Source organism: Ctenopharyngodon idella, chromosome 3 (genome assembly GCF_019924925.1).
Source record: "Ctenopharyngodon idella isolate HZGC_01 chromosome 3, HZGC01, whole genome shotgun sequence".
In the NCBI taxonomy this organism is placed as follows: domain Eukaryota; kingdom Metazoa; phylum Chordata; class Actinopteri; order Cypriniformes; family Xenocyprididae; genus Ctenopharyngodon; species Ctenopharyngodon idella.
The window spans coordinates 21,518,151-21,572,758 of NC_067222.1; the positions used below are offsets into that span (position 1 = coordinate 21,518,151).

The 54,608-nt window shown below is 37.1% G+C and overlaps 4 protein-coding genes across 8 annotated transcripts in view; 1 reads left to right on the forward strand and 3 right to left on the reverse strand.

The window, feature by feature from the left end:
• Positions 1-9,020: 9,020 nt before the first annotated feature.
• Positions 9,021-13,572, reverse strand: dnal4a (dynein, axonemal, light chain 4a). 2 transcript variants are annotated; one of them, XM_051886476.1, is made up of 4 exons: positions 13,451-13,572; positions 11,586-11,668; positions 9,667-9,750; positions 9,021-9,457 (listed from the first exon to the last, which is right to left on the reverse strand). In XM_051886476.1, exons 2-4 carry the CDS (start codon positions 11,655-11,657, stop codon positions 9,293-9,295), a joined length of 321 nt encoding a protein of 106 aa, XP_051742436.1. In that variant the 5' UTR covers positions 11,658-11,668; positions 13,451-13,572; the 3' UTR covers positions 9,021-9,292. The 2 variants fall into 2 exon arrangements, with proteins under 2 accessions (XP_051742436.1, XP_051742437.1); XM_051886477.1 differs by having other exon boundaries at positions 11,586-11,707; positions 13,451-13,544.
• Positions 13,573-15,439: 1,867 nt separating this feature from the next.
• On the reverse strand, positions 15,440-25,829 carry LOC127508463 (neuronal pentraxin-2-like). Its single transcript, XM_051886432.1, has 5 exons — positions 24,884-25,829; positions 22,733-22,988; positions 22,063-22,304; positions 20,025-20,204; positions 15,440-19,092 (listed from the first exon to the last, which is right to left on the reverse strand). Exons 1-5 carry the CDS (start codon positions 25,559-25,561, stop codon positions 18,892-18,894), a joined length of 1,557 nt encoding a protein of 518 aa, XP_051742392.1. The 5' UTR covers positions 25,562-25,829; the 3' UTR covers positions 15,440-18,891.
• A 7,337-nt stretch (positions 25,830-33,166) lies between these two features.
• LOC127508462 (chromobox protein homolog 6-like) lies at positions 33,167-42,557 on the reverse strand. The gene is made up of 5 exons (XM_051886431.1): positions 42,366-42,557; positions 40,778-40,821; positions 40,627-40,692; positions 40,184-40,250; positions 33,167-38,790 (listed from the first exon to the last, which is right to left on the reverse strand). Exons 1-5 carry the CDS (start codon positions 42,555-42,557, stop codon positions 37,537-37,539), a joined length of 1,623 nt encoding a protein of 540 aa, XP_051742391.1. The 3' UTR covers positions 33,167-37,536.
• The window catches only part of baiap2l2a (BAR/IMD domain containing adaptor protein 2 like 2a), a 13,194-nt gene continuing 1,085 nt past the window's right edge, over positions 42,500-54,608 (forward strand). Inside the window, exons 1-16 of one of the 4 annotated variants that reach the window (XM_051886445.1) lie at positions 42,500-42,641; positions 43,301-43,324; positions 43,408-43,467; positions 43,901-43,976; positions 46,437-46,523; positions 47,137-47,198; positions 47,321-47,392; positions 47,634-47,714; positions 49,244-49,375; positions 49,727-49,828; positions 49,953-50,004; positions 50,109-50,301; positions 51,847-51,912; positions 51,980-52,142; positions 53,950-53,990; positions 54,133-54,608. The exon at positions 54,133-54,608 is cut by the window's right edge and continues 1,085 nt beyond it. In XM_051886445.1, coding sequence (XP_051742405.1) covers positions 42,621-42,641; positions 43,301-43,324; positions 43,408-43,467; positions 43,901-43,976; positions 46,437-46,523; positions 47,137-47,198; positions 47,321-47,392; positions 47,634-47,714; positions 49,244-49,375; positions 49,727-49,828; positions 49,953-50,004; positions 50,109-50,301; positions 51,847-51,912; positions 51,980-52,142; positions 53,950-53,990; positions 54,133-54,205 — 1,305 coding nt within the window. In that variant the 5' untranslated portion in view covers positions 42,500-42,620 and the 3' untranslated portion in view covers positions 54,206-54,608. Of the gene's footprint in view, positions 42,642-43,300; positions 43,468-43,900; positions 43,977-46,436; positions 46,524-47,136; positions 47,199-47,320; positions 47,393-47,633; positions 47,715-49,243; positions 49,376-49,726; positions 49,829-49,952; positions 50,005-50,108; positions 50,302-51,846; positions 51,913-51,979; positions 52,143-53,949; positions 53,991-54,132 lie in introns of all 4 variants that reach the window. The other 3 variants (XM_051886446.1, XM_051886448.1, XM_051886447.1) reach the window with 3 other exon arrangements.

Consider the following 54,608-nt stretch of genomic DNA (forward strand, 5'->3'; position numbering starts at 1 on the left):
ATCTAAAGATGTTATTTTTCAACAGGACAATGTTCCTGCCCAAACTGCACAGACAACCAAGAAGTGGCTTAAGTACAAGTCTATCAGGCTCATGTTTTGGCCTGATCAGAGTCCAGATTTGAAGCCCTAATGAATATTTGGTCTCACATTAAACTCAAACTAACTGTATGGGAGACATTTTTCAACTACTCAAACTGTTTGAAGCCATCAGCAGTAAGTGGAACAACTCTTCTTCCTATAAAAAGCTGTCTACAAGTTGGGGAAGGTTATTCCTTGCTAAGTTACTTTATCTACTACAGTATTTGTGCAATTCTTGCTAATGCGGACCATTGATTTGTGATTAAAATTACCCCAAGCTTTACTCGCCCTCAAGCCATATAGGTGTGTATGACTTTCTTCTTTCTGATGAACACAATCAGAGTTACATTAATAAATATCCTGACGCATCCAAGCTTTATAATGGCAATGAACGGGACCAACGAGTATGAAGCTCCACATGGCTCCGTAGGGGTTAATAAAGTCCTTCTGAAGCAAAGCGATGCGTTTGTGTAAGAAAAATATCCATATTTAACAAGTTATAAAGTAAAATATTGTAATATTGTAATAATGGCCTCTTCTTCCAATATCATTGATCATCTCCTAACAAGGCCACATATTAAGGTCCGGTTATAATAACTGTTTTCAGTTATTATAATGAATGCAATATAATGACATCGTGTTATCACAATGATGCATATTACTGTTTTAAATGTTTATAATTTTGTTAATTTTGTATACATTTTTTAAAAATAGCATGTTATTCAGTATATTTTGCACGAAAATCCAGGAAATTAGTATGTCATTCCATTGCAAACATGCCAGTGTTGATTATGCATGTATGCAAATAAATAAGAAACAAAATGTCTCGTTAAAATTCACTAAAATATGATGCATTTCCAGATTTATCTGTTCTCTAAACCCATTTTTTTTTTTTGCATATTATTTACCTCAATTCTACAAAGCGTCACACTTTACAATCCTTTGCAGCATTCAAGAAAACAGCCTGCTGTTTCACTCATAAATACACAAGAGCATCCTGCCATCCTGTTTATTAATACTGTATGTGTCAAGAGGCTAGACGTCAAACTCAAGGACAGATTATTAAATATTCATCCCCTTTTCTTTTTCTTGTGCATTACCTTCCTAATTCTTCTCGTCTGTGAACTTGCTAACTCCATACCTCTTACTCCATCTTTTCAGCTTCCACATGGACTGCTGGTCTGTTATTTGGAATTCAGAGGGAACTGCTGCAGGATGGAGCGTGATGAAGCTTCCAGCAGTCTTCTAATTCATGTCTGAATAAGAAATTTATGGATGAAAGCTCAACACTCACAAATAAAAACACTGTGTGAGTGACATATCTCCACACGTGAAGGAGGGAACATGTTTGAGACACTCTGCTCACTCACACTGCCAAGCAATGAATATTTTATTCAGCCCAGAGTGAGAAACAAAGAGAGCGAGAGAGATGAGAGATTATTAGAGGAGTCACAACTATCGTCAACAGTTATATAATTAAGCAATAAGACCAATTGGCAGACAGGGAGTGTATGGGAGACCTGTTAAAGTACAGTCATTTTTGCAGTTCAATTTGGTGCTACTAATGGAGCAGAAAGTGTACACTTAAGCCATAGATTTGTGTTTCTTGACCATCAAATCATCATATTAGAATGATTTCTGAAGGATCATGTGACACCGAAGACTGGAGTAATGATGCTGAAAATTCAGCTTTACATTTAAATCTTCATTATTTTTACCAAATAAAATGATGAGTGCGACTTGTATATATAAACATGTATATATGTGTGCGTATATATATATATATATATATATATACACACACACTGTAAAAAATAAATCCTTAAAAAAACAGAAAAAGTACTGGCAGCTCATTACCCGGACATTATCCGGTAATCTTCCATTAACCATAAAACACAACGCAATAAAGTACACTGTAAAAAATTATTTTCGTGATTTGCTATCACAAAATTTTTTCTTTTCTCAAATCAACTTAGATAATTAATGTAGTTCAGATAACATAATATTTCGAGCTTCTGTTGATTAAACCAATCGCCTTCATTATATTAACTCAATTTTTTTAATTTCAATTAACTAAAAATTAAGGCAAGCAGGTAACTTACTTTTTTAAGTTAAACCAACAATTCTTTTTTACAGTGTTGGACTGCGACAATAAATCGGTGCATCACGAATCGAGAAATAATTCTTGATCGATTCTGAGATTTTCTGAATACATTGTGATTCTCTCTCAAATCGATTTTGAGCTTAGTATTTAACAGCAGATGGCACTGCATGCTTTAGAAACAGCCATACTCTGCTTGCTTCCAATTGAACCTTAATCATTGAATAATCATTCATAAAATTCGAAAAGGTTGAAGTGAATTACAAGGGTGTTTGCAGTGGGCTGTTTACATTAATCTCACATCATAAAAGCATTCTAAAGTGCAAGTACATTCTCAGACTCAGAGAGTGCACGAGCGCTCTCATCTTCATGAGCATTTGAGCATGCGGTTAAAAACTATAGCGTACCATCTGCTGTTCAAAACTAAGCTCAGAATCGAGAATCAAGAGAGAATTGCGATGCATTCAGAAAATCTCAAATGATCAACGAATCGAGATATATATTTATATAAGCCAATGTTTTACAAAGAATCTGCCATTACTATAATGCATTTTAAATTCATTTACAATTATTAATGAAAATATATAATGCAGGGGTGTCCAATCCTGCTCCTGGAGGGCCACTGTCCTGCAGAGTTTAGCCCCAACCCCAATTAAACACACCTGAACCAGCTAATCAAGGTCTTAGTAAGCATACTAGAAATTCCAGGTATTTGTGTTGAGGCAAGTTGGAGCTAAAGCAGGACGGTGGTCCTTCAGCCCTGATATAATGCATAATGCATATAAGTACATTATGAACAACTTTATAAGAATGATCTTAAATCACTATGAAGAAAAGGAATAGGAACTCATACTGCTAAAAAGGTGGACAGATACCACTCTACTGTATAATGTCTGTGAAGCCGTGCTATACTGTGAATAAAATCACAGCTGTAAAAGCCTTTGTTAGGAATAACACACTTCAGCTGTTACTACTGCAAAATAATTCAACTAAAAAACAAAAACATGTTGTAGCTTGATCATAAATGTGCATGTAAACATACAAGGACCAGTCAGCACCTAGAACTGGAAATGTGTTGTAAAAAGTAGTATACAAAAAAAAAAAAGAAAAAAGAAAAAATAAAGATAGAGAACTCAAAGGAAAAGGAAAATTGATTTGTATTCATCACTCAAACCCACTCTCATTCCCTCGCTGATGCCGTCCTCACATCCCGTTCACTTCTTCATCTCTCTTTTAGCACACACACACAGACAGAGTTATGTAATCAGTGTAATCCCTCTTCTGCTTCATCTGAACATTCATGATCTACAAATCACTGTGATGATCTTCCCCAACTGCTGCTCTCTCTTTCATCAATCACTCATCTCTCTGTTCAATCTACTCTCTCTCTCTTTTCTTTTCCAGTAAGGTTCTGCAGCAAATGACAAATTCATTTCAACTCTTTTCTCTTCCATCTTCACCCTCTTGGGTTTTGGTGCATATTTTATCGTATATAAAATCTCAGGAGTGATGCATTCCTTCTATCTAATGATCTTGTTTCAATCTGAGCTTTGGCTCACATTCTTCTTCCCGTCGAGTCTCTCTGCGGTATGTTCCTGGTCAGCAAAATGTCAGGCAGATCCTGCAGTCCCCCAGAGAGAGCCAAGCTGTTAATGTGGAGCGTGAGCCAGAGGCACAAATGCAGCACCACCCCGCCAACTGATCTGAGCTCAGTTTATCTGAAATACAGAGAGGGAGGAGAAGAGAACAGAAAGAGAAGAGACTGGGAGATGATGCAGTATAAGAGAGGAAACAGCATGTTTGGACAAGAACTCATCGAATAAGAGCATGATGAGGTGGACAGAAGAGGACATGGACTTTAGGAGGAGCTTTTAGATATATAAAGCCTTTAAATATGAAACAAGTAGAAGATACTGAAATTAAAAAATTAAAACACATAGGAAATCCCATTAAACTGCAAGTGTCTGACTTCACACTTAATGCACAGTTGTGGATTGAAAAGAAGTATTAGGGCCGGTTCACACAGAACCATAGCAAAAACACGAGATGCGGAATGGGGGGTAAATGTCTCAAGACGTGTTTTTTAAAAGTTGAACATATTTTAACTTGAGCGCCACGTTTTTAGAATGCCATATCATGCATGAGACGCTGCAAAAGACACAAGAGTAAAGCGCAACGGTCAAACACGTCTGTCTAGCACGTGTTTAGAAAAACGCATTCTGCCTGAACGGCCCCTAAGAGCAGTGATTCTTGAGACATGGGGCAAAATATTTGCCATAACTTAATACTTCATAGTGATTAAAATTTATATTAAATATGTATCTCTTAGGGTGTGTTCACACTTGTCACGTTTGGTTCGATTAAAATGAACCCTGGTGCGATTGCTCAGTTAGTGCAGGTTCATTTAAACGTGTGAACGCTGCCATCCGAACACTGGCGCGGACCAAACAAACGGACCGAGACCGCTGAAAAGATGGGTCTCGGTCCGCTTCCAAACGAACTCTGGTGTGGTTCGAATGATATATGAACGCAACACGGACCAAAGACATGTAAACGAACCAAAAACAGGAAGATGAGACCCTAAAAAGGACAGAATCCTTACGCAAATCAATTTTTCTCGTCATAGTCGCGAGTTTGCCCGTCTCTACGTGGCAGATCATTTGTGTGTGTGACGGAGGGATTCCTGCCTCTGTTTTGACTCCTTTACACATTTTATAAGCTCTTCACGAGCTCCCAGCTGGTCAAAATACTATCATATGCAGGCTACGTACACACAACAAGTGCATTTATCTCAGCACACAGCATTGTTTTGGATGTTCAGTAAGTTCCGCCTCAAAATAGGCAATACGTCATAAAATCCGATCAGGTTGTGAACGTGTCCCTATGCCTTTAGGTTCGGTATCTTTTGGTTTGGTGATAAAATTGCCAATCTAAACGCTAATCGGACCAGGACTAAATGTTTTTTTTTTTTTTTTTTGGTCCAGACCAAACAACCCAAACGAACCGAACTACAAGTGTAAACGCACCCTTACAGAAACATTACTGCAATGTAATAATAGAAGAGGTTAGTTTTAAAACATACTTTAGGGTTTACCACTATTTCACTTTTTTTAAAAGTCTGCATGAAACGGAAGATTCAGTAGTCTTTTTTTCCTTATTGTGATGTATATATGAGTAAAACATTTTCTTAAACAAGAAAAAATGTAGGGCAGGACTTGATTTTGTCCATGTGGAATTGATTGGATGGTTGTGGTTTTCTATTGCTGTGATGTCATGTGAGTGACAGGTTGATCCCGCCCTCATGTCAGTAAACACATCAGAGAACAGATGATGCTGCAAGAGGGAGGGGAAATTATTTTGATTAAAGATTATGAGGGCACATACATTTAATTAAATGATGTACATAGATAAATCATTTAATAAATACTGCAATATTCCATAAAAAAATGTCAGTGTTGATTTCATGGTGCCAATATTTATAAAAACATCTAAAATCACACAAAATCAGAGTCAGTCTTCATCCTAAAGGTCACACAGGAAAACACATTTTGTAGGAAAAATGCAGGAGATGCACACAAGCATAGGTGAATACTAAACCTCTTACTAATCCAAAACAATTCCTTTATATAATCAACTTAAAATTCTTCAGTTTTCAATTTTGTCCTAGTACTCAAGAATCAGTCAATGGACATTTAAAATTAAAATTTACCTCCCAGCCATGATTAAAGCATATTCAAAGCATTGTCTGGATTCTGTCTGGTTATTGATGTGGGTCTACGGCAGGTGGATCGCTAGACATTCCTCGTCACACTCTAGTGTTCCTCATGGAACACTAGAGACCTTATTCCAAAGTGATAGTGTTCATGGGGGACGAGACGTCGTCCGACTCAGAGTGAGACTCTTTGGCATCCAGGGTTACAGATGCAGTCAGTGTAGCTATAGTCTTAGGTGTCTTATGCAATCAGAATATTATTAGGCATCTGTTTTTCCAATCCAGTCAGAGTAGTTATTCTTAGGCGTCAAGGTTTACCGATGTAGTCAGAGTCGGAGTCACCTGAGGATAACTGGAGGTGACGGAGGACACATGGTTTAACTTAAGTCAGGTGTATAAAAGAAATCTACCACCACTCACATGTCTTTTTTGGATGTTTATTTATCTAAAACAGCAATTATTGCACAGTGTTGACATTAAAAATAATGAAACATTGAATAAAAGATCAGAATAAATTCATTAAAGGTTTTTTGGGGTGACTACTGCATTTAAACATTGCAGGAACTTTAGGATGGAACACATTCTGATAAAATCTTGCAGCATTTTACCAAAGCTGAAATCAAAGCACCATTACTTGCATTATAGTTGTTTCTCAGGAAGATGTCTGTAACATAACTGCATGCATCCTCTGTGATAAAAGTCATGAATTTGGCAGCAAGTTAGAATTGCAATCTGTTTGATGACACTAGTGATGCAGAAATTACACACTTGTAATCAACAGCAAAAAAGCACATTTCTGTAATGACATAATGTACCTGGTAAAACGTACCACCCTGATAGGGCTAAAAAAAACTATTAGAACAGGATTCAGGTCATAAAAAATGACAAATTATGACGTTTTTGAAATTACAGGCTGTAAAGTGGTACAAAAAGAATATTAACTGTATTATTGCATGACTACAGAAACCTTCAGAAGTCAAGTTTAAAAAAATCTGAAACCCTTATATCACATTCAAGTATTCATGCTCTACAAATGCTGGTTATGTAAAGAGAAAAAAAGGACAGGGCACAAGATTCCTGGGGTGAGAATGAAAGGATAAAAAAAAAAGGCAGCAGTGAAAAAGAAAGAGGAATCTGAAACAGGTGGCAGAGCAGCCCACTGAGAGAGACACTGCTGGACAGGAAACAGAAAGAAAGAGATCGAGAGACAGAGAGAAAATTCATTTTTAAAATCATACATGAAATGGAGTGCAGCGACACACATTCTGTTCTGAACAGCCTCGCACAGCAAACACACTCCTACGACAACCTGCCAGACGAATACAACTGAGTATTCTGAGCCTCAAAGAGACAGAAATGCAGACTGACACCTCATTTGTTACAGAGGACATAAGTGCATGTTCAGTCACAAATGCACTAAAACAGATATTGGGATGGAAGCATCTTAGAATGATTTCTGAAGGATCGTGTGACACTGAAGACTGGAGAAATGATGCTGAAAATTCAGCTTTGCATCACAGGAATAAATTGCATTTTAAAATCTATTAAAATAGAAAACAGTTATTTTAAATTGTAATAATATTTTACAATATTAGTGTTTTTCACTGTACTTTTGATCAAATAAATGCTTTTGAAAGGTATTGTATTTCCGAGTGAAATAGGATACTCATCATCAAGAGCAGGACTTGATTGGTGGGTGAGTGTTACATAACGGGATGAATGAATGAGTTAATGAGACAGACCAAAAAAATGACTAATAGAAATTTGGCTCTTGGTAAACATTATTCAACAGCGTGCACAGCCTACATGATGTCAACAGAAAAGGAAAGTTAATGACGGATTTAAAAAGCAGATTTTGTTTGGAATAACATATACCACTTAAGAGTTCGACGTGAAGTTCGCAACCCAACTGATTCTGTAATACAACGTATTTCTAAATTTAAAATTATATTCAATAAGAAAAAAAAACAAAACGTATCCACTGGGAACTGATTGTCCCATGAAAAGTGGAGCTACATACCAGAACAATGACAGGCGGTTGACCTGGAGGGATTTAAAGTGTTAGTTTAACCAAAAATGAAAATTCTGTCATTAATTACTCACCCTCATGTCGTTCCACACCCGTAAGACCTTCATTCATTTTTGGAACACAAATTAAGATATTTTTCATAAAATCCTATGGCTCAGTGAGGCCTCCATTGACAGCAAGATAATTTTCACTTTCAGATGCCCAGAAAGCTACTAAAGACATATTTAAAACAGTTCATGTGACTACAGTGGTTCAACCTTAATGTTATGAAGTGACGAGAATACTTTTAGTGCGCCAAAAAAACAAAATAACGACTTTATTCAACAATATCTAGTGATGGGTGATTTCAAAACACTGCTTCGTGAAGCTTTACTAATCTTTTGTTTCGAATCAGTGGTTCGGATCGTGTATCAAACTGCCAAAGTCATGTGATTTCAGTAAACAAGGCTTCGTTACTTCGTCATAAGTGTTTCGAAATTTCAATAGTTCACCACTGGGGGGCATAACTTTGGCAGTTTGATACACGCTCCGAACCACTGATTCGAAACAAAAGATCCGTAAAGCTTCATGAAGCAGTGTTTTGAAATCGCCCATCACTAGATATTGTTCAATAAAGCCGTTTTTTTTGTTTATTTGGTGCACAAAAAGTATTCTCGTCGCTTCATAACATTAAGGTTGAACCACTATAATCACATGAACTGTTTTAAATACGTCTTTAGTAGCTTTCTGGGCATCTGAAAGTGTAAATTATCTTGCTAGCAACGCAGGCCTCACTGAGCCATTGGATTTTATGAAAAATATCTTAATTTGTGTTCTGGAGATAAACAAAGGTCTTACGGGTGTGGAACGACATGAGGGTGAGTTATTAATGACATCATTTTCATTTTTGGGTGTACTAACCCTTTAAAAATAAGATGAATTGGCAGCATCAACTAAAAAGGAAAGTCCTTTGTGAGGAGGGCCAAGTTCATAAATATTTGATGAAATATTACAAATACAAAAGTTTTCTTTGGAATAACGTGCTATGGTGAAATGCTCATGATAAGACCAGGAATATGATTTAAGCAAGTAAACAGGAAAAGTCTCTTGGTCCTGCAGTCAGTTGCAATAAACTCCTCAAGTTTATTAAAAATGCTAAAAAAGTTAATTAAACTTATTAAAATCTGTGTGTTAAGCTTAAAATTGAAGCCTATACATTAAGACAGAAAAAGAGTCACCTGGAGAAGTGCAAAGGAATCTGTATCCTTTTTTCTCCTCATATACAATTTCACACATTTGGGCACACACACGCGTCAAGTCAAATAGGGTTGCATAGTTAAGACGGGTCCGTGAGTATAAATATCTCATAGTGGCAATTGTGTGGGAAGTGACATCAGGAGCATTTCCAAACGCACACGGCCAGACTTCCCCCGAAGAACATGTAGAGCAGGTTCTTGACTTCATGGGTCACTTCGAACCCAAACCCCTCACCGATCACCACATGCCACGAACTGCCAAACTTCTTATCCATGGACTCCTTGATCATTTTGGCAGCACTCTGAAAATACAGCGAATCAGCGAGAAAGAGAGCGAGATGAAAGCATGTAGGCTAGTAGAGCAGTCCAGATGGCCAGACTGCGAGTGTGTGAACCGTCCTGACTCAGTACTAGACGGAAACACAGAGCCCAACCCTACCTGTGTGACCTGGGGAACACATTTATCTGAAAGCTGCGCTTAATAACACTAAAACACGCAAACATGACTGACCTCATTGTTGGAAGCAAATTTCTCACAGGCTGTGACGCAGAGCTCCATGGTCTCCACGCGCATCTCCTCTGGCATATCTGTGTGCTGTAGACAAGACCAACAGAACATGTTCTAGTCAAGCTCTTATAGGTGTAACAAGATTATTTTTTGAGGTCACTACATTATATTAAAATATATGGCTTGAGCATCAAAATATAAATATATGAAGTATAAAGAATAATATATAAAGTAATATGAAGTACATACATTGCAGTTCAAACGTTTGAGGTCGGTATATATCTATTTTTTTTTCTTTTATTCAGCGAGCACACGTTAAATAGATCAAAAGTGATAGTAAATACTTTCACATTGTTTTCAACATTGATAATAAGAATTGTTTCTTGAGCATCAAATCATATTAAAATGATTTCTGAAGGATCATGTGACACTGAAGACTGGATTAATGATGCTGAAAATTCAGCTTTGACATCACAGGAATAAATTACATTTGAAAATATATTTAAATAGAAAAGAGTTTAAATTTTTTTTTATTTATTGTAATAATATTTCACAATATTACTGTTTTACTGCATTTTTGATCAAATAAATGCAGCCTTGGTGAGCATGAGAGACTTCTTTCAAAAACATAAAAAAAACTTGCCGACCCCTAACTTTTAGACAGTAGTGTACAGAAAATAAATTATTATTAAACACAAGAACTTAAAGTCATATGTATTAATGTATTGTACTGAGATGTATTAAAGGGATAGTTCACCCAAAAATGAAAATTATCCAAAGCTTTACTCACCCTCAAGCCATCCTAGGTGTATATGACTTTCAGATGAACACAATCAGAGATATATTTAAAAATATCCTTAGTCCTTAAAAACTTTAGAATGGCAGTGAATGAAGGGTCACGTTTTGAAGACAAAAATAATGCATCCATCCATAATAAAAGTAATCCATACGGCTCCAGTGGGTTAATAAAGGCCTTTTGAAGTGATGGGTTTTTCTGAGAAAAATATCCTTATTTAAAACTTTATTAACTTTAATAACTAGCTTCCGACAGACGCCGTACGCATCAATTTGCGGCGGAAGAGCAACCTCTGACCCGACGCAATGACGAACGCGGAGGTGCAGAGGATAGAGCAAAACAAAACACCGGTCACGAATTAGAAGTCTAAAACGAGAAATTTTAAAGAGAAATGTCAGAGGATTTCAATATAAGAAAAGAGGAGCCCTGTTTGTTTGAACCGTGAAAGGCGTCTAAGCTTACGATACTCCTACATCCTGCGTCATACATCGCGTTAGAGGATTACTCATTTGCCACAAGTCGACTTGCGGTCGTCCGCCGAAAGCTAGTTATTTGAATTTATAAAGTTTTAAATATAGATATTTTTTCTTACTAAAACGCATTGATTCGCTTCAAAAGGCCTTTATTAACGCCCTGGAGCCGTATGGATTACTGTTATTATGGATGCATTCATTTTATTTTTACTTCAAAATGTGGCCCCCCATTCACTACCATTATAAAGCTTGGATATTTTTAAATATATCTCCAATTGTGTTCACCTGAAAGAAGATAGTCATATACACCTAGGATGGCTTGAGGGTGAATCATGGGATAATTTTCATTTTTGGGTGAACTATCCCTTTAAACATAACTCAAAAAAGAATTAACAAATAAAAGGTGCAATATGTTGAGTTGACCAAGGCAGTGCAAAATATTGAGATTGTAAAAAGTCAAATAACGAAGCAGTGCTAATATTACGTGTGAGAAAATGCATAACATATACATGATGGATTAAGATGTTTAACATATATATATATTTTTTTTTAAATGGAGCAGTTTGAGTGATAACCCTAATACAGACAAACACAGACACATCAATAACTGGTTCTTTCTATCTAGGTCACAGCAGCAGTCGAGCTGCACCCACCCTGATGAGCGGAAAGCTTTGCAGTCTTTTGTAGTCGGCATCCTCTTTTTTACCATCACCAGTTTCTGCCATCCTTTTCTTTACTAAAAAGAGAGAAAGAGAGACAGAGGGATTAGTCCCGTCTGATGAAAAGGAAACAGAAACAGAACATTAGGTCAAATCTCTCCCCTATTAAGCGCAGTAGGTCATAAATCTTATATTTTCAGCATTTGGAGAGAGAATGAAGAACACATTTGTTTGTAAGCAAAATTATCAAATTAAATTAATTTTTTTGTGTGTTTTTAAGCAAAATGTGAACATTCTCTTGCAGGATGTCTGTCCTTATTAAATATTTAAATTTATCAAAAAGAACAATGAGGACAGTAATACTCGTATTTTTAAAAATATAGCCATTTCCTAGTTGGGGTCTGCTTTCCAAAAAGACTAGTTGTATGAACTTATATAATTATACCTCTTGGGGATCGTTGATAATGATTTTTTAAAAACCAACATCAAGTAAATTAGACATTTTATAGCTTTAAAGCTGTGTTAGGAAAAGGGGGTGTTTAATGTCCTCCTATTAACTTAATTTGTAATGTTTATATGTAACTACTTCTGTCCTTAAAGTGTGATGCCTCCACATAATAATTTAACCAGATTATCAGCATTAATGAGCATTAAAAATAAGTTACAGGTTCACTTATTACTGCATTTGCTCCCAAGAGTTTCACTGAAACAATCAAAATATCTTAAACACTATTATCTTAAAAGTTGTGTGACATGATTAACTTAATCTAAAACAGCCCTTTTTTCTATTTGTATAACTATAAGTATGACCTCATATTAACAGAGATTACATGGAATATTTTTACTTTTACAGCTTCATTTGTCATACCACAGAATCATTTAAAACAAACTATTAAGGCAAATTTATCATCAGCATGAAACAGAAGTTGCAATACTCTTTTATTCACTATTGTGATGTACATCCGAGTTAAAAGGCTTCTTGAACAAGAAAAAAATATAGGATTGTATTTTTTCATGGGGAACTGATTGAATGGTTGTGGTTTGCTATTGCTGTAATCTCATGTGAGTGACAAGTTGTCGCACCAGTAAACACGTCATCGGATTTATTATAAATACTGCAATATTCCATAAAAAAAAAAAAAAAAAAAAAAAAATGAACTTGTACATTTTGATTTCATGTTGACTTTCATTTAAAATTTTGAAGGACTTGTTGACCAGTTCTACACTTTTTCTAATACAAATGTATGCATTTTAATCTAAAATCTTGATGTTGAAAAAGCAAGTTAAAGTCCATGTCATTAGTCAACTACACCATAACATCAAAACGCATAAACTCTTTTTATTAAGTGTTTTTATGTCATGTATCATCGATTAATGTAAAGTCATTGCACAAATACCTTCACACTACAAAACAGTCAACAGACAACTATTATTCAGAATATTAAAAATAGCCAGATTTTGAAAGATAAACACTCTTTTATCTTTCAAATCTGTTTAAAATTAATTATTAGAAAGAATAGTGGCAATGCACGAGACAACTTGCAAACTGAACCAGTCCTACAAAACCAACACTAAGATATCGTAGCAATCCAAATAAAATAAAACATAAGCCATGCAAAATCACAGATGTTTTCAGTCTTTAGTGCATCATTATGTAAAAGTAAAAAAAAAAAGATAAACACGTGTCGAGTAAGCGTTTGTTTTTAGCATCTCTGAGCTAATGTTAGCTTGCTAGCTCGACTCCATCCCTTAAAACGCTACGACTGATAAATGATTGAAAGCAATGGAGAAATATAAGCATGTAAATCATTTAAAGCTCGGAAATAGTTCATTTATATCGCCACAGTTCAATTACCTACCGTTCTGTCGCGCTGTAGACAGACACTTTCCTCCACTAGTGTTGTCATGGATACACACCGGCCTCGGCAACCTCCGACCCACGTGACCTGCTTATTTCCGCCACCGACTACTGAATTTCTTTCTTTCTTTCTAAACAGTACCATTATCTTTCCCCCCCTTTTTTTTATCATTTCCATGGTACTCCAAGGCATATCCAAGAATACAGTACTTTTTTGTTAGTGATGGCACAAAAATTTCAGTAACAGTAGCAAAAAAGGCTTGAGGGTGTGTTTCTGTGTTAAAATAAGGTCAGCCGGTTGGTGTGCCATGCAAATCTGGCAGTAAACCTTTTGTTTTTCGATTATAATGGCATTAAAGCCTTTCACTCGTGAATCGTCTGAGAAAGAGAGGGCAGAGAGGTAATCCCAGCGGGAATTATGACATTTTGGAGATTAAGGAAACTACTATGGGCAATGTGGGCCAACCACATCAGTGTTCTGGCATATTAATCCAACCAACGTTCTGATCAGGATAGTTGAAAATGGCTCACACATCTTTGACTATTTTTTGTTCCACGTGCAGATGTTATTGAGCGGACTGCCATCAGCGCCCACACCGCCAACACAGATAACAGTATTTCATAACAGAGACTAGAGGTTAAAAGACCTCCTACACATCCTTCCCAAGCATCATTCACATCTCCACAGGGTACTCTGTTGTCTGTTTTAGCACTTTTTACTGCATTACTTTTCTGCACCTTATACTTGGTTGGCATTTTTAGAGTTGTATAAACCTCAAAGCAGCAAACAGAGTTGGAGATTCCCAGCTGAACACAATAGGATAATATCAGATTAAAAGTCAATCACATGAACATGGCACTCTTAAAAATAAAGGTTCCGAAAGGGGGTTTTCCCAGCAATGTCATAGAAGATATTTGCTTAAACAAACCATTTGCTTTTTAGTGTGAAGAACATTTTAATAATCCTAAGAACCTTTTTAAACTGTAAAGAACCTAAATGGAAAAGTTTCATGGATGTTTAAGGTTCTACATGGAACCATTGATGCTAATAAAGAATGTATTATCTGAACATTCTTGGCTTGGAAAAAGGCATCTTAACTGATTTGAAGTATGATGAGAATTCACAAGGATTTCACAAACACATCTCAATCTTCATTTATCCTTAATTCAAGGAACGATTGAAGAACAATGTGGAGAAAAGAGGAAAAAATTGAAATCAAAATGAAAAGATGCTTATTTGAGGTCGTAAGAACCTTTGGAGAACCTCTAGGCCACCTTTTAAAAACATATCCAGAGATAGGCTTATTGGTCTGTGCTTCTCAGGCACAGAGGTGGATTTAGTCAAAGCATGCTGGGATTCTTTTTATATTCTGAGACAGAGAAAATAGAAAGGAGACAGATGCACACATACTCAAGAGAGCTGGGTCAGTTGAATTTGCTGGCAGGGGCACAGATGATGCAAGATGTGTTGCCTAATCCACTCATACAATGAATACAGTAGAGGACTGCAAGAGACAATACATACAGAAAAAGAGTGGAAATGGTTAAATATCAGCACAAAAGTAGTACATACATACTGATAAATATATATATATATATATAGATATATATATTTGGTCCAACAGCAACTATGCTGTTTATAGCAAAGGAACATTGACATGTTCTTTTTAGCTTAAACTTAGATCTAGCTGTCTCAGTCATACAAAATTAAATTAGTTTTCTCCAAAAGAAATATTGGATTTGGATGGAGATAACAAATCTAGACTGTACACAAAAAGACATGCAATCTGGTGATCATATGCATGTGTACAATCACATTCAGTCAGTATGTACAAGGATAAATGGGACTAATAAACAAAAAGATAATAAACATAAATAGTGCATGGCCTTTCAAAATCGTTTTACATTCTTTCACATCACGGATATTTGTGCATCCCCTAAAAAAGAACAAAAACAACACCCAGAGAGAGAGAAATGAGAGAGAACACTGTTGTTATTGTGCTATATATTTTAATTCTCATTGTCATATTAGATATTAAAGCATTTGATCTCCATTTCAACACAGACAAAGACACTGACAGAATTCAAGAAATGAACATTAGAGGATAGAAGAAAGATTTGAAAAATATAAATGAGTAAATCCTCAGAGTGTAGAAAAATGTTCAAGCAAAAAGAGAGAACTTTACATCCAACTTCCAAGGTATTTCTTCATTCAAAAACAAATATATTCCAGAAAAGGTAACAGTATTAAACAATCATCTGCAAACCACTCTTTCTGAATACAATTTAAAGCTTGTTCATGTACAATAAAAGAACTGAACATCACAAAATGACCACTGAAATGCAAACAAACAGGCATTGCACTAACAACAGCAAGTACAGTATACATCAGAAAGAAAATATATTTAGTTCTGAAACACTTTTAAAAACACAATTCCCAACCATTATGATGATCTTGTTCAGTTCAATTGTATGGCCACGAAATCTCAAACCACATGCCTATAAAACAACTGTTTGCAACATACACAAAATGAAACTAGTTCTGTGTCAGTATATATGATTGCGCATTTGGGACAGCATTCTTGTGTTTGACAAGGCCACAAAACAGGCATTTTCAGCCTGCTGCATTTTACATTTAAACAATGCTTTGAGTATAATCCACATAAAGCATACCATATGTGCGGTGTAATTTACATAAGCTCTTTATCAAGAGATGTCTGTTCAGTCACAGTTATGAAGAGAAATAGATAGATGGCGAGATACACATATAATGGTGTAAATATTATACATTCATCATATGGAATGTTTGTTGCTTATTTTACAAATATAATTTTTTTGAGTAGATTTTTGTATAAATCTATATAGGCTATATATGCTAATTTCTCAGCATGAGAAGATATTTGTATGTCTGTAGATATTTGCAGATTAAGTTTAACAGGAACGCTGAAAACAGTTCTCAGAAAGCATGTCACTGAAGATGCCACATTATAAAGGGTTTCAAAACCATGGCTTTAAAGGTTAATAGCTATCCGTTGAAATATTGCTGAAGTATTCGTCTGGCCAAATGCCTTCTTCAACTGCTCCTTTTTCTGTCGTTCATTCTAATTCGATGTGATTCTGATGATGTTAAAGGGTTTTTAATGGAGGAGAATTCAACCAGGACTGGCCTGACCAATAGAATTCAAGTCTGTTGGAGTGATCACCATAGAAACAGTGTGATTCAAAAACATCAAAAAAAAAAAAAAACTTGAATAGAAAAAAAAAACTAGTATAAAAAACTGCAGACTAAAAGCAAACAAATTCCCAGCTGTTTGAGTGTGCGTGTGCGTGTCAAAACTAATTTCAATCAAATAGGCTACACTGTATAAATAACAACAAATCTGAAAGAGTATGCAAACATGTGCTTTGAACTGCGGTAAAAAATAAATCCTTTCATCAAGCACTGAGACTGAAGATCCCACATCAAATGATGTTTGCCACTCAGATGTTCAACAAGGTATAACTAGTAAAAAATGTGAATAATTTAAAACGAGTGATACTTTCTCATGCAGAACTCGCCCCCACGATGCTACGGTGTCATTGGCTGTTGCCATTGCTATGCTGTTGCTAAGGTGTTTGGAATGGTCTTTAGTATATTGCTAAGGTGATTGCTAGGACATTGATAGATGGTAAAGAGCCTATGATACTGGATACGATATTCTGGTCCCTAGATAAGGCTTAGGTGTGGCCACATTAGCAAAATTTTGCCGAAATTTAGCTGGAATCCAAATTTCACTGACAAAAGAGTCTTTTGTCAATAGTATAGACCTTATGTAGCTCCGCCGCTTTTCAGCGCTGCGCTCGTTGTCTTTTGACTTCCGGTTTGTATTACCACAGCGATCTTACGTATTTATGAATGAACTGATCGTTTTAAAATCTTCCCGGTCTACTGACATTTGTTAAGACATCTGCTTTAAACATACAATGCTCACAATAACTTTTGTTAACTCTACAACAAGTAAATTTACTCCACCAGCTAGTTATTCTTTGACAGCAATACCATAGAAATATACAGAGCTACCGCAAAAACGGAAGTTCAAAGACAATATTATAAAGATGGCGGCGCACATGTTTCTCTGGCAAATAAGGTCTACAGCGATGTATAAAGAATATCTCACAAGTCACTTTCAAATCAAGAAGCTTTCTGTTGCTCGACATGGCGAATCCACATGACCAATTTGAACTTGTTGCGAAATCTGCATTGGGAAAACTTTCGCCCTCACTTTGACATTCCAGATCATGTGGATTCCTATTGAAATGACTGTATTTCGCTTGTGAAAATTCACCAAACAACAGTAAATGTGACTGCAACTTAAAGGGTTAGTTCACCCAAAAATGAAATTTCTGTCATTAATAACTCATCCTCATGTCGTTCCACGCCCGTAAGAGCTTTGTTCATCTTCAGAACACAAATTAAGATATTTTTGTTAGATATAAGATAGTTCATGTGAACCACTACCTTAATATTATAAAGCGACGATAATACTTTTTGTGCTCCAAAAAAACAAAATAACAACTTTTCAACAATATCTAGTGATGGGCGATTTCAAAACACTGCTTCGAATCTTTTGTTTCGATTCAGCGGTTCAGAGCGCCAAAGTCACGTGATTTCAGCAGTTTGGCAGTTTGACACGTCACTTTATAATATTAAGTTAGAACCACTGTATTCAAATGAACTGTTTTATATATGTTTTTAGTACCTTTCTGGGCACTGAAAGTGTTAATTAACTTGCTGTCAATAGAGGCCTCACTGAGCCATCGGATTTTATCAAAAATATCTTAATTTGTGTTCCGAAGATAAACAAAGGTGAGTAATAAATTACATTATTTTCATTTTTGGGTGAACTAACCCTTTAAAGTGATGTTGCTTGGGCACTTTCCTATTGGATACTTTAGATCGAAATTTGTTGCCCATTCTCAATGGGAAAGTGCCCAAGCAGCATCGCTCGGCAACATCGCTCAGCAACATTGCTTAAAAAGTTGCCCTGTGTATCATCACCTTAGGTCTATAGGATATTTGTACCCATTTTATGATCCACCAAGTGAAAATTTCTTGGCTTGCTTAGAAAAATAAGAGCACATTTTTCCTCAACTAGTCGCACAGTTTGAGGTATCAATCTTGTTTGTAGCACAGATGGTGTGGGACGAGCTATGCGCTGAAATTGAACACTTAGAGTTAGGGGTTTGTTCAAATCACTACCCCTGAGCTGTAATGATAGTGAGGCTTGTTTCAGCAAACACCACTAAAAAACTTTGCCTTGAAATCAACATACATATCTGATGGTGGCGTGGTTTTCTGATGAATCTTTTCCAATTCTGAAACCCCATCTTTGATTCTCTGACCCTTTAAACAACCCCTCAGGTGACCATTACTGTGTGACGCTGGTGCGATGCTCGCAATGTTCAGGCCGGTTGCTTGGTGACGCCTCCGAAAACCTCTACCTCACGGCTGGTCCAGGGGACTACATTACCCAGCATCCCTGTGCTGCAGTGGGCAAGAGCAGAGAGCTCTGTGTGTGAAAGCGGTCGGTCCCACATATTAAACTGAGACAGCTCTCCCACCATAGCCCGCGACGCCTCGAAACGAAGACCACCCACTGAGCTCTGCAGGAAACAGGAAATCATATTCAGAAATTTTTGTATTGTTTAGGAAAAATCATATTAAAATGAATGTTTGTAGTAAAACTCTAAAAGTTTTTCATTTATTACCTGCCTTAACCACTAAATTTTCATGTCTGGTAATTAATGTCCCAATTAAAATATTTTTGAGTGGTAACTCTAGCTCTATATTGAACAAAAAATCACGTCATGTCTGGTAAATAGCTTATTTTACATGAAAGCTTATTTAAATATGCTTATTTTTAAAGACAAAATAAGAAATAAGAGAAAGCTGATGGCTTTGTTGTTGGAATTTTGTTCCATCCAGATATTGATTATCTCGGAAAACACAATTTTTGTGTGTAAACAAACGTAAGAAACAGCACTTGACAAAAAAATATTAGTGTTATTAGTGTAAAATCTAATCCAAAATGGCATTTAAACGAACATTAAAAAAGAACATTTGACATTTGGCCATTTCTGAGACTAATAGTGGGACCTTTTTAGTTTTACCGCCAGTGATATTAAAAGATTTGCCTCATAAAAATGTAATATACCATTTAAATGTGTCTTGTAAGGTGTCTTATATTCCAATATTATTTAAAAAAAAATGGTCCCAGACACATCCACAAATGTATTAGATAAGCTCTGAATAGCCAATGATACTAGATCTGCCCAGTTTGTATCAGCTCAGAGAATTCCCAGAAAATTCACTTGCTAAATGGACCTGAGGATGACTTTAAGCCCTACTGGGCCTAATGTAAGGATAATGCTGGAGTTTAACAAAAGAGGGATGAAGAGGGCAGGAAAAGGTAAAGGAAAAGATAAACAAACATTGTGTTCATGGTGACTTTTACATGCTGTGTGAATACCAAATGCTTCTCATCTTGACCTAGCACCGTCTGGCAACCAGTTACAATAGCCAAAGTCTGACGTACCTGTTCTTGGCCAAGTATAAGAGTTCCTCCCCGTCGGATGCTGTGACGGGTTGCCAGGTCACTTCCTTCACTCTTTAGCTTGCCCCCTAGGTAGGCATGCCATGCTCCAGCTCTCCGGTTCCAGCTCACACACATATGCTGCCATCTGCCCACTGTTAAGTTGAGAGGTAACTGCGCCACCTAAAGGATGGAGGATCCAAAAAAAAATAATCCAAATTACAATCCAAAGACTGATCCTGTGCTTGGATAATTGAGACCAGCCTGAAAGCCTGAGAGATTATCTTACTGTCCACTATTACAGCTCTGAAAAACACACTGCTGAACACGGGGTAAAACAATTCAATTGCTTTAACATTCAGTAAGAGCAGTCAGAGGTTAATCTAAGCATGTGTTCATATTTTACCAAAAACATCCCTTAAAATAAAAATAGAAAATATCCTAAAATTTTACTCTCTCTTTTAAGGGCTTTTCACTCCAAGGATGATAACTGGAAAGTTCTAATACTCATTCCATTAGAATAGGGAAGTCCACATCACAGTTATAAGGATAACAACACAGAGAAAATATATTGCTGGAATCACTTTCAGAATGTTTTTTTTTCCAGCTGATGAACGAAAAAACATTGACAACCAATCAGAACCCACTTGACTTTAAAGAGCTTCAGCATTTAAAGAGGCAGGCTTTGGTCTAAACTGAATAATATGGGTCTGATTAGTTCCAGTCATTGGATGACAATGATTCTCACTGGAATTATCTCATTGTGTTCCATTGTAGATCCGAGTAATTATGTTTTTGAATCCATTATAGATTTGAGTCAGTGATCAGGTATCAGTGGCATACACAGCATTTCTGGTGAGATTATCTAAATACAATATTGTTACATCTGCTGTGTAATGCCGGGTTCAGACTACACGATATCAGCCCAATTTTGGCATGATTCGTTTGACATAGGGCATCCTGGGGATTCGTAAATGACAATGGGCGTCGGGACACAAGAATCAATTGTTTCATCTGTGGCTTCACGACATCCCGACAGAAAGACACAGTATGTTTAATTTTTTTTCGGTCCTCCACGAGGGGTTCAGTCACATCTGTGACGCTGACCAATAGGAGCACAGAAGCTCTTCCGTACACACGGCGAAACAAAAAATGATGATTATATCGGTGTTGCTAGGTGGAATTATGCAATAGAGGAAAGGTTCGTGGAGATATGGCAACAATACTGAAAAAAGAGTGAACAACGAGTGAAAAAAGACAAATTCTTGCAAACGATAGCTAAGGCACTTCAGCAGCCCGGAGAGTACTGGAATCAGCATTAGGTTACTACAACCATTGTTTGTTTACACTCTTGTGAAGTCAGTCACTAGTTCCGCCTTCTCATTGACATAACACACGTTAAAATGGCTAATGATGATTGGTTGGGAAGTCAAAATCGCATAATCTGACACAGTGACTAGCGTAACGGACAAAAATATTTACACAGAACATTTCTGCATTCCACTGAACTGCTTTTTCATTGTTTTGTTTTGTTTTTTTTTAGTTTTTTTAATGTAAACACGCGCCTGACGTTCGCACTTTAAAAACACAGAATTTTTCCAGTCAGGTAGATTCGTATGGTTGGGAACTGAGAGTTCGGCGAATGACATTTGGTTCTGTTAATGGTTCAACCATGCAAATTCTTACACTGAAGCAGATGGTACACACCGTATACAAAATACAAAGTATCCAGCACTACCGATTCAACCGATTCAACAATGACACTGCATCTACAGCTCGACCAGTCTGGTCCGATTGCAGATCGAATGACTCCTATAAACCATTCATTTCAGTGAATCAACAACAAACAGTGCAACCAGTGTAGCCTGAGTCCGACTCCCGAATGAGTGACTCTTATATGCCAGTTAATGGATTGCATTTATGCTGCCTATAAAAAGACTGTGAAAGCATTAAACAAGTTGTTTAAGGAACCCAAATCAGAATCAGAATTGTTATATTCTTTTCATCCCCACATGTCAAATATCATGCTGTGATGCGCTACCTCATTATTAATGATGAGCTCGATGGGCCCATGAACCAACTGCTGAAGCACAAACTCATGGCTCTGGTCAGAAACAGCATAAGAAACTGTTGTTCCCAAGATGCTCTTTGCAGGTTTGAGCCACATGCAGACAGTCAAAGTGTGGAGGACAGGGATTTCCTGCTTTATGATAGCATACATGGAAGTGCTCCGTACAGGGAACGAGAGCCTGTAACCCTCTGGAAACTTGTTCTCAGAGAGACCTGTGGAAAAAATGTGAGAAATAGAACGAAAGAGAGACAGAGAATGAATGACAAAGAGTGAGTTAAATTAAAAGCCCAAAGAAGACAATACTGGATACAGAGTCCACCCCCCCAAAAAAAGAAGAAAATTCTCTGGTCATTTACTCAGTCTCATGTTGTTCCAAAACTATAAAGTAGATATTTCGGTGAACACTGGAAGCCAAACAACACTGGAGCCCAATGACTTCCACTGTATTGCCAAAAAAAGAGACATTATCTTAAGATATTATAATATCTTTTTGTATGTTCCCCAGGAGAAAGAATCATGGAACAAAACATGAGGGTGAGCGAATGATGACACAAGTTTCATTTCTGATTGAACTATCTCTGTGAGAAGGTTTTGGTAAAATCAATATTTCTTCCGGCAGTAAATCCAACCTCTGCCTCACCTTTCTCCAGGCTGCTTATCCGCTGGTGTACAGTGTCCAGTCCATAATCAATATGCTCCTGATGTTTCTGTGTCTCTTTGCGCAGAGCTTTCCTCTCTTCCTCCAGCAGTTTTATCTTTCTCTTCAGTTCTCCTTCCAGGTCCTCCACTCGTCTCTGTGCAGCTGCCACTGGTGTACGGGCAGTGCTAGAGGCAGTACCTGCTGCTTTCTGTGAGCTTGTATCGGTGTGATTGAACGCTGGTGGTGCCATTTCAGACTGTAAACAAGACAGAGATTTTACTAGTGTGTCATGATGTAAGAACAACAATGCATGAATGCAATCAATCTAACAATGAAAAGTGAATGCATTTAACAACCAGTATAATTACTCACAACGTACACTTATTACTCAAAATACAATTATTAACTTATATTCAAGTGTAAACGGTTATGCATCTTATAACCCTGTCTAAATGTAAGATTTAAGAATTCATCAATGATTGATTAATTAAACAGAATCATTTTTCAGAGCAAATATTGCTCACCTTAATAGCGCTCCTTGCATGAGAGAGGCTGGATGTTTAATGAGACCAATTTCAAAGCATCACAACATAATATTTCCCTACTTGCATGGCAATAACAAATTCTATTCTATAAGTATGGGATAATTTTAAAGGCATCTGCACCAGCTTGCAGAGCTGCCATTCACAGATGCAGGAGTCCATAATATGCTTCCAGTGGAGTGTGTCATGTTTCTCATCTCTCCCCTGCTGTAACACATGCTGTAGATTGGCTCAGGCTAAATATATCCTTGATTTTCAAACATACATTCTGGAGTATAACCGTTTATTTTTCTTAAAATATAGGCTAGTTACTGCCGTTATGCTCCTTCTAGTACTAGTTTTTCAGACTGATGGATTTGGGTTAGATCGAGGTTAATCAGATGCGCTAAATGTGGTCGTGATGAGGATGTAATTTGTTGTTCCCATCGGCTCGTAAACCATGAAATCTGCTCACGTAGCCCATATTTCCTTCGAAAAATCCAATCAGGGACTCGCGTCTTGGCGCACAGCGATAAATCACGGCACAGGCGCGCGATGGTACGTGAGCTGAAACGCAATCAAACTCCAGGACTCACAGTAGGATAAACTTTACGAGCACACTGCAGCACCTACACCTACGTGTTCAAAACAGCAAAATAAGGCTGCTATATAGGCTACTAATCACGTTCATCAACAGGTCAGACAGTAGCCATCTAGCACCAGCTTTATCTTATAGCCTAGGCCTACACTGGGTTAAAAACAACCCAAGTTGGGTTAAATGTTTGCCCAAAGTGCTGGGTAGCTTTAGTAATTATGTGTCTGATTTTTAATTTCCAACCTTTTTTTGGGTTCATTTTAAGCGAGCAATATAGTAATTTTTAAACAATAGTTGAGTTAAATAAAACTACCCAGCACATAGGACAAACATTAAACCCAACTGCTGGGTTAAAACAACCCAAACGCTGGGCTTGTCCATATTTAACCCAACTTGGGTTGTTTTTAACCCACCCGGGTCAATAACAGACTATGCTCGAAATACCTTTTTTTTTTTTTGAATGAATGAATGAACATTTTTGAATTTAAAATTAATTTTGATATATTTTTGCGGTGCTTATTTAAATTTGAAAAAAAGAAAAAAGAAACTTAAATTGAAAATGAATTAGGCTATATTCGAAAAACTTTTTTTTAGCCAAAACAAAGACATTGTGACGTAACAAACATTCGAGAAGCCATTTTGTTGTCATGTGACTTTTATCATTAAAGGTTTTTAAAAACTAATATTTTGAACTTAAAAGCCACGATTACTGACAGCCTATTCATGACTTAAAAATATCATTTCACAGATATTTTACCTCAAATAGTCTATTTTTTTAACCAATAACAGTATTTAGGCTAGCCTATTTTTATGTTTTTAGTACTTTTTTTAAATACTATGTTTCAAAAATATGTAAAACCAACATGTTTGCTACATTTCTAAAAACTCAACATGTTTCTTAAACTTCATTTTAAATACATTTCCCATTTTTACCATCTCTCAGACATCCTAGTTTATTATCGACCAACAAAAAACTCTTGATTCTCAGTCACATAAATAAATGTAGCCTATTATAAGGTCTTGCGTGTTTCTTACCTCCAGTTTCTCAATGCGGTCTTTCATTTGAGTTATGGCATGCACCAGCTCCTCCACCGCATGAGCCGTCCGCATTGATGATCCCGCATCGTCCCGCATCATGAGTTGCTCCTTATTCTTTTTTCGCGCATCCCCAAGTCCTGCGCTCCGTTCTGGGACCTTCCGTCCTTTCAAACCGCTCTCGCATTCCGAAAGCTTTCCCGTTAGTTCTCGTATGGTTCTCTGGTCCGTGAGGATCTCATCTTTCTGCTGTAGGACGGTCTGCCGGAGCTCCTCGGCGGTGGTGCGGAGGTACCCCCAATCCTCTCCCGCGTATAACGACTGGTCGTCTGCTTGTTGCTCAAAGTTTTTCGGGTTGCACTCACCAGCGGGAACAGGGGTGCAGATAAGTCTGCTGTAGGTAACCTGCTGTTCGCTTCCTCCGGTCCCTAGTCCTGTTAAACCGTAGAATGTTGGCGCCTCCGGTCCTCCTCGTTCCCTACTTGTCGCATCAGTACCGTGAAGAGCGTCCAGCGGTCCTGCTCGGGCGACGGACCCGGAGGAAAACGCCTTCCCGGTTGCGCCCGGTGACAGTGACTGGTTGTCGGCTAGGGGCTGCGCTGCGGCCGCGGACGCCGGTGGAGATCCGCTGTGGACCGCGGCGATGATGCAGATGACCGCTCCGATAAACGCCACCATCCCGGCGGCCAAAATGACAACGATGAACTTCAGGTTGGCGGTTATAAAATCAGTAATGAAAAGAAACAAAAGATAACGAGGAGATTCAGACCTTAAGAATGAATTAAGTTCATCAATAAATTCTTCAACCCGCGAAATCAACAGCTTTTCTTCTGTAATGTGTCAACCCGCAGGACGCGTCTCTCTATATCTCCATCTCGGTATTACCGTGGGGACAACAAGAGGTGGGGGTTTAGCTTACACATCAGGGGTGGGCTGCACATGCGAGGGAGGTGGAGACAACACCAACCTCATGTTCGACCAATGTGAGCTAGATTTCATATAGCCCAGTCTGAAAAAAAAAAAAAAAAATACCTGTAGTAGTGCTTAGGAAAGCAAGTATGCAGGATGCAATATAGGGTCTAACCATGTCACTTAACTCTTATCCATACTATAAGGAGACTGAAATATTTATAATATTCAATATGACCAACCTTTTAATATGAAATGCATATTAAAAATTATATATATATATATATATATATCATGTTTTTAATTCCCTCACAACATACGATTCTATTTATTAATGAAATATTATATATCTATCATCAAATATATCTGTTGTAAAATCTATTTTTTAATATTTTAAAATTAAGAATTCAATATGCATACACATGCAAGAAATAAGGTCTATCAATTCAGTATGCAAAAATGACAGTGATGCCATCGATGTTGTTAGACTTTATATGGGCTTTATGCTGAACATCACAGGAAAACAGGTCTCATTGCATACTCATAATCAGATTTTTAAACTTCATTGTAACATTTCTTAAAATCTAGTTTATAAAGGTTGATAAAAACCAAAAAATAGATGGCACACAAGGCCCAATTAAGTGCCTTGGAATGCGTAGCATAATTCAATGTGTTGATGTAATTTAAACTGAAACAGTAAGATAGGGCGGGACATATAGAACAGCCCCTCCCCCTTTTTTGAAATAGCCAATAGCATTTTGTTTATGTCACAGCTCGAACAAAGCTGTTGAGCTCAGTAAAACCTCAGTTTCCTTCTAATCGCTAACCGTTTCTCCTTCTAATCTTCTCCAATATCACTTTAAAATACAGCATTCTGTGTAGAATTCAAATGTGTCCGATAAGTTTTGTGGTCTGCGCTGAATCGCACATATGATCCGCTGTGTGCTATCGTGTCTCTGGACCGGAGCAGACTGTGCGCGCGCTGTGGTGATTCGCATGACGCTAACGTGAAACCAGACTTCATTCGCGTCAATGGAAAGCATATTTACACTGTCTGAATCGTTCCCTATCCCCTATATTGTACACTATGTGCCATTCACCATATAGAAAATAGTAAATGTGTGAACAAGTGACCGATTTCAGCTTCAGCTTCAGTGTCTATTTATAATGTAGGGGGCGGGACACTTTAGATTCTAAGAGAGCATTTGATTGGACAAAAGATCTGATGAGAAGCTGAAGTCTGCGGTGATGTCATGAAATTCAGTGATCCATTTTAGTGGAAGTAACAGACTGTAAGTTTTGAATGCTTATATCTCCTAAATGCGAATTTTGTCATTGTTTAACATTTTCATATTAAAAGCTAAAAAACTTAAATTTTGATTTCAGGGGAACTTTAAATTATCCACAAAACAAAGTTTGAAAGGAGTCTTTAAGTGGTTTGAACTGAAGAGAAAAAGAAGAATTTCAATATGCTTGCAAGTCAACTTTAAGTTTTATATAAATGTTTTGATACTGACTTTCTAACAGCAATGGGCTAATAACATTATTCTTCTAACAAAAACAAGTTGTGGCAACATATTTGCATGCCTCTTCCTGTCCTCATTTGTGAGCATCCCAGACAGGTACTGTAAGTGCCGAAACCTTGGAATCCCCCTGATCCCATACGGTCCCCAGTGAAGCATGAAATCACGAGCACAGGAGGAGATTAGTGTCCTGGATAAACATGACCTCATCATTTCACAGCAAGTCTACAGGGTCACCCTTTTATGTGTAATCCACCTCCACACACACACACTCACACTCATACACCACGCGTGAGGAGGATGAGAAAATCGTGCCTAAAAGGACCCAGGCCAAAGCCAGAAGATTAACACAGATTTATATCAAATAATCCCTAACGATCAAGATTTATGTGAGGATTTTTGTCTTTCTGGAGGCTTTAGGTTATTTCAAACTTTAAGTAAGAAATGGTGGATGGTGACTTCCCTTTAGCCGTTTTTGCATACTCTCCAACCACTTTGTATTAGAAATGATTTGTATTCAGTGACTGAAGACAGACTGTCAGATTTAAGGATTCTTTTATCTGTCTGAGATGAGTAGCTTAAAAAAAAAAGCTCAAAAATTTTTTTTACTTCAAAACCTCCTTGATTAAAATAGCACTGTGTTGGTGTTATTGCATAATGAAGCTGCATCCAATGAGTTTGCAGATGCTGGATTGGATCAAAGTGAACAGGAAATTTCTATATGTGTATGAATTTATCCTGTTACTGCCGTTACATAATCAGAAAAGACGATCTGGTCACCCTCTCCTCTTGCTGCCAACATAATTCTCATGTTTGGAAAATAATGTTTTTTCCCACACGTAGGCTACCCTGTTCTGTCACTTAAAACATCAGCTATAATCATCCATAAACTTTATTTGTGAATTCCTAGTATGTTGAGAGATTAAAATTCTGTTCTCAAGATTTATTGGTCACAAGTACTGCCTTATGTTCAGGCCTGAATTTGATTCATTGTGTTGAATGGAGCTTGTTGCCAGCTGCTGTTTTTAAAGTCAACATTAAGAGGAGTAAAACGGCTCCTTGAACAAGAAAAAATGTAGGGCAGAACTTGATTTTGTCCACCAGGAATTGATTGGCTTGAGGATGGTAGTGGTTTGCCATAGCTGTGATGTCATATGAGGTTTTCCCGTCCTCGCGCCAGTAAACACGTCATCAGAGAAGAGAATGACGTTGCAAAAGTTATTTTGATTAAAGATTAAGGGCACTTTTTTAATGATGTGGACAGATAGATAATTTTATAATACTGCAATATTCCATAAAAAAAAAAAAAAAAAAGTCAATTTTGATTTCCTGGTGACTTTAACAAATGTGCAACAGGGCAGAGGTAAGAGAAAGAGAGGGAATAGTAGGTTGTTCCTGATTTCATTAAAAACTAAAGTGGGACACCAGTCTAAGAATGGAATGTGTCACTCTAAATCAGAAAGACTGATTGTGCTGTGTAAGAAAGCTTAAAGAAGGACACTGCCTGGCTATAAAAACTACCTGAGAAGACAACTGGATTTCACAGTATTTTACAACAACATTCAGTGCAATACAACCTTGAAAGACTGCCTTATAAGATGGCCTAAATCAGATCCAAGTATGCCTTCGTTACACTGAACACTACACACTTTCTTAATTCTCAATGAACAAATTAAGTTTTAAATTGAGATAACAATAGGGGAATACAAAGACTTTAAAACAATAAGATCAAAATTCTGCATCTTATATCACAAATCAATCATGTTTCTAATACATCAAGTACCCTTTGTCAGCAGCTTAGATGTCTTTTCAGCTTTTCGATTGTTCTGTATTGAAGTTAGAGAGTTGTAAAAAATCTTTAAATCAGTGGAAAATAGTCTACCATTTGGTACCATCGATATACATTTTGCTTTATGTATATATTTCCCTAGAATAGGAAGTTTAATTATATTATCCATTTCCAATAAACCAGTATCACAATCCATAAACAAGACCATTACATCAGTTATAGTGACAAACTTGTAAAATAACTCAAAAAGAAACAAAGAAACTTGGGGCCAAAATAATTTGGTATAATTACAACTGTAAAATAAGTGTACAATTGTTCCAGTTTCTTCTTTACAAAAACTGCATAATGGCGAAAAGCCTTCTTTAATCTTGGGAGCAGATCGTTGTTGTTCGTTTTTGAAGTGTTTTAGTGCTGCCCTCTAGTGGTCAGTAGCATTAGAGCCCTCTGGAAATCACAGTGGTTAACGTACCTAAAAAAGGGTGACACGCCCAGTTTCACAGACAAAGCTTAAAGGGATGGTTCACCCAAAAATGAAAATTCTGTCATCATTTACTCACACTTATGTAGTTCCAAACCTGTAAGACTTTCATTCATTTTCAAAACACAAATGAAGATATTCTTAATGTCAGTGCTAATCCTACACTAAGCAAAACTTTGTGAGGGGGCCCCTGTCAGCGCATTCTTAAAACCCCCAAAATTTTCATAATCTTTATTATTGCATGAACCAGTAATTACAATGGTTTATGCAAGGTGCACTGCCGGTTTACTATAGCTAGCCTATAGTGGGATTAAAACATCAACTGCAAGTTATGAAAAACGTAGGCTATATAAATATGTAAAGGGAAACCCATTAAAACACGTTTAATTGGCAGTAAAAACAATTAAGTAAAATTAAAACAAAATTTTCGTTGACAGCTAAATTAGTGCTTTTTGATAGTAGGCCTAGTAATGCTCTGGCAACATAGCTGTCAGAAAAACTATGACAGCCGAATTTGCTTCTAAATGCGCGATTTACTTACGAAATTACAGCATGATAAACAATAATAATAATAATAAATACTAGGTTGTTTAAACCCCAAATAATGGGGTCGAATATGGAAAAACCCAACCATTGGTTTATTTTAATTACATTTTTAACCCAACGGTTGGGTTTGTCCAGTTTGACCCAAATCAACAACCCAGCATTTTTTAGAGTGAAGAATGCAGGTAAACATACGAAAATAGACTACATAGCCTAAATAATTCTCTAAATTATCTAATTTTAGACGTTGGGCATTGTTTTTAAAGTAGGGCCTACCTGAGTCACACAACAGCTTGTAATACCGAACAGGAATGTTTATTTTTTTCTGTACATTAAACCACGCATAAGAACGTTTTGATTATTGATGTGTAACACAAACCGAAACTTACATGTCATCATTGGTCATTTCTAACGAAGTACGGTGGAGACCTGGAGTTATTGCTTTACGACTTGCTTATGAATTTACTGCTTTGTCAAGAAGACTAAATAAGAAATCGAAAATGTAACAAAAATACATACTTTCTTCGTTCTTGGCACTTTTTGTCTGTTCAAGAAGGATAGTTTTGTTTTGCAGCCATAGCCATGTCAAGACGCATATTATTAGGCTATCTGCAGCACTGCATGATGTCCGAGTTCGAAACAGTTATTGAATCAATATAAATCATTATTAAAATATTTCCACATGACTCCACCAATGTTTAGTAGACACCACACATATTTTTGCATTTTATAGAGAAATATTCACGTTATGGTAAATTATCGTCATGTTTATTTTATATAGTGATGAGCAAGGGGGCCCCCTGGTGGTTCGGGGGCCTATAGAGAGGATCGGCTCTGCTTAATGCAATCTGAGAGATTTCAACTACGAATTGAGCTGTTTATGCTTTTTTTTTTGGGTGAGTAAATGATGACAGAATTTTCATTTTTGGGTAATCTAACCCTTTAAGCTTAGACTAGACTGCATGTTTGAGCTGTCTTAACTGAAAGCAACTTGCACTGACATATATGTCAGCATTGTTTTGTTTCAAGGTGCACACCAGAAATGTTATTTTTTATATATATATATATATTTTTAAGGCATGTTTATAAAAGCTGTTCCAATGACTTTCTTGACATGAAAGAAGATATTTTGAAGAACGTTGTGAACCAAACAACAGTGCATTGACTTCCATTGTATGGAAAAAAACACTGAGAATTTTCACATCAACACTTTTTTTAATGATGATAGAAATTTCATCCTCAACCTCTTTAAACCGGTGCTGCTCTCTTGCAGTGAATGTGACTCTGGATCATGAGACAGCTCGTCCTGAACTCATCCTGTCTGATGATGGAAAACAAGTGAGCTGTGGAGACATTATGCGCAATGTCCCAAATAACCCGGAGAGATTTGATCATTATGTCTTTGTACTAGGAAAGGAGGGATTCTCCTCAGGGAGATTTTATTTTGAGGTGCAGGTGATGAACAAGACTCGATGGAATTCAGGAGTAGCCAGAGAATCTGTCATAAGGAAAGGACGGAGTCCTCAGGATGGATACTGGGCTATATGGCTGAGCAAAGGAAATGAATACAAGGCGCTTGCAGATCCCAGGGTCTTACTCTCTCTGAGAGTGAAGCCCCAGAAAGTGGGAGTGTTTGTGGATTATGAGGAAGGTCTGGTCTCCTTTTATGAAGTGGAGTCAAGGTCCCATATTTACTATGTCACCAGCCAGACCTTCACTGAGAAACTCTATCCATATTTTTGCCCATCAATAAACAAAGATGCTAAAATCTCAGCCCCACTGATCATCTCACCTGTCAATTACAATAAATGAATATACACACCATATGAAAAACAATATGAAAAAAGCTGACTTTAATATGAATCAGAAATGCAAAACATTTGAGCAATATCACATAAGCAAGTGCTGTTGTTCTGAATATGTGATTTGTCTGTAGGCACGAGAATCACAGATGTCATTCTGATATTCAGACCAACCACATGATTGTGATATTGTGTTTATACAACATTCAATTCGCAAGAAGTTCATATTAAATAACTCCACCAAAGATAACTGTTGTAAAAAGAAGCCAAAACATCCAGCTGTAAATGTCATCAAACAACACAGACCGAAAGCCGGACTGTAACAGCATATATGAGTGGAGCAGAGCGACCAAGATTTACCCTCTCCTTGAAGCATTCTGTGATCATTCCACTCCACCTCCACTTTGTGTTTCTCATTCCTTCACTACAGTGACAGAAACCTGCCTCAAGTGATCTGAGGGGCCATTTACACCACACCATTTTTAACTAAAAGCGGAAAACTTTTTATGCGTTTTGGCCTTTCATTTACATGACAACGGCGTTTTGAGGGCCTGAAAATTCAACTTTTGAAAATGGGTTTCAAAGAGCAAGTTTTTGAAAATGATAAAATTATCGTCTCAGTGTAAACTACAATAACGCACATCTGTAGGCGCACAGTATTTCTTTACAAAGTGACATCACCAACTACTGGCCTGGTGTGAATAATACAGCATTTTTAGTCCTTTTCGCAGATCAGTGTGAGCGGGAATCATTTTGACAACATTGCCGCCTGTACGCAAAACACAACAAGCGGAGTAATACATCTCGGTGCTGTTATATCTTGGAACCGTGCTCAGCCAATCAAATTTGAGGAACTAACTTGTATAATAAGTTTTTTTTAGAATGCTTATTTTTACCCATTTTCCCTTATGAAATTGAAATTACATGTAAATGTTATACCTGTGTTGATTACATGAGATTAAATTACAGAATCTAAATAAGACCTTGAATAAAGTGAAAATGTTTGGTCTACACAACACACACACAATATTTCCCTGAGGTACACTTTTTAACTGTATTAGTTTGTATTGACAATCAGTATACACAAATGAATACCGCATTGATGCTGGTGACATTACTGAGACATAAGAGGTTTTTAAAGTGCATCCAAAATTACTAAAATACTGAAAAGATCAGTGAAAAATGACATACTGAATAGGATGCCATACCATCACATTAAAAACTACACACAACACGTCATTTGCAAAATCACAAATGCAATTTCTTTATTAAAACAGGGCCAGTGAGCTTAGCTACACTTCTACTTCAAAGACAATACAAAAATTACCATGATTTTCAACACTTCAGTTACAAATCTGTACACAATACATAATCAAAGCAATGAAAAATAATTATAATTCTGCTATGGCCATTACAAAATAAAAATCAAGCATAAAGTTAATATTTACAACAAAAAAATTAAATCAATAAATAAAATTGGCTAACAAGCTTTCAGACTGTTGTTTCAGACTGAAAGGGGGGACCCCAAAAGGTTCCCACATTGTTAAAAAAAAAAAAAATTATTTACATTTAATATGTGAATAAGATGAGATGGAGTGTCAAATTCCAGCACTTATTATACAGGTAAAGAAGAATGTATTCCCTTTCTCTCTCTTTCACACACACACACACACACACACACACACACACACACACACACACACACACACACAAAATCACTACTGTAGCCAGAAAAATGTCTACACAGAATGGTTGAGAAGTTACACAGTGCAGCAGTGTGGAGCTGATCTCCTGAACACAGTTTAAGGGCTTGTTCTCAAACAGTCAGGGCATTAATGATTTGCACATGTTCTGTGTGCTTAACACTGCTAACTCAGCTAACGATACAGACCTGGTTGCACAAGACAGCAAATGTAAATAAGAACTTGTAAATAAGAATGCTAGCTGGAGAAAGTTGAGCCTGAACATTTGAAGTTCAAATCTTATGCAGCTAGGCCACTTCTAGCCGATTCTAAGATATCTGGTTGACATAGCTTGAAAGCTCAGGAATTACAATGAGAAACTTTCCTGGGAAATCCGGGAAAGGAAGTCCAATCAATTAGAAAAGAAGTGAGAACAGCCTGAAGGACTGTACTGAGTTTGGTAGATGTAGCTTGAACGCCCTATTAGGAGTTAACCTAAATGCATACAGGATAATAGTACTTTTAGGCTTTATCAAGGCAACACAAAAAGTTAAATACAATGTTTTGTATATAAAAGTAATGGAAGTACATGAAACCAGAACTAAAGCCAATTCCATATATTCAAACATCCTTCAAAAGAATCACATCAAAAAAGAGCTATGCATGATCCTTTTGAAAATATTTACATATTTCAAAAATCTTCCTTTGCACAAAGGCACGAGTGCATTACCGTTTAATCTGTTTAAATAAGACATGAAAACATGCATTCTAAGTGCCGAGGAGTTTGCAATTCCTCAAATTTGCCATTTGAAAAAAAAAAAAAAAAAAAAAAAAATAATATATATATATATATATATGGCTGAACAAACAATATGGCTGAACAAACAACTCCATTACAATAAAAATCAATTTCTTTACAGGTCAAGGAGAGAATGTGTCCTTAAATCATCCTCATCATGGAGGTTTGAGATAAACCGTCAACACATGTGGAGGAATTATGAGAGTCAGGATTCAGTGGGATAAACAGAATGATGCCGAGAACTCAGAGCAATCCTGATGGGGATTTTGAGAGGAAATCTTGATTCTCATCCCCTTCCTAAGCACAAGTCTTGAAGTGCTGGTTAAGTGGGATTACAGGGGAGGCCACAGGGGTCAGAATATCCAGTGTTTGCAGCAAATATTAGAGATTTAGGACCAACAATGTTGGAGCAAACCACAAAGCTGCAGAAAGCAGGACTAAGTGCTTGATCTCTGATGACAAATGGATTTTCAAAAGCAACAAAACCAAAAAGCTCTATCGAAACAGACCGAAAAAGCAATCCACAATAAAGACAATCCACGTTGGAGAACTGCAATTGTATGTAGCAACCTTATGTAAATTTAGGTTAATTAAGGTAATCTAGAATGGCGCTTTTGGTGATTCACTTTCGAGTCAATCAATCAAGTCTCAACTTTTAAATAAAGTATATAAAAGGCTTGTTGGACATTAAGAACAAGGCACGCCAAGAACGTAAGGGAAACTGCATTATGAGCTCATTTTATGACCCTAAGCAAAGCCCTAAACATTGTATTTGGCCACAGCAAAAGTTTCCATATCAATGACATCACCATCCACTTCATCAGGCCAGTGTGTTTCGCCTGTGCCTTTTCTCATTTAAAAACTGACACTGGCTTGCATCAAGACCGAAGCTCATGAGGTTTAAACTTCAGTTCTCATTAAAACCTAACTTGAGGGTAGAGACCGTTCCAACCACGTCAGGACTAGATCAAAAGCTGGCTTTTCCCAAAATGCCCTTTACCAAAGTCTAAGCAAACAGTCACAGACTACACACTCTCTCTGTTGAGATTTTTCCATCCCTGATCATAAATAGAGAGCTAAATGATCTTAAAGTGATTCCTAGCATTCCAAGTGAGAGCGAAAGATGACCTTATTGTCTTCATTTGAACTCAAAGCTTTTTGCAGTACTTAGAGCATTTAGAGTCTCTACTACAGAAGAACACTTCAGTGAGAAACAAAATAGCTGAACAAATGTCTTTAAAAAGGCAAAAATAAAACAACATTAACATGAATACACTAGTCATTAAATAATAGTTAAGGTTTCTTGAATGAGTCCATCAAATAACATCTAGATTTCAATACAATACTGCTCCCTTTTTGAAATTTTGAGCTAAATTAGAGGATAAATCTAGAAAAAGCATAGAAGGAACACATGGCTTTCTGGCTCAGATTTCTGTAGTTGAATCTCTGGCAATTATCTCTGCATTTCAGCTTAGCAACAACAAAACTTCCTATTCTTCATTCTCTTCTCTTGCCTGAGCTTTTCTTACTGTTTACTGAGAACCTCTGTGAAAGGTAATGTGGGTAAGACAGCACTATAAACACTCGTCAGGCATAAACACTGAGATAAAACATACAAATTTGGCATAGATGGTTGTTATTCTGCTTCATTATGAAGGTACTGGCTGTGGGGACCCTTAAAGCTGGAGGTGCCTGTGTCAGGAATCCTGCCACATGCCAAAGCCTAACTAAAAATAAAAATAACCAGGGTCCAAAATTAACTTTGTGCCACAATGAGAGGTGAACTGAGGAACTTTTATGGCCATAAATATTTTCATATAAGAAATATACTAGCAAAGAAATTTTATTTTGTTGCTATGACAATATATTTAGTTGTTTTTCTCTTGAATATTCGCAACCGTCACTGCAGGTAATCACACAAAAAATAATGTTTTTGTGTTTTAACGCCATGAAGGTCTCACCACTTTCATTGTCGTTATTAGGACAATATAAGAAAAACTCTGGTGAGGTTCAGACTACCGTTCTTACATTAGACTTACATTTAAAATATGTATTATGTTGCTATTAACAAATTATCGGACAACTGGTTACTTACTCTCCAAAGTGAATTCTTATTCATATTTTGATCAATTTGGACTCTGAAAATATCCTTAGAATATAATATATAACTAAAAAGGTCTTAAAATTGAGCCCTCAATTGCGGTTTACAGTACATTTCAATGTTTTTGATGCTATACAGAATACATTCGCTCACAGAAATGATCGAAAATGCTGCAGTTTGAGTTTGAAGATGCAATACTGTGTGTAAAACATTCAAAAGTTTGGGATCAGTAGGATTTGTAAAAGAAATTAATACTTTTATTCAACAAGGATGCATTAAATTGATTAAAAGTGACTTTTAAGTTGTAACAAAATAAATACATTTCAAATAAATGCTGTTCTTTTGAACTTTCTATTCATCAAAGAATCTTGAAAAAAGTTTCTTCACAGTTTTTACAAAAATATTAAGCAGCACAACTGTTTTCAATATTGATAATAAGAAATGTTTCTTGATCAAATCATCATATCAGAACGACTTTTGAAGGATCATGTGACACTGAAGACTGGCGTAATGATGCTGAAAATTCAGCTTTGACATCACAGGAATAAATTACATTTTATTTATATTTAAATAGAAAACCGTTGTAATAATATTTCTCAATATCACTTTTTTTTACTATATATTGTATAAGAGACTTGTTTCAAAAACATTTATAAATCTTACAAACCCCAAACTTTTGAATGGTAGCATGCATGTATGTATATACACACATACAGTTATGATATATGGAATAAATATCATAAAGTAAATTGCTTGGAAGAAGCCATTGGTGAGTAAATCTTTTCTCATTGGTAAGAAAAGTTGATGTATTCAGATTAAACACAGTGAGCCAAAAAACCTTCACCCAAGACATTCTTTCATGGTTATAAAAGTCATGGCACAGTGTTGTAGAGTGGACAGCTTGGCCATATCTCTTAACAAAGGCTCGCATGAGCATCAGGCAGCTGAAACTGTAAACAATCTACTAACAAACCTCCTAACATCCCTTTTTGAAGGCTAGAGGAGGCTGTATCTGTGGTGTCTGCACTCATGTTTTGTTAGGGGGATGCTTTGGCTGTTGTGTGTCGTTTTGAGCCGATTTATTTTTGGGGTAGCAGGGAGGAGAGGTAGCGGACGGTGGATGACAGAACTCCTTGATGGTTACGGTGAGGAGGTTAGCTGTGATATCCGTAACGACCACATTGGCACATCGGGATGTCATGTCAGGATGCCAGTCCAAATCTTCCTCTTCCTCCGATGGCTCCTCTGACACAGGAACCTCTGGGACCTTGAGCGGCCGACGGCCAGAGAAGGGATGCCGTCTCCGCAATCGCCTGTCCATTTCATGAGGTACGGAAAGGTCTAGGATGTGTTCGTTGTCTTCTGAGGATGACGACGCTGAGGAGGAAGAGGAAAACATAGGAGAGGATGGAAGAGCAGAAGGACCCGAGCTGTTTTTGGATGCCACGGGTTGAGCGCCCACTTTGTGAGGGGCAGGATCTTGGGCGTTTGTTGCAGAGGTCTTGGGTGGCAATGAGGAATGCTGGGATTGGGTTTGTCGCGGAGAGGGTGGCTCACCATCCGAAACTTCCGAGCTTGAGTTTGATGGAGGCAGTTCATCATTGAGAGTCTGACCTTTGGAAACGTCCAGGACCTTTGAACTTTTGGAGGAAGAGAGATTGTTTGTGTTGTTGCGACTCTCTCCGCTTTGAGTCTGGTTCTCTGCATTGTTCAGAGAGTGAGAATCGAAGAGTTTTCCGAAAACTGGAAACCCAGAACTTCTAATTGGGGACTGGATTCCTCGGTAGGAGACTTCTCCAAACCGCCTGTTTTTACCAATCACTCTATTCCGGGATGGAATTTTCTGCCGCCCAAAATGGGACTGCTGGGCAGCGGGCATGTGTGTCCTTCTACTATTAGCAACTCCGCCATTCCCAGCCTTGTCAACCACTTTGAGGTTCAGAATAACCCGTCCCTTCTTCACTTCCCTGGGTTTGACTTTTCGATTGAGAATACGGACCGTTTCCGAAAACGGACTGACTGTCGGACGGGACGAAAAAGGACCAGAGGGACCGACTGTTTGGTCAGGGCGGGGCAAGGGGCGACGTGCCATGCGATGGCAGCGGTGAATGTCTTTTTTCAGTTTGGGCTGAGCAGCGCCCGACTGCAGTTTAGCATTAGATGGGGCAGTTGGGGTGTAGGACGGTGCAGCTGAGGGTGGAGGAGGCTTGGAATGTGGCTGAGGACGACTATGCTTGAACTCCGGGACTCTTGGGGAAGTCTCTGCAGCCTGCGCTCTTGACTAAATAATTGGGAAAAAGTCAAAAATTATTCACTTTTAAAAGAGTTAGTTAACTCAAAAATGAAAATCTTGTCACCATTAACTCACCCTGATGTCAATGCAAACCAATAAGACTTTCAACCTGAGAGATTTCTGTCCCAACCAATGAGCTTGTTCTCACATGTAACACCGTGTCCTAACCAGACGCGACGCGGCGCCACGACACGCGATAAAAGGTATCTTTTCCATGTTAATCTGAGTTTTTGTCCTAACCAGCCGCGACACGCGACGATTCTATTTTAGAAACAGTTTCTATTTCTCTGCGACGTCGCGGCTGGAACAGCAACACAAAGTATGGCAATGATAACATCAGGTACTGTTTATGTGCTTTATTTAATGTTAAAAGGGTCTAATGTGAGTTTGAATATCATTCTGTGTTCCCAGCTTCATAGCTGTAATGAAAACAACACTGGCCAATTCACCTCAGATCTTGAAAATAAATAAAGGGGCACAAGAACGTTCAAACTGTCAACTCAATGCATGCAAACAAGCGTATTCTATGACAAAGATTGGTTCAGTCACTCCGTATGTACTTTAAATGGTGTAATAGTTATGAATTTGACTATGTACTTGCCCATTTCATTGTGTCTGCTGTGCTCTTGCCGAGAGAGCCCGCCCACACTCTCTTCTGATTGGCTGTGGTTTCTGATTGATTTGATCGCTTCTCATTGTCGCGTCGCGTCTAGTGTGGACAGTCAAATTGCTCGTCTCTGGAATCTTATCGCATCGCGTCTGGTTAGGACATGGTGTAAAGCAAGTACACTGAAAAGTACACTTTTGGTGTAGAAACAATTTTCACTCAAAAATTGGTACTAAATTTCACAATTTATTACAAAGAAATAGTATTCCCTTGTAAAATGCATAATAATCTGTGTTTTATTTACAACTTCAAAAATTTTTTTTAGAGTGTACATATGAGCTCCCATTTATCATATTTGATGTGCTATGTGTACGCGCGTTGATCAATATTTACATGTGAATAAAAGCCTAAATTAAAAGCGTTCATCATGAAGCAAGCATGTCTTCAGATGGCTTTAAACCACTCGATTTACATACAATTTTTTTACAATATTTTTATGAACCTTTTGAAGTGTCAAAGTTTTAGTTTTGACTTACAATGGAGGGACAGAAATCTCTCATGTTTCACTAAAAATATCTTCATTTGTATTTTGAACACAAACAAAAGTCTTATAGGTTTGGAACATGAGAGTAAGTAAATGATGACAATTCTCATTTTTGGGGTGAACCATTCCTTGAAATATTTTAAAAGCATATTTCCAAAACAAATTCACTAAATGACTTTGAACACCACAAAACACATTTATTTCCATGTTAGTTGGTATTGCTGACATACCTTTAGAAGCAGCGTTTTAGGTTTCGGGCCTCTCTTTTTAGGTCCGTACATCTCTTGCTCTCGCTCTCTGAGTAAAAAGATGAGTTGTTCAAAGGGTTTGAGATTATGTCAGGGTTTGTGCTTATATACTGAGTGGTTGTGCCAGTTTGAGCTTTATGAACAACAAAGTACCTCTGAGCACAAAGCATGACTACAAAGTTTTACTTTAGATGTGTGAATCAAGTATTCATGTGATGTGGATAGAGATGACTGCTTCCTGTGGGTATGCAGGAAAGAGCTGATCTAGCTTTGACTCAAGGAGACCACTTCAAATAGAAGCATCAACGGTCACAAACACATTTAACGCTCATGATTGCACGAGCTAACATTTCGTAACTTGTCCATTTCCTTTCAAACTGTTAATCAGGGGAGAATCATTAACAACAATAAACAATAACACTCACTTTTGTTCAAACGCTGCAACGAGTCGTTCATCTAAGATGTTCTCCTCAGGTTCCCATGTGCTATACCTGAAAAATATACACATCATTTAACATCCACCACCTCTTTTATATACACAAGCTTAACTAATGAATCATATTTCAGTTCACTCACTTTATTGCCCATCCTTTCCATTTCACTAGGTACTCCATCCGTCCCTATGGAAAAGACAAATCAGTTCCCGACATTTCTGAAAGATACCTCTCATTGAAGGAATAGATCATTCTGTCATTATTTACTCTCTTTCATGCCATTATAATCCCGCATGCGGTTATTTTTTCAGTGGAACCCATAAGTATATATTTTTAAAGAATCTTTACTCAGCTTGTCCTTTACAGATGATGTTTCGTATTTTTTAAAGCACTGTAAATCATAAAAGTAGCCCATATTCATTAATCCACCATTAAATACATTTGTCCTATTTAGAGTCGAGTGGAAGTTGTTCATATGATGAAGCTATTTTAAAGCTTTAGGAGGACTTTGGATATAGTCGTATGGACCACTTTTAAGGTGTTTTTATGCTTTATTTGCCCTTTTTTGAAGCTTGATAGCCCCAGTTCACATTTATGTCTATTAGATGGAAAAGCAAAGATTCTTAAAAACTACTTATTTTTTTTGTCAGTTAACTATGTTTTTATTATAGTAAACATGTTTTTTTGCCGTATTGATTACCATTTTTATAACCACAAAAATTCCATAGTTTATGTTTTTTTTTGTAGCAAAACCATGGTTAATTTGTGGTTATCATGGAATAACCTTGGTTTTTTGGTTGTATTCGTAGTAAAACCATGGTTAATTTGTGGTTACCATGGAATAACCTTGGTTTTTTTTTTTTTTTTTATTCGTAGCAAAACCATGGTTAATTTGTGGTTACCATGGAATAACCTTGTTTTTTTTTTGTTTTGTTTTTTATTCGTAGTAAAACCATGGTTAATTTTCGTACGGGACGGGCATGACTCTTTTAAATTCTCATTACCCCATAAATATACGATTAAAATATGCCCATTCGTTAATGAACTCCATCAAATGTATGCACATGCGTATTGCAACACCATATTCAAAGTTCGTTCATATTTTTAAATATCAGGAGATGTTGGTGATTTGACAACCAAAATTTAACCTGCTGTACAGAAAACAAAAACAAACAGAGACTTGAACGTAAAAACTAGTGGTTGCTACGCGACGCGACGCCACCGTTACAGAACGCAAATATTACATTATAAATTACCGAAACTGTACAAATGTATAGTGTTTGATTGATTTCAACGCAATGTAAACAGCCCCGTTGTTTAGGCTACAGCGCTAGCGTTATAGTTTTGCAGCGTCGCGTCGCATCATTCCGCACGCCTGCAGTGTCGATGGGGTGTCAGACGAACCGGCCTTTGTCAAAAATTTGCACTTCGGGTAGACACAAAAAAAGCTAACGCGCTAACAGCACCAGTTCCAGCTGGCGCCACTCCAACCTAAACAAACATACACAGTACCCTGAGCTCAAAATTAAGCAACTCAGTCCAAATAGTTGTGTATGAATGCATACACAAATGCGCGTAATACGCTTAACTCGAGCGGTTTTATGATTGCATAGAAAGCATGGTGCTCTAATGCAGTTCAATGCACTGCACTCGGTCTGCAGGGCTGAAGTTTAGTGCGTCTGTAGGCCGCAGTGAAAGGAAATAAAATGAGTTTTAATAAACAGACTGACCTTACGGACGCGGCGCTTCAGGATGGCCTCAGCGGCAAACACACGGTCGCCTGCCGCAGATAGCTCCATCTTTAGTGGGACAGCAGAGACGGGTTCTTCCGCGGAAGCGATGGAAAGATCCTGCGCCGTGGAGGAGTGAACCAAACACAAAACACACACATGCGCCCGCGCGCCTCTGACAATGCGGCCCATACAAGGAGAGTACACTGATCGAGTTAACTGAAACTGGCGGGGGGAAATAGAAAAGGAAGAACAATGGTTTTGTTGTTGACACAGGTATTATTATTATTATTATTATTAATGCTAATACAACTAATAATGCTTATCTATCTATCTATCTATCTATCTATCTATCTATCTATCTATCTATCTATCTTCCTACAAAATATGTATGTGATATGTTTATATCTATAGTTTATTTTTTTATTTTATCATATTAAACTTTCATCATCATCAATAATGACACTACTATATATATATATATATATATATATATATATAAAATTTAATATATATTGTATGATTATACTTAGGGGATAAAGAAGGAAATTAGTGATGCTAAAGAATATAGTTGTTTTCCAAGCACAAGCAAGTTTGTATAAAACATTTTTGGGGCCTGTCGCAAATGAAAATAATGAATTTATTTAATTGTAATGACAACATAATATATAGCTTGAATGCAATCCAAGTCGCTTTAGATAAAAGTGTCTGCCGCAATCAGAAAAATACTAAAATATAGACGATCCAACAGCAGTCTTGTCTGCTATCTCTGGTGTGCAGTGTTTACGGCAGGTGTCTAACCTCAGTCACACTTTTATTACTCTGGACTGTTCAATAATTCACAGGCCACACGGGTGACAATAGCTCACTGTTTCCCTCTCTCTCTCTCTCTCTCTCTCTCTCTCACACACGAACTCACTCACAAACGGGACAAGACAAGAGAGGACACAGGAAACAAGGTGGAGACAGCAGTGGGTCAGTCTGGTTGTTTGTTGTTTAGTCAGTGGAAGTTGTTTATTTGTTTGCTGTGCTACGGTGACAGATCAAGATGTCAGGACAAAACAGTGATCAACTGCACCGCACCACTCTGGGCATTTATACGGTGAGCGTGAAGTCTCTCACTCTTGAGTCTGAATTATACACAATCACATGTCTTTTAACTGAGTAGACATTTTTTACATTCATATAAAAAGGTATATTGTCCAGAAATGTTGCCTATATTTTAATTTTATAACAATAATTAAAAAAGAAGTAAATCTATGAATATTCAGCATGAAGCATAGAATTTTGTCAATTTGCTCATATTAAGTTCAATATATATATATATATATATATATATATATATATATATATATATATATATGGAAAACACATTTTTCAGAAGCGTTTTTTAGATAGGAAACTTTGTTGTGACAAATAGCAATCTGTAACCAAGGTGACAGATTGATGTGGAGTAACATATAGTCACAAAATGTGTTGACATTTGATCTGTTATCGGACTGTATCATTCTTACACTGTTTGTCTATCCGCTCAGAGCATAATGGAGCAGTTCAATCCAAGCCTGCAGAGACTGGTGGCACTGGGAAACAGTTACATTCAGGCTTTCCAAGGCAAGTGAACATGAGAAAGAATGAATGAGGTAGATTGTAAGACTGAAAAAGATGAAAGGGGGAAGAAGGAAAGTGGAGTGGTTGAACTTTGGCCTGTCGGTTGTCATTGATGATAATAAGTCAGCGTTGCTGCAACGTCATTGGCTCTTTTAACATCATTGTTTAATGACTGTCTATTTTATGAGTTTCACTAACACAGGGACAAACTGGACATATGTACGTCAGTAGTTTTGATAGTGGCTGTTACTGTGGAGAACATTCTGATTGTTTGATAGTCATCTTCCAAAAGATTAAAGAACCAATAAAAAGATTTTATATTTTTTTTTACAGTATTTTGGTGATTAGATGATCAATATTTTACTTTGTAAGGTACTTAACTTCAGCCCAAAGAAAGAAAATAATTAGAAAACAAGAATAAAATCGTAAATTTAGTGTGATATATCTTGTTCAGTCATGAAACTCCAGAGGTCAGTGGCAGATAGGCCCTTTACACAAGTGCAGGTCTCTGCAGGACAGTAATAGGAGTTACCAGATCAGTGGGCGAGGCCATAAACAGAGAGGCGTTTTTTAAAGCGTTACCTGATTTGCCAACGTCAGAGTGTGGGTAGGGTTTAGGGGTGGGGTCGGGTCGGGTGAAGGGGATCATTTTCATTGCATGATTTATAAACACCCACCAGTTTGAAAACACCTACAAATTCAGAAACGCCCACTTTTGTTCCGCAGATACTCCCTTTACATGCAATCTGTAAGCATCACATCATTACCTCATGGCACAGGCTGATTGGCCTCTGCTGATCCTTCAGCCAATGAGATTGTTTGCTCAACATTTAAATCTAGGGCATGTTCAAGCTCAAACCGGTGCGCAACGTTTTGCTACGTTTTCCAGGTTGAACGACAAGTTTCCTGGAAACGGTGTGCAATGGGTTTGAGATGGGTTTGGTGGGTGTGTCAGAAATGTCAGCCCAATCAGTGGCAAGATGTATATAAACCACGCGGTATTAAAGATACAGAGCGCACAATGGGTATTAATGTAACATAAAAATACTAATATTTTTTGCTGTTGTATTGTGAAGTGACACTTTCATAAACTTTTCTATACTCCTCTGATTTATATAATGGTAAATATTACAATATCATAGCACAACAACAGTGATCAGCAATAATGATAAGCCTAATACTTACAATAAAAATAATATAGATCAACACAGTTTAGGAGGCAAGAAGTGGATTATCCTTCACCTGAAATGTTTGTCTTTTCATGCTGAAATGCGAGGCAAATGTTGTATCACAATAATTAGAAGTTTCCACAAATCCCTTCACTCGATTGGGATGTTCTCTTTTATTCTGGACAACAAGGGCAGTGACTGTAACATCGAGCGTATTTTGCAGTATTAAACACGTATTTATACCGATTTAATCAGGCTCCAAAAATTCTTCAAAAAGAACACAAAGAATGGCCTTCTCAGCTGCCATAGTTGCAACTCTTGCGTCATCAGAACAGGGTGGTGTTCAACGCACCACCGTTTCCGTTTAAAAAACGTTTTGCAACGTTTTGTCGGGGCTGAACGCAGCCCTGGTTTAGTGTTTGCTGTAGGCTAGTCCCCCAGCTCCACCTGCCTAGATATAGGCAGTAGTAAATCCATACTTCCTCTGCTGCAGCAGCAATCAACAACAGCAGCAGTGTAGCAGATCTAGTCTGCCAAGACCAAATACATTAACAATGCCATATTCAATAACATGCTAAAACTATTCTGAGAGTTGACATGATTGAACTATGTTTAAAACAAGACAACAAACCTGCCAATGAAACAAGGCAAAATGCACTTACAGTACGATATATTCTCTGTCTAACAAGTCTTAAAAGGTTGATTCAAAGTGCTTAACAAATGGTAAAAAGACAAAATATATGATTAGGCAAACTTAATAAAGCATAACACAAAATCCAAAACACACAATAAGACAAAGTAATAAAAGCAAATCATATAAAAAAATATGTTTTTTTTTTTAGATTTAGCTTCACTGCAGTTCTCAAATCTCATTCACAGTTGAGAATAATCAAATATTTCCAAAATATATTTAGAATACATTTGAATTTTCAAATATATCACATCACGTTTGTTGTCAGTGAAGCTAGCCGTCATTGGTTTATTAACCATCAAAAAAGCAGCAAATTTAAAGTGGCAAATGCACATATTCAAATCGAATGAGATTTGAGAAATACGGTGAAAGGGAAAGAAGGGCTTAAAATGAAGCTAAAATGAATAATGATGGCAGAATTAGTGTGTTTGCGTGTGAACTAGTACTTTAATAACATAATCTAATGAATTTAAATTTATTTAATATTTTGTCTTAGGTAAATTCATCTTGTTAAAGGATGTTCAGATATTATTACTGTGAAAACTAGAAGTTAAAATCAGTCTTACAGTGGTAAATGAATTAAATCTGTGTGCCTATCTACAGCCCTTGCCGTCACAAGTGAGGCCTATTTCAATGCTCTGTCTATGATGGGTGAACAGGCCATGCAGAGTATGTCATCGCGTTTGCTGGGTAAGCTTTTATTTTTCTCTTATCTTTTCATTTTCTTTCACATTCTTTCGATTTTTTTCCCCTGATGAATAGGTACTTTCCATCACAGGGCCAGAGCGGGAGAACGAAAGACAGAGAGTTTTGTGTGTGTGTTTATTGAGGGTGATAAATTGGGAGGGACCCAGTGTCCTTCAAACACTCATATTGTACTTTGCTCTTGTAAATGCACTCTGCTCTTCCCCAGACTCTCTTATGCACACGAGAAATAGAGAGAGAGAATGTGTGTGTGTGTTTATTTATGGCTGACATCTATCACCCTGTTGTGGTTTAATGGAAAAATTTCATTAAATTTCAATGGTGCTTTTGTTGTAATGAATCATATTTTATGGCCACAGAGAGATGGTGTGACAGTGTGTGTGTGTGTGTGTGTGTGTGTCAGTTTTGTAGTCAATATCAGATAACTGCACCTCCTCTGTGACGTTAAATAATAAATGATGACATAACATCAGCTTGGCAGTGCAACCTTTAGAGGGTAATACCTATACTTTAGCGCACAGACACTCAACCAGACAATACAGTGCAATGGCTGTTATAAGATCATAAATAAAAATGCATGTGTGTGTTTGTTTTGCAGGTGATGTGTTGATACAGATCTCAGACAGTCAGAGGAGACTCACCAATGAGCTGGAGGGAATGGTGTGTTACAAATCTTCCTCTATTGACCCATCTTTCGATATCTTTCACTTTGTTGACTTAATGCTTGTTAGATTGTCTGTACAGCCAATCCCATGTTTAATGAGTGTGTCTGATTGATTCAGTTCCACTGGTTCCACTCCGAGGTCCTTCAAGAGATGAACAACAATGTCAGACTAGATAAAGATTACATATTGGTGAGTTTTTATTCGGTATATATTGCAAATGCAAACAAGAAAATGTGCATTTGAAGAAAACAAAACCTGCATAAACACCTGCTTGTTATTAAAATTATAACGGCAGCTAAATCTAAGAGCAGAACTAATATATACTTAAAGGATTCCTTCCTTCAACCATTTCAAAACTCATAACATGGAACATTAGCTGATTAAAATGAATCTGAATGTTGAAACTAAAAGGATACATATATTGATCCAGAACAGCAGGAGGCGCTATGAGATGGAGGTGAGAAACCAAGCAACAGCACTGGAGAGACAGATGAGGCGAGGGGTCCCACAGGTGAGAGCAGTGTGTGACCCTTCCCTAATGGCCTGGTTTCACAGACAGGGCTTAGATTAAGCCAGGATTAGGCCTTAGTTTAATTAGGACAATAAAGTAGCTTTTATAAACATGCCTTAGAAAAAAACATTACTGGTGTGCATCTTAAGACAAAACAACGGCACTTACATTTTTTAAGATACGTCATTACAAGCTGCTTTCAGTTAAAACAGCTTAAACATGTATTTTAGTCTGAGACTAGACTTAAGCCAGGGTTGCCAACTCTCACACATTTGACTCTTATCTCGCGGCAAGTTAAAAAAACCAATGTGTTGCGCAGACTGTTTGACGTATGATATCAAGAATTGCTAGAGTGATTAGATCATCAAAAGATGTTTAGGCGGCATTGTGAAACGTAGTATTTGTGCATACAAAGCAGATTTACATATCTAAGGTAACTATTATTCATTTTAATCTTTATTAATAATACCAGCTAACAGGGCTCCCTGTATGTTTACAGCATTAGTTGAGAGAATTTTTTCTTGAGAATGATTAACATGTATCTTCTGTACCTGGTATTTATCCAAATGAATCGATATTGAATCAAGATCGGAATCGTATCACAAGTTTATGAATTGAAATTGTGATTTTTTTTTGTTTTTTGTCAAGCAGTAGGCTACCAGTTATAGTATCATATAAACACTGTAACATGTTGTCACTAAAATTAATGAAATTCTGTTTAGTTACCAAATGTTTTGACAAACACAATACACTTATTGTGATGCAAGGTTTTTTACACACACACACACACCCCTCCCCCCTTCTATAATTCTCACTTCGAGGTAAACTCAAAAGTTGGCAGCCCTGGTTAAGCCTTGTCTATGAAATCAGGGGTAGATATCATTTCTCATTTTATGATTCAGAAGGCGGCTTACAAGCTTCCTGAAGATGGTTGATTGCAATGTAAAATGAACAACCACATTTCACTTTGATGTTTATGGATGGGTAAATCTATTACTATGAGAACAGCAAATATATATCGTTTTCTATAATATATAAATATATATCTTTGAAGAGTTTGAAGAGAGTTTAGAGTTTGAGGGTGGTAATATTTTTTAAATGTTTTTGAAAGAAGTGTCTCATGCTCACTAAGGCTGCATATGTTTGATCAAAAATACAGTCAAAACAATAATATTGTGAAATATTGTTATAATTTAAAAAAGCTGATTTCTATTTGAAAATATTTTAAACTGTAAAGCTGAATTTTCAGCATCATTAATCCAGTCTTCAGTGTCACATGATCCTTCAGAAATCATTCTAATATGATAATTTGATGATCAAGAAACAATTCTTATTATTATCAATGTTGAAAATAGTTTTTCTGCATTATATTTTTTTTGTGGAAACTGTTTTTTTTTTTCCTGGATAAAAAAACTGAAATAAAAGAGCTTGTTTGCTATAAGGCATCATTGTTATTCATGATGGTGGTAATGGCTACAAATTAAAAAAAAAAAATGCTGCTGATGATGTTGATGGTAATGTTTGTGTAGGATGGCAGCGAGTATGTGCACTTTCTCAGAGAATGTCAGAAAGAGGCATTAAAAGAGGAAGAAAGAAGATATCGATTCCTGGCAGAGAAACACTGCGGATTCACCCAGTCTATTGCATATCTCATGAGCAAGGTTAATATCATTATTTTTTATTAGTGTCTATAATTAACTAGCTGCTTAATGTGCTGCTTTGGGTTGTAACCAAGTTGATATGTAAATATTATTAGGGAGAACTTGCCAAAATGGCTTGAAATGTATTAAAGGTGTTATTGTAAAAGCTTTTCATCTTAATTTTGAAAGGTGAAAAAAACCTGTTTATTTACAGAGTTTTTGAGTGGGCTTTAAAAAAAACAGCAAAAATCTTTGGGCAGCTAAATTCTAGAATATGATTTTTTCTGGCTTTTTAAAAATTTCTTGGAACTGGGTTTTGTTTATGCAGAGTGCTCAGACTGATTAACGTTGACCGTGTTATTCCTCCCGCAGACAGGGGGCAGCCTGCAAAACAGAGCAGAGGGGTGGAAAGATCTAGTGAATCACACAAGAGAATCCCGTCCACGCACTCCTTCACGATTGGAGGACAACATTGTGAGATACAGTATAATCATATTAAAAAAGAATCACATGATACTATAAAGTGGTGCTAAATGGTGATGCTGTTCACAGATGTGGATGTCGAAACTTACCTCATGTTTCCATGTCTTTCTGTCAGCTTGATGTTAATCGCTGGGCAGAGCAGCCGCTGGGAACGGTTCCCTCTAGAGGTGTGGAGACCTTATTCAGTCATCAGAAGAAATGTCTGAAGAACATTATGCACTATTGTTTTTTTTTTTGCTCAATATGACAAAATTTCACCCCTTCATCGCAGGCCCCTCCCCACAGCCCAGTCGTTCCAACTCTGTCTCAGGATTGGCTGGTGGCAGAGTGATGCGAGCGCTGGTGCCCCACCCTCCCAATGCCAACTCCACCCTCCTGCCGTTCTCTCAGGGAGAAACCATCACACTGCTTGTTAAAGAGCCTAGGAACGGCTGGCTGTTTGGCCGCTCGGATAGCTCTGGACGGTGAGAGCAGTTAACACCTTAATCCAGACTTTTGATTAGTGCTGTTTGATGCTTAAATGAATCTTTCTGGTCCGGTTGAACATTACTTTTAAATTAAATTTTCACACAATAGATCTTAATCTAACTTTAGTGCTGGGTTGATTATGAAAGACGCACATCCCAAGTAGCATGCACACTCCTTGCTCAGCACCAAATGAGCCAATAATCATGTCCAGATGTGTTATTGAACCAAAGAACCACTTCAAAATGAACAAAAAGACGAACTATAAAAAAGAACAGAATGAACTGGTTCTAAGTCTATGTTCAGTGTCAGTCCAAATCTGATTATTTCTGTATCCAATTGGAATCGGATCTAAATTATTGACTATCCACACTGTGTATCACAACTGTTCAGATCTGATTTGTGGTGCTCTTTCGTTTTCTGGAAAAATATGCATTGGATTCTAGGGCAATGACGTTGCATTGGTAGGCATACGCCAAAAACAACATCAACAGCAACATGGAGGGGTTTGCAATACAGATGTTGTCTTTACAACATGACAATGTGTAGCTGCTGCACTGGACTACCAGATTTTCTGAGGGAGAGGCAGAAACATATGAGGCTGGTATGTGCGGATTTATTCCGTGCTGTCGTCTCTGCTGGTCTCGGAATTCAACATGTCTCCATTATATTGTCATTTTTTTGTTCGACCAGGCACTTTGCAAATAACACAACAGTGTTTTTGCAGAGACTTTCAGCATGTTTCCTATAACAATGTCTGACATGTTTACTTTTTACATGGCATAATAGATTTCTGTAAACAGATTTACAGAAATGCGATTGAATAGGGTTTCAAACCACACATGAATGTACTGTAGCTCAAAATAGATTTGTGAAAGTCGCACTTCTTGTGATTTTTTTTTTTTTTTTTTTTTTTTTTTTTTTGCCATTCACACTTGCTTAATCTGATCAGATTCCAATCTGATATGCATGCAAATCGGATTTGGACTGACAGTCAGAGGATAACTTTGACAGTTAAAACCAGCTAATTTGGTTCTTTTTGAGTCTTACCCCTCGTCAGACAGGGGGTCCCTTTGCCCCTCCCACTGACGGAGGAATTCTGCACTCTGACCCCAAGGGGAGAACTTAGCCAGGGGATCCAGAAACCCCAGTGGCGCCCCTTGTCGGACATGACTGAAAAAGCTGACTTTCAACTCTGCCTGTAGGTTTGATTTGTTCATTTTGAACCAGTTCTTTGGTTAAATAACCCGTCTGGACATGGTTATTGGCTCATTCGGCGCTGCACAGGAAGCGCGCATGCTACTTCCTGTCTTGTGTCATCAACCCGAAACTAAGTTTGATTCAGTTCGATTCTGTGAACCTGCCTAAGAGAATGATTTGTTCAAGACTCAAACATCACTACTTTTAATGGTGTTCAAACTCCAAGAATGTTCATTTATGAAGTGGAGAGTTGCTTTATTCTCCTCAGTGACACACTAAAAACATCTGATGCTCAAACAGACCACCTGATTTTGTTTCCTGTTCATTCGATATGCATTATTTAGGCAAGGCTGGTTCCCTGCTGCTTATGTGGGCCCCATGGATGAACCACCTGGGCCACCTGTTTCCAGGTAAGCTGATACTGCACATTTCTCATTTCTTCAATCTCATGACCTTTGAACATTTTTTTCTGTTCAGTAGCAGTTCTTTTAGAAGCAGCAGCAGTATGACTAACCTTCTCGACCAAACCATGAGCAGCAGCCAACAAATATCTCCGCCTGCACCTCCGCCGCCGCCGCCACCTCCATCAACCAGATCTAGCAATTCCAGACCCGTGACTCCCACACCTTCAGAAAACAGGGTAAGACTTGTTAAAATCAACATTAACAGCAACATAAAAATTGAAGGGGACAGAAGGGAATATTATTTAATTAATTGTATTAAAATGGCTGGATTTTATCCATCAGCAATGTGTTAGACTGTGAAAAGTATCTGTATGGCAGGTTGTTGAAGATATTGGTGATTTTAGCAGAAAAGGAAAAGTTATTTCATTTTTATAAAAGATTATGAAGGCAAACAATTTTGTCTTTGGAATAATGTGCACTGAAGAATCATTCACATTTATAGCAAGTATTAAGAAAGTAAACAGGTTGAAGTTTGATTTATTTTGACTTTTATAATTGAAGATAAATTATCACATTCTGTTTTTCCCCATTAAATAGACATTAATATTACATGCCAAATAAAAATTTAGATGCAGCGACTGTAATGTAGGAATCATTTGAGTGTGCTTTACATTCTGATGTGGTTCGTGGGTTTTTTGAAGATCTGCTGATGTTCAGAATATTTTAAATCCCTGGAGAGATTCCTGACTGTAAGCTAATGTAAATGTGTAGATAAGAAGAGAGTAGGCTGACGTTGAATTTTAAGTGTCAGTTCCTACTGTGGCCAGCAGGGGCACTGTGGTGAAGTTCTGTTCTCCATGACACCACATCCTTCGTTCTGGTGGCTGCAGGGGGGCAGCTCTTTCTGCTGACGGTCTGTCTCTCTCTGTGTGTGTGCATGATTTGATGTGATTCTCTGCTTTACCACAAATGATGCAAAGAGCCACAATTATATATGTGCCTATTGCTTTTTGTTGCATTTGTTGTGGTTTGCTGTCTAGATCTATCTATCTATCTATCTATCTATCTATCTATCTATCTATCTATCTATCTATCATCTGCTTAACAGAATGGAAATAAAGAGCTAAAGTTAGCTATTGCTCAGTGAGGAAGTGAGTTGTCTACATGAAAGCATCCATGTCGATACTATATCATCATGCTGATTTGATTAATTTTATCAAACAGGATAGAGCATTTTAGTGTGAAACCAACCAATTTATACCACGAACATCACAGAATTGATCAAATCCATTGCTAATAGGCCTACTTACCAACATGTATGATAATGATGTCATTCAGAAACTGCCTTTTGTTAATTAAAGGGATTTTACAAAAGACTTAACAGGATTGAGGATACAGGAAAAAACCTTAATTGATGACCAATTAAACCATATATAGTAACATTTTGTATATATATTGTTGGAATATTGTTTCATTTTATATTATATACGAAACTGAACTAAACTAATATGATGTTTATAAGTTGTAAGTTTAATATTTTGTCCAATATATGAATACATACATGATAATGTACTGCATAGTAGCAATGACTCACGTGGCCTCCGCATCGATGTTGCATTTTCTTTGTTCAGTAATCTCTTGCGATAAGTAGGAAATTTTCACATTATAACTCTGTTGCATCATATTTCAAATTTAAAGTGAACTGAAAGAAAATTTGGTGTAGGATTTACTTTTCACTCATAAATTTGCTTGTAAATTGTACAAATGATGACAAAGAAATGGCAAGTAACACATTGGCTTAAATCCTCTGGGGCCACAAAATAAAAGTCAATGGGTTCGTTTCAGTAGTTCCTCAGGTTGTTTTTAGTTTGAGTTTGACCCTTGATTACAAGATTAGTCTCTAGGAGAAAACATTACATTTGTGTGGTTTTGCTGTGAATTTTTTTTTTTTTTTTTTTTTGCATACTAATTGTAAGAATAGTATAAAACCATTTTAAAAGAATCTTCAATACTGAATGACCTTTCTTATTTTATTTTCGACAGAGACAAGATCACTATGAGTCTCGGCCAGAACTTTTTCCAAGGTCGGTAAAAACACAGTTTTATATTCAGTCATTTCAGTCCATTAACCTTTAATTATGTTGCTTTTTGCTTCCTCTGGACCAAAAAAGAGATCTATTTTGCAGATACTTTTGTTTAACATAATTTCCTTCTCTGTTTTTGCAGAGGCACAAATCCATTTGCCACTGTGAAGCTGAAACCCACCAAAACCAATGACAGATCAGCTCCACGCATATGAATAATATTTCAACCAATGGTCTTCAACAGCTAATCAGTGCTGCACATTTTTACTATACATTGTTCGGCCATATTAAAAAACATTACTTTTTCAGCATAATCAGTGCAAAGCATCACATTTAAGACAATGTGACTCAACAATGATCAATGACTGGTCTTTAAAAGTGCATTAAAGCAGGTAGTTGTAAATAAATGTACCTTTATCTTCAGGGTGTTGGAGGGTCGGCGGCAGCAAACACAATTAATAACACTCTTTTATATACAGTGACCCCATAAAGTATTTGGACACTTAAAGTCACACTTAAAATATATGAATTTCATGGTGTGGCATATACAGTACAAACAAATACTGCAGGTGGTTTTTAGTGGATGTATGAAGCCAGTTCTTCTCAAGTTCACACATG

Bases quoted from the DNA above. Each gene is read 5' to 3' on its own strand.
- LOC127508462 (XM_051886431.1), bottom strand. From the start codon at position 42,557: ATGGGCCGCATTGTCAGAGGCGCGCGGGCGCATGTGTGTGTTTTGTGT. The intron at 40,822-42,365 runs GTCAGTCTGTTT...TCTTTTCCATAG, and splicing joins TGAAGCGCCGCGTCCGTAAG to GGACGGATGGAGTACCTAGT. The intron at 40,693-40,777 runs GTGAGTGAACTG...TATATTTTTCAG, and splicing joins TGGAAAGGATGGGCAATAAA to GTATAGCACATGGGAACCTG.
- dnal4a (XM_051886476.1), bottom strand. From the start codon at position 11,657: ATGGCAGAAACTGGTGATGGTAAAAAAGAGGATGCCGACTACAAAAGA. The intron at 9,751-11,585 runs GTGGGTGCAGCT...TCTTGTCTACAG, and splicing joins AAAGCTTTCCGCTCATCAGG to CACACAGATATGCCAGAGGA. The intron at 9,458-9,666 runs GTCAGTCATGTT...CTGTATTTTCAG, and splicing joins AATTTGCTTCCAACAATGAG to AGTGCTGCCAAAATGATCAA.
- LOC127508463 (XM_051886432.1), bottom strand. From the start codon at position 25,561: ATGGTGGCGTTTATCGGAGCGGTCATCTGCATCATCGCCGCGGTCCAC. The intron at 20,205-22,062 runs GTAGCGCATCAC...TCCATCCTTTAG, and splicing joins AGCTCATCATTAATAATGAG to GTGGCGCAGTTACCTCTCAA. The intron at 19,093-20,024 runs GTACGTCAGACT...TGTTTCCTGCAG, and splicing joins TTATACTTGGCCAAGAACAG to AGCTCAGTGGGTGGTCTTCG.